General features: G+C 47.7%; 1 protein-coding gene across 1 annotated transcript; it reads left to right on the top strand.

Annotated features, from left to right (window-relative positions):
• The first annotated feature begins 14,667 nt into the window (after window positions 1-14,667).
• IGFBP5 (insulin like growth factor binding protein 5) lies at window positions 14,668-53,989 on the top strand. Its single transcript, XM_069227063.1, has 4 exons — window positions 14,668-16,272; window positions 41,150-41,367; window positions 43,609-43,728; window positions 46,438-53,989. Exons 1-4 carry the CDS (start codon window positions 15,942-15,944, stop codon window positions 46,567-46,569), a joined length of 801 nt encoding a protein of 266 aa, XP_069083164.1. The 5' UTR covers window positions 14,668-15,941; the 3' UTR covers window positions 46,570-53,989.
• The last annotated feature ends 18,100 nt before the right edge of the window (window positions 53,990-72,089 follow it).

Below are 72,089 nucleotides of genomic sequence, written 5' to 3'. Positions count from 1 at the left end.
CTTTACAAAAGGGGGTTCCACTGAGTGAAAATACACGTTGCTGCGTTTTTAGTAACTTTTGGTTCGTTTGAGTTAGAATCAAATTTTCTGGTTAAAATCTGCAGATTATCCAGCAAATGATGGCTTGTCTGGCAAATGCTGCAAATCCTCATTTATGCGAAAAAAGCAAAAGCCGCAGAATCACACAGTTCCTGTGGTCTTGCCTTATGCGCAGGTTCTGACCTTACGTTCAGGGTCATCATACACCTTAGATGCAGTCATCATATACGTTACGTTCAGGGTCCTCATATACCTTACAAGTTGGGTCCTCATATACCTTAAATGCAAGCTCCTCAAATACCTTACTTGCAGAGTCCTCAAATGCCTTACATGCAGGGACCTGACTCCCTCCTCTTGCTTCCCACCAACTGCCTCCCGCAACCCTCCACCCACCGCTCCTCGCTCCCCCTAGGGCCTACTTAATGATGGTGAAGGCGGGCCGCGAGCAGCTGGCGTGCCAGAGACATGCCTGTCCACGCCTGGACCGCACCCAGCGCCAGGAGCCTTGGCCCTCCAGCCACTCACTGCTATTCCACCAAGGAACTCCGAGCCATGAATCCTGGGTGCCACTGCAACAACTGCTCAAACACAGCCCCTGGTGGAACCAAAGGACCCTTCACATGCGGATGCTGCCACTTTTCCTGCAGCACCGGGCCACCAGCACACATAGGACCCCACACCCACCTCGAAGGCCATGGTCAACCAGGAACCACGTGTATCCTGCTCAACACCAGATCCCTCTGCAAACCAGTTATGGAAATCTGAGACACCATCACCTCCTACTCACCAGATGTAGCCTTTATCACCAAAATCTAGCTAAACCGCTCCTCGAACCCCAACATCGCCATCGCAGCACCTGGTGGCTACATGCTCATACAGCGAGATCGTACCAACAAACACGGCAGGGGCATCACCATCATCTTCAAGAATACCATTTGATGCATCGCCACAAACAACGAAACTTAATCCCTCATGAAACACGTACACTTCCAGCTACAAACCAACACCAAAATTACCTTAAGAAGCACCTCGTATACAGACCCCAAGGACCCAGACCCACCTTCTGCGATGCCACCCTCAACATCATCACACCACTAGCCATCGACTCCAGCCACTACATTCTACTTTGCGACCTCAATTTCCACATTGTCTACCCCAACAACAACTCCACCATCCTCCTTGAGGACTTATGCAACACAGGCCTCACCCAACTGGTCAACGTATCGACATACAAGGTTGGACACACCCTGGACCCCCTCTTCACCTCCAGCGACAGAGTCAGGTTCAGCCACGTCACAGAACTCTCCTGGTTCGACAACAGCATCGTCCACTTTACCATCGCTGACGCCCAACACACCATCACCAATAACCACAGAGCCGACTACTGCAGCTGAAGCAAAGTAACTGAATCACAGTGGACGCAACCCCTCGGCTCATCCAAACCCAAGGCCTCATCCAACCTCTACCATGCCATCGTCAACTTCTCAACCTGTATCACTGAATGCACCGACTCAGTTGCCCCGCTAAAACCAGTCAGAACCAACAACACCTCAACAAATGCCAGCAGGAAAACTCCGGTCCTCAGAGCCACTAAGCGCAGCTGCTACAAACTTGAGAAACAAGGTTGTTCCACCAGGAATCCCTTCGATAGAGCGGCCCACAAAAAAGCCCTCAGCAACTACTACTGACAACTACAACTGACACCGTCTACAACAACTTCGACCTCCAACCCACGACCTCCAACACCAGCTCTCTCGACCCCCCCCCCCAAGGCACATCAACTGTACTATCTCTATGTGGACACCGTTCACCACTCAAGCCAACTTGGCCATCATGTCATAATTTCACTCTGGGGCACCAACCAACCTTTGCCCTCACCACCTGTTCAACCTCAGAACCAGCCTCAACAGCACGGAACTTTCCAGCGTCCTCAACACCTCCATCACCTCGGCAGTCTTTCTGGGCAGCTGTAAACATGCGCAATCAAACCCCTTCTGACAAAACCCTCCGCCGACCCCAACAAACTCAAAAATTACCGACCCATCTCTCTACTCCCTTACCTGGCCAGAGTTGTCATGAAGGCCATCAATCAGCTGCTCACCAGCTACCTGGAAGAAAACGACCTACTGGTCACTTATTCAGGTTTTCATTCAAACCACAGCACCAAGACCCCACACATCGCTGCCACAGATGAAATCAGAGCACTCCTTGACTGTGGGGAAACGGCCGCCCTGAACCCTCTCGACATCTCCGCCGCATTCAACACTGTCTCCAACCAACAGACTCTACAGCATGGCAATATGAAACAACACTCTCAATTGGATCGCCTCCTTCCTGACAGGATGCACTCAGAGTGTCCGACTACCCCCTTCACCTCTGCACCCACAACCAATGTTCCCTGTAAGGCGTGCGCACGAGCGCGCGCGCACCTTTCCTTCCCCCATCGCGCAGGCCCCTTTGGCAAGCGCGCACGTTGTGCTATTATCAAATGTTCCACCATTCCTATACTTTGTGGTAGTTTATATGCGTTATCACTTTCTAAGCCTAAATAAGCCTTTTAGAGCGATATACGTGCTCCCCTAAGGCAGATAATGCTCATATTTGAATCTGGATTGAAGTCAATGAAAACAGCGTTTAAATGCCGCAGGGAGTGTTTTAAACATCATTTGGCGTACTTTAGCATACAAGCGAGCATGTGATATTTGTCTTGGAAATTAATGGTTAATGAGCTAGGAAATGCTTAAGAACAGTAGAAAATGTGCTGTTATCAAATGTTCCACCATTCCTATACTTTGTGGTAGTTTATATGCGTTATCCCTTTCTAAGCTTAAATAAGCCTTTCTTTTTGAGAGATATACGTGCTCCCCTAAGGCAGATAATGCTTATATTTGAATCTGGATTAAAGTCAATGAAAACAGCTTTTAAATGCCGCGGGGAGTGTTTTAAACATCATTTGGCGTACTTTAGCATACAAGCGAGCAAGTGATATTTGTCTTGGAAATTAATTGTTAATGAGCTAGGAAATGCTTCAGAACAGTAGAAAATGTGCTGTTATCAAATGTTCCACCATTCCTATACTTTGTGGTAGTTTATATGCGTTATCACTTTCTAAGCTTAAATAAGCCTTTTTGAGCGATATACGTGCTCCCCTAAGGCAGATAATGCTTATATTTGAATCTGGATTAAAGTCAATGAAAACAGCTTCTAAATGCCACGGGGAGTGTTTTAAACATCATTTGGCATACAAGCGAGCAAGTGATATTTGTCTTGGAAATTAATGGTTAATGAGCTAGGAAATGCTTCAGAACAGTAGAAAATGTGCTGTTATCAAATGTTCCACCATTCCTATACTTTGTGGTAGTTTATATGCGTTATCACTTTCTAAGCCTAAATCAGCCTTTTAGAGCAATATACGTGGTCCCCTAACAGGTCATGTCCTTGGGGTGTGCAACCAGGTCACAAAACTGCCTTGATGCCCTATTGCATGGAGCAATGATATCCCTTTTTTGCTTTAGTGGTATGGAGAGGCTAATGCCAAGAATCTTGGCTAGTTATGCGCTGCGCGCGCGTGAATGGTCAATTTCTTGGCGCACGTATCCTTGGCTGCAGCGCACAGAGACCACACACTGCCGCACACAGTGGAAAAAAATTAGAGGGAACATTGCCCACAACCATCATCTACGGCGTACCCCAAGGATCATCTCTCAGCCCCACACTGTTCAACACCTACATGATCCCCTGGCCGACATCGTTAGATGCCACGGACTCAACATCATCTCCTACGCAGATGATACTTAACTGATCCTCTCACTTACTGAAAACCTCTCTACCACCAGAACCAACTTCCACAGTGCCATGACCACCATAGCCAACTGGATGAAAATTAATTGCCTGAAGCTCAACTCTGACAAGACGGAAGTCCTGATCTTCAGGAAAAATATCTTTATCTGGTACCACAGCTAGTGGCCAGCTGAACACGTACCGAGCCCCATGCCTACAGGCCACGCTTGCAACCTCGGCATCAACAACAGTGAACTGACCATGAAGCAGCAGAGCAACACAGTTGCCTCCTCCTGCTTCCAAACCCTCCGCAAGCTCTGCAGAATGTTCCAATGAGTCCCAGCCAGCACCAGGAAAACTGTCACCCAGGCCCTCGTCACCAGCCACCTCGACTATGGTAATGCCCTCTATGCCGGCATATCCTCTCAGCTCCTAGGGAGACTCTGGACGATACAGAATACCACCACCAGAGACATCCTGGACCTTCAAAGGTACACCCACATCACCCCCCACCTCAGAAACCTCCTCGTCCAGAAGAGATGTAATTTCAAGATCCTTGTGCGCACCTACAAAGCCCTACATGATCAAGGACCGGACTACATCAACCACCGTCCACACTTCCACCAACCCACATGACACCTGCGCTCTTCCTCTCTGTCCCTTGCACACACACCCCGAATTCAGTGCACCCTCAGCAGCAGCAGCTCTTTTTCCCACATCGCCTGGAACGACCTATCCCTCCCCCTCAGAACTGCACCCTCACTGGCAGACTTCAGGAAGGGACTCAAGACCTGGCTCTTCGACAGAGACATCATACCCCAGCGCCTAGATACCCCCAGGGGTGACATCGATGCGCTCTACAAATGACTGATTGATTGATATAGCTAACGTCTATGTTGCCTGCAGGTTGCACGCGTGCATGCAGACTGCTTCCCTGAAACGCCCAGAATCTTTCCTCGAGTGCGCAGAGCACTCCAAAAACCAGGAAAGGCTTTTGTTTGCAAGATGCTTTTTTTTCAAAAGGGCAAAGGTATGAAAGTTATGGCTCAATGCCATGAGTAGATGGTGCACATCACTGAAGATAAAGGAGCCCAGCCGGGAAGGAGGTCAAACATTTCATTCCCTGTGATGGAAACAAGCTGTGCAATCAGCGCAGAAGTGACAACATGCAAGAAGGGGCTTCAGAGAGGTGGAGAAGGTGGCTTAGACAGCTTCATTCACAATTAATCTGGAGTGTTTAAGTCTACTTTCTCTCACCCCTCCCTCCATGCTGGGAAAGTGGTGTGGGATGCTAAATAGCTAGTGAGAGGGAAAAAAGAATAGAGAAAGGAGATGGTGGATGTTTGATATAGCAACCAATGTCAGCCTTCAAGTGCAATTCTTCAAGTAAACACTAAACCTAACAATGCCTTCTCCTGCTGCCTAATGCGTTGTGTAAGGGAGACGTACTGGCTTTGCCAATGATTGTTTTTTTCTAGCAGGACGGTGGTGTGGGAGCAGGCAGGCAACAATGCAGGATGGATTGGGAGGTGGCAAGCAACAACATGGCATGGGACTGGAGTGTGGGAGGGTTCAAGCAATAAGGCAGAACTGGTTGAGAAGGGGAAAAGCAACAAGCCATGGCGGGAGGGAGCAATCAACAGCGTGGGGCAGGTAGGAGCAAGCAACAACACAGGATGGGATGGGAGGAGGCTAACAACAATGTGGGGTGTGGTAGGAGGGGCCAAGCAATGGGAGACAGCAGGACAGGAGGGGCAATCAAAGGGATGGAGTGATGTGGGAGGGGGCCGGCAACATCATGCACAGGAACAGGAGGTTGGGAGGGGGCAAGGAACAACACAGAGAGGGAAAGCAATAACACTGGAGGCTGGGATTGGACAAGCAACAACATGGAGAGGGAAAGCAACAACATGGAGAGGGACGGAAAGTGGCGAGCAACAACATTGAGTGGGAATGGAGATAGAAGTACATGAAACGGCCTACAAACACATGCACTCATATGGAGTGTTTCAACTAAATGAAAAGTAGCTCTGAAAGCATGAGCAGTGGAAGGACTCTGGGAATGGAAGCAGTACTTTGGTCACGTGTCAGAAGAGAAACAAACACACGAAGAGAAAAATAAGCCAACACTTGCTGACCAATGAGAAGCAAGGAAATTAGAGTGATGGTAAAGCCAACCAATGGTATGCAATGGATAGGCTCTATGACCCCTGTAAGTAAATAAACAAAATGTATTGCAAGCAACAGTGCATGCACTGAATATGTGACAGAACAACTAGGTCCTAAACAACTATAGCCTAAACCACTACTGCTAAACAACTAAAAAGTCTCTACAACTGAGTACTGAACAACTACTGTCTAAACAACTATTGTGCCTGAATAACCATTGCCTGAACAACTAATATATATATATATATATATACATATATATATATATATATTCTAAACAACTAATAAACCATAAAAATCACAAAGAAAACCTTACCTTAAAAGTAGTTGTTCAGGCAATGGTTATTCAGGCACAATTGTTGTTTAGACAGTAGTTGTTCAGTACTTAGTTGTAGAGACTTTTTAGTTGTTTAGCAGTAGTGGTTCAGGCAAGTAGTGGTTTAGACCTAGTTGTTCAGGATGTTTCCCAATGCACTGCCTCAGGTTAGACCTAAAAATGAGACTCAGTGAAATAATATATTTGCATAAAGTCACACTATTTGGAGAAATGGAGAAGGTAGGATTGGCCCAGGTTTTTTTAATCGACTTTGTGCAATTCAGTCAAATACTGGATGTCTCTTTCTCTGGCTCATCTTACATCAAATATTACTGCTATGTTTTTAATTGTTGGTGCATGGGGTTTGAGTGTATTGGCAGTCCTATCCTTTTTATGTACCACCTTCTCCCAAACTGTGGAGCCTCCGCACCCCTAAACTTATGATATAAATGCAGTTTTGTGAATACTGAAAATGAGTTTACTTAAACAAAGGTGTACATTTGCCCTTTTGAGTCAGGCCCCGAGATGGCAATAAAAATCAAAAACACTAATTTTAGCATCTGTAGCTTATGTGCATCAGTTTCTTGCATTGTGATTTTATGCATGTTTTGGGTGCAAGCAACTTTGGCTATGATGCAGAGAGATCATTGATTGTCACACACAGATGCACAAAATTACAGGGAACATTGCCTTATATGCAAGGTCACCATGTACCTTATGTTAGGGTCACCATATACCGTACCTTCAGAGTACTTATAAAACTTAAATGCAAAGTCTTTATATACCTTACGTTCAGGGTCCTTGTATATCTCGCGCGCAGAGTCCTCATATACCTTACACGCAGGATCCTCAAATACCTTACATTCAGGGCCCTCACGTTACGTTCAAAGTTCTCATATACCCTACAGTCAGAGTCCTCATATGCCTTACAGTCGGGGTCCTCATATACCTTACGCTCAGAGTCCTCATATACCTTACGTTCAGAGTCCTCATATACCAGGATCCTCAAATACCTTACATTCAGGGTCCTCACGTTACATTCAAAGTTCTCATATACCTTACAGTCAGAGTCCTCATATGCCTTACAGTCAGGGTCCTCATATACCTTACGTTCAGAGTCCTCATATACCTTACATGCAGGATCCTCAAATACCTTACATTCAGGGTCCTCACATTATGTTCAAAGTCCTCATATACATTATGAGTTGGGTCCTGTTATACCGTATATGCTGGGTCCTCACATACCTTATGTTCAGGGTCCTCACCTTATGTTCAGGGTCCTCATATACATTACATGCAGGGACTTGATATACCTTACAGTCCGGGTCCTCGTATACCTTATGTTCAGGGTACTCATATACACTACATGGAGGGTCCTCATAAACCTTCTGTGCTGGGTCCTCATATACCTTAATAGCTGGGTCGTCTCATACTGTATATTCTGGGTCCTCATATACCTTATGTTTAGGATCCTCACCTTATGTTCAGGGTCCTCATATACCTTACGTGTTGGATCCTTATACACCTGACAGTCAGGGTCCTCATATACCTTACAGTCAGGGTCCTCGTATACCTTACATTCAGGATCCTCGTATACCTTACAGTCAGAGACCTCACATTCTGTTCAAGTCCTCATATACCTTAAGAGCTGGGTCTTCTCATACCGTATATGCTGGGTCCTCATATACTTTAAAGTCAGGGTCCTCATATAACTTAACTGCTGGGTCCACTTATGCCCTACATTCAGGATCCTCAGATGCATTACGTGTAAAGTCCTCATATACCTCACGTGGCGGACCTCATATACCTTCTGCTCATCTCATTCCAGAGGATATACAGTGCGAGTAGTCATTCCTTCTTCCTTGTTCTTGCACAGCTTCGAGTGGTGCCTATCAGTTCATGGGTCCTCCATGAAGCCAGGGCCCTTCTTGGATGTCCTACTAGAGACGCGTGTGCACTGCGGCCTCCGGATTGGGACTAGTGTGTACTAGAGTGCACTGATCCTTCCGAAGTACAGTGAGGAATCCCCCACCCTGCCTTGGAGAGAGAATGTGAGGGAATGTGGTGTTCATGTGGAGCAGAAGCACCAACCGCGCCAGCATCCCAGGACTCAGGGGTTGGATGACAGTCCAGGCCTCGGGTAGAGACGCAGTGCAGATGATCGACCAGGAGGTTATTACTCCTGAATCACTGGGCAATAGTGGGTAGCAGAGTCAGGCTGCCCCAACTTCTTGGTGAAAACTGGAAGCCACTGACTGTGTTGATTGACTGGGTTATTTTGGGTGGGAGAGTGCCAGCCTGCTCTCAGCTTCTTGAACAGCATGGGTGGTAGAGCAGGCTGATCTTATGCCCTTGGGTGCCAGAGTGTGGCAGGGACCTGCTGCTTGTAACTCTCTGGTCTGGTGGGTATCAGTGCCAGGCTGCTTACAATCCCATGAGTTCCAGTGTCCTGAGAGCCAGTGGGCAGAAGAGAGCCTGATGGCAATGCCTTGTCTGCTGTCTGAGGGAGTGGGGACAAGGGCACGACTACTGGATAGTGGGGGTGGGCTGAGCTAAAGACCATAGGTACCGATGAGGCTCACTGCGCTCAAGAGCCTGGGAGAGACGCCAGACTGCATTCAAGAGGTTGGGGGTGGAGTGGTCAGCCTGTGCTGAGGCAAAAGGATGCTAGGGGGTGGCTGGAACTGAATGTGCTCAAGTCCCTAAGTGCTAATGAATAGGGGGCCCAGGTTGCCCTCATGGTCCGCGGGGCTAGTTGAAAGTCGTCCCAGGCTGCACAAAATTCCAAGGGTGCTGGTGCCTGGTGGACCCAAACCGTGCCCAAGCCGAGCCGAAGGGGTAATAGTGGGTGATGAGCCCAAACTGTGCTCTTGGACCCGGGCCCTAGTGGGCGGTGGGCCTGGTTGCGCGCAAGCCCATGGGTTAGTGAACTGTGGGAGCGGACTGTGCTGAAGTATTTGAGGGACTATAGTGTGGTGAGCCCAGGCTGCACTGGAGGTCCTCGATGCTAGGGGGCCATACTGTGCTGGTAGCCAAGGGCGCTAGTGGGTGATGGAGATGGGTGCTGATGGCTGCCGCACCTAGACTTTGCTTAAAGACGTGGGTGCGAGACGTGGGGGGCTTGGTACCAGTGCTTGGGTGGGGACAGACTGCATTCAACTGCTTGGGTGCTACTGGGCAGCAGAGGGTGGCTGATAATGCCCTGGGTACTTAGTGGGTACCTGAGTCAGACTGGCCGCTTCCTGGAGAGTGAAGGACAAATGAGTGTCGGGACCATAGACCATAGCCAAGAAAACCAACTTTAAGACCTCCAACCCCTCTTTTTCACCAGTGCTTGTCATGCTGCGACCTGTCACTCTGCAGGACATGCAATGCTCAGACCCTGGTTTGCAAAATCTCAGTTAAAGGCCCTAAACGCCAGTGCTCCTGCCCCCACCGAACTGCAAGATTAGGGGTTCTGTTCATGGGGAGGGGTTGTACCTTTTAACATAATATACATAGCTTACAGTGCGTTTCATCTCCACTTTGTGGCTTGAAATATTAGACTTTTAATGGAGAGCTCAGGTAATGTTAATCTTGTGCAAGGCGACTTGACACGCTGATAAGGCAGCGCGGTGGGTTCCTGGCCCACACTGCGGAGAAGGTCACATGATCAAAACCAGGCAGAATAGACTCTGCCTTTAACTTAAAGTCTGGGAGGAGGGTTCAGTAAGGACAAACGGAGGCCGGGAGCTTTAAAATGATATAGAGAGCTCCTGTGTCATCTGTGACTCAGCGCTATGAAGCCACACTAATATGCCAATAACCAGCGTTCATTGCTCCCCCGGGCTTGTGTACCCCGGTGCCACTGCAGCTGCTGCACCATTGAATATATACGCCCGTGAACGTTAACTGTGAACCACACCTATGTTGGTAATCGGGAGCGTTTTTCGTGTTTCGGTGCTGGTTTGCCTAGTCTCCAGTTCAACCCGTCACAGACGCCACTGGGGAATTGGGGGGGCTGTAAGCCCGCCAGGGAGATCCCTTCCAAATCAGGGAGACCAGGGGCTGTAAACGTGAGCCCTGTTTATGTTCCGGTGCACAAGTGTCGTCTGTCAGCGCCCGCACCAGGCGCAGCCAAATGTCCCCCTGAACTGCAAGCGGTCCCCGAAGTTTGCCAAGAGTCCGAACCCGTGAGACTGCCAGCCAGGCAGGGAGACCCGCCTCTGTGTGCACCGTAGGCAGAGGAACGGATGTGCCCGTCAAGACACTGTGTGCAAGTGATGTGCGTTCTCTAGTGCCCCGATGTCAAAACATAGGTTTCAGCGTCCGTGTGTCCTCTTACATAACAAGGTCCAGCCGCCCCACCCCCTCCCTCCGACCTCCCAACACCGAAACCTTTCCAGAATTACTTTGTCAAAAACCTCTCTGGCTGCTCGACAAACTCGCTGCTGCTGCTCGAGATTAACTCAACATTATCTCTGAAAACGTATTAAATGTACATAAAGCCCATTTCTAAAGATGTTTCGTCATCGTTTGCTGCTGCAGCCATGCTTCTTCAGGTCGCTGTAGATGACGTGTGTAGCTATTTCCAAGTAAACAGTAATTGTTTTATCGTGATTGGTCTGGGAAAGTTGTAGTCCGCAGTGCCTTTGCCCAGGGCCAGCCTTAGCCCTGGTGGAGTCCTGTGCAACAAGGTTTGTTGCCCCCTCCCCCAGACTTCCTCCGCCACGGATTGCCTCACTGCCACCCTCTATTAGTGACCCTCAAAACTCCATATCCCGATCTCTCTTCAGGCAGAATTAATCACCACAGTTATCTTCACATTTTTATTGTTACCTGAAAATTGCTGCAGCAGGTGCTTTTAAAATCATAATATACTTGCAAACACAGCGCCCCACCCGAAGTCAGCGCCCTGTGCGGTGGCACCGGTCAAACCGCCCTAATGCTGCAGCCACTTCTGTTTGCAGGCTACACACAAATTTCCTTAACTGGTGCATTAACCTACTGAGCTATCCGGGAGAGACGGGCTAGACTGCAAGTGTCCGCAAGCTCAAAGAAACGGGTACCGAACTGAATACAATGTTTGAAAATAGAAAGTAACCCTTCTCTGCCAGTCAATTTGAAGGCAGAGCTCCAAACTTGGACTTTTCTGAGAAATTGACACTCTCCAGAGGAAGGAAACAGTTAAACATTTTAACAAAAGCAGCATCAACATTTATAGCATAGTTCAGCGCGCCTCTTAGCGGCCGAGTAGATGCACTGCAGCCTGGTGCACCAGTAGAGAGAATGAGCCAGCAGGAATCCAGGCCTTTGATTGCAGCCTGGGCTCACAAGCAAACCTCGCTGGGGGAAAAGACCGACAGCTGCAGACCTGCGAGTCCCCTCTTACGGATCCCAAGGTCACAGAGCCAGATCTGCTTGGAAATACCGGACAGGCCTTTGTGACGAGTCTAACACATATATGTAGCAGGTGCATCAACCCACCGTACTCTCCCTTTAGAAAGTGTTTTTGCTCCCAATTTGTTGCAGAACGTGCACTTTCGGTTTTACACTTATCAGATTTTCTGTTGAACTCTTTCAGGAGTGGGGGATGCAGGGGGAGCTGGGGGGAGGGGTGACGGGAATCCTGGGGCCTCCCGATCTCGGCCAGGCATTTTCTGAACATAATGGTCGGGGCTGGCAGGTCCCAGAGTCTCAATTGCCATGGTTTAGAGAATGGCATTTGTACCAGTGGAGGGCAGCGCTTTGCGAACATGAAACTGAAGCCCGGGCGGTCGGCTATAAAACCTCCTAAAGTTTAAAAGCGGCGGCTTTCCACCTCCAACAGAAGAGATATTGAAAACATGCATTATGTGAGGAATAATGGACCAGGCTTAGGTTTTAACCCTTCACTGCCGTGGTTGGATCACGCAGCGACTAAACCGGTGCAGAGAACTTGGACTTCCTCAGAGACGTAATTATAGGCAGGAAGGACGCTCACTACAAGGTTCTACACGCGCCCAGAAGTTGCTGCCCTGTCAGTTTTGGGCGCTATACAATTTCGTGATCCAACCCATTGCACGGTCATTCCGTGATGGTGGTTTAAAAGGGAAACAACCTTCGCAACACTGTCAGCGAGGAGCTGAAAACACGTTTGGGTAAGGCGTAGGCAGGGTCACGACCTTCAGGCCCAAGTAGACCAAAAATTCGCCTCTCAAGCGGAAAAATAATTTACCTGAGGGTCAAATTTCATCAAACCTGCCCCTTTCCCACTAAATGCATTTGGCACCGCGTGGGTAGGCTTAGCGCCTTCGCCCCCACCCCGAAATACGCTGGGCCTGATGAGGTGCACGTTTCACCTCCTACAGACCTCATCTCCCAGCTGACAGAGGTAGGAACCATGAGGTGCAAGCTTCCTCGCCCATCTGGATCAAGTAGTGAGGGACGGGTTTCACCGCCCACCCGTAGGGTATAGTCACGATGAGGCACAGGCGAGCCCGCAGCTGAAAGGCATTAGCAGGATGAGATGCAAGCGTCATCTCAGGGGTGGAGACGAGGTGCAAGCTTCATCTTACGGGTGTAGACGAGGTGCAAGCTTCATCTCACGGGTGGACACGAGGTGCAAGCGTCATCTCACGGGTGGACACGAGGTGCAAGCTTCATCTCCCGGGTGGAGACGAGGTGCAAGCTTCATCTCACGGGTGGACACGAGGTGCAAGCGTCATCTCAGGGGTGGAGACGAGGTGCAAGCTTCATCTTACGGGTGTAGACGAGGTGCAAGCTTCATCTCACGGGTGGACACGAGGTGCAAGCTTCATCTCACGGGTGGACACGAGGTGCAAGCGTCATCTCACGGGTGGACACGAGGTGCAAGCGTCATCTCACGGGTGGACACGAGGTGCAAGCTTCATCTCACGGGTGGACACGAGGTGCAAGCTTAATCTCACAGGTGAAAGACATTGACAAGAAGAGGTGCAAGGGTCATCCCGTATGTGAAACACATCGCTTCGCTAGAACGAGGTGGAAGGTTCTGGTCAGCGTTGAAAGGCACTGGGGGATTTTTTTTTAAAGAAAAGTACCTACGAGGAAAACGTGGACATTGGAGTATGTAGGCGCGCAAATGGTGAAAGCACGACCCAGAGGGCCTCTCGCTGCCCAGGAAAGCTTGCCCTCTTCGATGCCCAGGCCTGCCGCAGCGCCCCCACTGCATGGCAGAAAGAGGTCCGCCTATCAACACCCCCCCCCCCCCCTCCGGCCTCAACCGCGGATACTTTGCTGTCGCCCTCTTCCTTTCCCCATTCGCCGGAGACACCTCCCCCCCCCCCCCCCCCCCGGAGGCGATGTTACCGAACCCCTTCTTTCTTTTCAGTCTCTGTTGTCCCCTACTTTTGCTCGGGTGAGACTTAAGTACCTCTGTTACGGGCACCCTGTGTTAACCACCCCTCCCCCTCTAATGGCATCCGCTGTTGAAGCTTGGGATAATGCAAGCTTCCCGTTCTCCTGCTCTGCTGAACATCCTACTCCTATAGTACCCGGCGCGTTTGATCGCCCTCTTGCTGCATGCCTACCTGGTCCCGAGACGCTTGGCACCCGCAAGCTACCCATCTATGCCACCCACTGCCCCATTCCTGGAAGAAACCACCTTGCAAGACTTCTTATTCCTGCAGCCTCTGTACCCTGCCTGCCGCGTCGTACAGAACCACCTGCAAGCTTCCTTTCCCCTCGGGCACTGAGGGCGCCCCAACCTCGCAGGCTCCTTATGGGAGATTGGCACCCGCGAGACTCCTTCCTTCCGCACTGTATAAGCGAACACTTGGCCGTTCCGTGCAGCCTTTTGCCTGCACCCTAGTTAAAGACTGCCTGTAGTAAGCTGCCCCATGCTCGCACTCGCTACTCTAAAGCACGGGTGCTGCAAGCCTGTCTGCACCCTGGTTGAAAGCTTGGATATTCCAAGCTGCCCTTTGCTTGCACTATTCCGGTTGCTTGCACTCTCCGGTTGAAAGCTTAACCGATGCAAGCTTCCTTTTGCTTGCAATCTGTTGAAAGCTTGCCTGGTGCAGTCGTTCCTGCACTACCTGGTTAAAAGCTGAGCTGTTGGAAGCTTCAGTTCCTCCAGCGCTCTACCTCACACGTCCCTAGCCTCGCTGCACATTGGTGCCGGGCTACTGCAAGCTCCCATCCACACGCAGACTCGCCCGCACACTAAGCACTGGCCACCTCAAATCCGTGGCCGCAGAACCTGACACTCCGCTCCCGAGGAGGGGCTTTAAACGGACTCAGGGCGACGACGTGGAGCCCTAGGACCCAGGCAGGCTGATGCTGAAGGTGGCGGGGGAAGAGAGGGGAGGCGCCCCAGCCCCCACTTGTTTGAATGTGCACTGATATCGCCCTGGTTACTGTAGGGGTGTCACTCAGAGCTCAGATTGCATCTGAGCTCCGCGGGCTGGCAGCCAGCCAGGGCCAGTGTATTTAAGAAAGACAGCCCAGGCTCTGCAGCCGGCAGTCTCTGCAGGAACTTCTCCAGGGGCAGAAAGGACAGCGCCTCTGAGCACCTCGCGCAAGAGGCACTATTTCCGCACCAGCGCTTGCAAAACCTAGTGATTTTTTTGTTCACTACAAAATTTAATTTTCGACATCTCCGCAAGAGGTTTGGAGGAAAGCGACGCACTTCTGTGTCCAGTGCGACAGAAACTTTGCGGCACACCTCCCGCGCCGTTTCCAAACGAGACTGTTTTGGGAATTATATTCTGCGAGTTGTCCCGTGGCCCCAGAACGTGCCAATCAGGTGGAATGGTTCATTGCCTGGACTTAAGAGGTGTCGGAGGGAGCTTCTCCCTAAAAACCAAAGACTAAGAAAGGATATCAAGGTTTTCCGGCCCCACAACTGCAACCTGTTGCGGAGCGGAAGGCACAGCTGCAGCAGCGCAAGTGACAAGACGCTGTGTGAGGGCAACAAGGGACAGCGGATTTCTGCACACAGTGCCCCTTTGGGCACACACCCCGGACTCTTGTTTTGGGCACGTTTGAACTCTCTTGGCGGTGCATGAGGTCGCCTGTACACTTTGTGCCGTGCAAACCACTAAAAGCGCCCTGAAGACCGCACCTAGCACAGGCGACCCTTCTTCAGGCTCCCTGGGCACTTGTTGGGGCTCAAAGTGCAGGGAGTCGCTCTAGAACCTTCAGCACAATATTTCAGGGTGCATAGGGTTAGAACTTAACTGCACAGATCGTTCAGAACTTTTCGGGGATGGGGCAGAAGGCCAGAGTTCTGTAAAAGAACTGGACTGCATGTCCAGGGGGTTCCCGTTAAGAGATTACTAAATACCGTTCTTGGGGTGCAGCTTTCAGACTTTTTGGGGTGTGGTTCTCTTAGGTTTGGTACTCTCCTGGTATTAAGTTGTTATGGTAGAGTAACCTCAGCTATCGGGCCCAGTTCCCCCAATTCTTGGGGCGCAGGTCTTTAGTTGGTGAGGTGCACATCCTTCAGCTCCTGGGGTTCGGGCCTGTCGTGGTCTTCAGTTGTTTGGGTGGGTTCTTGGGGGTGCAGGTTTCTAGCTGTCGGGGTGCACATCCCCCAGCTCCCGGTGTCCAGGCCTCTGGTGGTCTCTAGTGGCTGGGGTGAGTTCTTTGGGTGCAGGTCCCTAGTTGTCGGGGCGCACGTCCCTCCGCCCACGCCATGCTGCCGGGGCTCTGCCTGCTGCTCTCCCTGGCCGTGGGCCTGTGCCGGGCCATGGGCTCCTTCGTGCACTGCGAACAGTGCGATGACAAGGCCCTGTCCATGTGCCCGCCCACCCCCACCGCCTGCGAGCTGGTGAAGGAGCCGGGCTGCGGATGCTGCCTGACCTGCGCCCTGGCCGAGGGCCAGGCCTGCGGGGTCTACACGGAGCGCTGCGCCCAGGGCCTGCGCTGCCTGCCCCGCCAGGGCGAGGACAAGCCCCTGCACGCCCTGCTGCACGGCCGGGGGGCCTGCCTGCCCGAGAAGAGCTACCGGGAGGCGACCAAGGCGGGTGAGTGACGTCACTGCCGCGCGTTATAGCGCCTCAGCGAGGATGAGTGCCTGAAAGCGCCTGGCAAGTGGTGTGTGAGCGTGACGTCAGCGCCGTGCGCTAGTGATAACGAGTGCACTGAACAAGGCGCCCGACCAGCGGTGTGTGAGCGTGACGTCAGCGCGTTGAAAGTGACGTCAGCGCCGTGCCCTAGTGATAATGAGTGCACTGAACAAGGCGCCTGACCAGCGGTGTGTGAGCGTGACGTCAGCGCCGTGCGCTAGTGATAACGAGTGCACTGAACAAGGCGCCTGACCAGCGGTGTGTGAGCGTGACGTCAGCGCCGTGCGCTAGTGATAACGAGTGCACTGAACAAGGCGCCTGACCAGCGGTGTGTGAGCGTGACGTCAGCGCGTTGAAAGCGACGTCAGCGCCGTGCGCTAGTGATAAAAAGTACAATGCACAAAGCGCCCGACCAGCGGTGTGAGCGTGACGTCAGCGCGTTGGATGTGACGTCAGTGCCGTACGTGTAAGCGCACTGCTCTAGTTGAGTGTGTGATCGAGAGGCGTCACTATGTATGTGTGGTACCCACTTCCCCAGCGCCGTGCGAGCGTGACGTCACGGCGTTGGGAGTGACTGAGAGAAGCGTCACTCTGCTAAACCTGTGCAGCGACCGCGTGACATCACTGCGCTGGGTGAGCGGTCCCTGGCGTGCGCTAGCCACTGGTCACTGCCGTGCGTTGTGCACTTTTCCGGGTCCCCGTGCACCAAATGGCCCGCGTGATACCTTCGTCTGTTTTTGTTCTTCCCGCTTTTGATCTCTCTTACCCGCAAGTGCATACATATAATAGTAATTCATTCAGCTAAAAGTCCTACACCCCATTCAGTTGGGAGACTCCCGACTCTAGAAGTAAAACAAATGCTTTATTTTAGCTCTTTCCAGTGTAGAGTTGCCTCTGCTGCAACAGAAGTCGATGAGGAAGGTACATTCCCCCTATTTCTTTTCCAACTGCTCCCACTTAACTGTTCTAAAATGTTGGCTGGTATGGAATTCCCCAAAATACAAAGGAATGTTCTTTAAGAAGTAAACTACTCCGCCGGTCTGTCAAGCGTGGCACCTGAGTGCGCATCACCCTCCCCTCCCAGTTTGTTAAACATGGCCCTCCCTTGTTTAAACGCCCTCTACGTCCCTGAGAGCCGGTCTTGTCCTGTGCGTCACAGCCTACCACTTATTCCCTATTGACAGCATCGGTCTTAACCCCCCCTTCCCCCCGCCCCCCATGTGAAATATTAGCCCGCACCCCTTCCCATGAACGCCTCCGTTACGCTGCACGGGGTTGGCACACGTCACAGAGGGCAGGCAGTTCCCCATACTTGTAATCAAGAGAACTTTTTTAAATAAAGGTCAATGAGCTGTTGCACTAGGCTTGTGGTCATCGAGGCCCCATGCACTTATCGTGCACGAAACCACCGATTCCAGTGCACGCGCAGACTCCTCTGCTCTCCTTGTGTTCCGTGGTGCCGTCTGCACCAGGATATGCCCCTCACCCGACGCCCCACTGCTGTCCCTCTGCAGGCACACACGTTTGTCGTTGCACAGTGCACCTGTGCGTCAGCATGCTTGCAGGTACCGTGTGGTATTGCTGCTGAACCCTCAGTGTGGTAGCAGTGTGTGGCACCCGTCATCCGATGGCATTCTCACTGCCCTCGGTGTGATGCCAGTGTGTGCTGCTGCGCCCGTGAAGTGATGGCAGTACTGCAGCATCAGTGGTGCACAAGTGTGCACCTGCACCGCTGATCATAGTGTGGGAGCGGCTGTGCCTTAAGTACATTTCATGTATTGCCAGTGCTCACTGCTGCATCTTTGGTATGACGTCAGTGTGTGCTGCTGCACCTTTGGTGTGATGTCAATGAGTGCTGCTGCACCTTTGGTGTGACATCAGTGTGTGCTGCTGCACCTTTGGTGTGACGTCATTGTGTGCTGCTGCACCTTTGGTGTGACGTCATTGTGTGCTGCTGCACCTTTAACGTGACGCCAGTGTGTACTGTTGAGCCTTTGGCGTGACGTCAATGTGTGCTGCTGCACCTTTGGCGTGACGTCAATGTCTGTTGCTGTACCTTTGGTGTGATTGCAGTGTGTGCTGCTGCACCTTTGGTGTGACGGCAATGTCTGTTGCTGTACCTTTGGTGTTACGTCAGTATGTGCTGCTACACCTTTGGTGTGATGGCAATGTGTTTCTGCAACTTTGGTGTGATGGCAATGTCTGTTGCTGCACCTTTGGCGTGACGTCAGTGTGTGCTGCTGCACCTTTGGTGTGACGTCAGTATGTGCTGCTGCACCTTTGGTGTGATGGCAATGTCTGTTGCTGCACCTTCGGTGTGACGTCAGTATGTGCTGCTGCACCTTTGGTGTGACGTCAGTGTGTGCTACTGCACCTTTGGTGTGATGGCAATGTCTTCGGCACATTTGGTGTGATGGCAATGTCTGTTGCTGCACCTTTGGTGTGACGTCAGTATGTGCTGCTGCACCTTTGGTGTGACGTCAGTATGTGCTGCTGCACCTTTGGTGTGATGGCAATGTCTGTTGCTGCACCTTTGGTGTGATGGCAATGTGTGCTGCACCTTTGGTGTGATGGCAATGTCTGTTGCTGCACCTTTGGTGTGATGGCAATGTCTGTTGCTGCACCTTTGGTGTGATGGCAATGTCTGTTGCTGCACCTTTGGTGTGATGGCAGTGTCTGCTGCACCTTTGGTGTGATGGCAATGTCTTCGGCACCTTTGGTGTGATGGCAGTGTGTGAGTGTCTGTGCTGTACCCTTGACATGATGGCAGTGTGTACACTGCATATGATGTCGGTGTAAAACTGCACTCCTGCACCCCCGAGGACAGCGCATGAACATCTTTCCCGTGCACGTTTCTTGCTGTAGTGGGAGTGCGCTGCTGCACACCTCCGGTGGCCCCTCTAATACCACCCAAGACTGACCTGTGCCCACGCTGGGTTGTTGAAGAGAGTCGGACTGTGGTCCTGGCACACCTGATGTGGTGCCCCTCTCACCAGCCCCTACACCCTGCCGGAGATTCATGCCAGTACAGCCAATGCGCGTGCAGCAGTCCCTGCACAATTAACATGGATCAGCTCACTTTGCTCTAACTGCACATGTAACAGCTTGCCCACCTGTACACACCTTCATCTTTACACATCATCTGTTCTTCCCACCTGTACGGACCTTCATCTGTACACATCATCTGTTCTACCCACCTGTACGGACCTTCATCTGTACACATCATCTGTTCTACCCACCTGTACGGACCTTCATCTGTACACATCATCTGTTCTACACACCTGTACGCACCTTCTGTTCTATCCCACTTAAACACAACTTCTGTTCTATCCACCTCTAGACACCTTCTGTTCTACCAACCTGTGCACGCCTTCTGTTCTATCCAGCTGTACGCACCTTCTGTTCTACCCACCCCTGCACGCCTTCTGTTCTATCCACCTGTACGCACCTTCTGTTCTACCCACCTGTACACACCTTCTGTTCTACCCACCTGTACACAACTTCTGTTCTATCCACCTCTAGACACCTTCTGTTCTACCCACCTGTACACACCTTGTTCTATCCACCTCTAGACACCTTCTGTTCTACCAACCTGGATGCACCTGTCCTATCCCGCATGTACACACCTTATGTCTTACCCACCTGTACGCACCTTCTGTTCTACCCACTTGTGCATGCCTTCTGTTCTATCCATCTGTACGCACCTTCTGTTCTACCAACCTGTGCACACCTTCTGTTCTACCCACCTGTACACAACTTCTGTTCTATCCACCTCTAGGCACCTTCTGTTCTACCCAACTGTAGACACCTTCAGTTCTATCCACCTCTAGACACCTTCTGTTCTAGCAACCTGTGCACACCTGTCCTATCCCACTTGCAAACGCCTTCTGTTCTACCCACCTGTACACATCGTATGTTCTACCCACCCGTGCATCTGTTGTATCCACCTGTACACTTCCTTGGCTCTACCTACGTGCACACACCTTTTGTTCTACCTGCCTTCTGTTCTATCCCACCTGTACTCATCTTCTGTTCTATCCACCTGTACACACCTTCTATTCTAGCCCATATGTACACACCTTCTGCCCTATCCCACCTGTGCACGCACCTTCTGCCTTATCCCTCCTGTGCACACACCTTCTGTTCTATCCCACCTGTACACATCATCTGTTCTATCCACCTGTACACACCTTCTGACCTGTTACCAGATGTACACACACCTTCTGTTCTGTCCCACCTGCGCACTCCTGTTGTATCCACTTGTACACTCCTTTGGTTCTACCTACCCACACACCTTTTGTTCCTTTTGTTCTAACCAACTTCTGTTCTGTCCCACCTGTGCATACACCTTCTGTTCTATCCACCTGTGCACTTCTTCCATTGTATCCACCTGTACACTCGTTGGTTCTACCCACCTTCTGTTCTTTCCACCTGCACACATATCCGGTTCTACCTACCTGTACACACCTGTTCTATCTCACATGTACACACCTTCTATTCTAGACACCTCTACACACCTTCAGTTCTAGACACCTCTACACGCCTTCTGTTCTACCCACCTGTGCACACCTTCTGTTCTATCCACCTGTATGCACCTGTTCTAACCACATGTACGCACCTTCTGTTCTACCAACCTGTGCACGCCTTCTGTTCTATCCACCTGTACGCACCTTCTGTTCTACCCACCTGTACACACCTTCTGTTCTGCCCACCTGTACACACCTTCTGTTCTATCCACCTCTAGACACCTTCTGTTCTAGCAACCTGTGCACACCTTCTGTCCTATCCCACTTGCAAACGCCTTCTGTTCTACCCACCTGTACACATCGTATGTTATTCCCACCTGTGCACTTAATCTGTTGTATCCACCGGTACACTCCCTTGGCTCTACCTACGTACACACACCTTTTGTTCTACCTGCCTTCTGTTCTATCCCACCTGTACTCATCTGTTCTATCCACCTGTACACACCTTCTATTCTAGCCCATATGCACACACCTTCTGCCTTATCTCACCTGTGCACACACCTTCTGTTCTATCCCACCTGTATACATCTTCTGTTCTGTCTACCTGTACACACCTTCTGACCTATTCCCACCTGTACACACACCTTCTGTTCTGTCCCACCTGCGCACTCCTGTTGTATCCACTTGTACACTCCTTTGGTTCTGCCTACCCACACACCTTTTGTTCTAACCAACTTCTGTTCTCTCCACCTGTGCAGTCCTTCCATTGTATCCACCTGTACACTCGTTGGTTCTACCCACCTTCTGTTCTTTCCACAGCGCTTAATAGGAAAAATTGAGTTGCCTATATTTAGGCTCCAGGGTTTTTTGGGTGTGTATTGCCTAAGCGGCGGCTAGCAGTGAAACCGGAGGTGACCCGATTTAAAGAGTTCATTTCCGGTGGGGTACACTGAAAGGGATATGGCAAGAGGTTGGGAGGTGATACGACAGTGAGTCAAGAGGAGGTGACCTACTTTGATGATGTGTGTGTGGGGGAGGTGGGTGGGTGCACCTTGATAAGTTAGCAGGTGACCTACCGGCTTTGACGATGAGTTTAAGAGAGGGTCTATTTTCACGATGAAGTAGAGGAGATGGAGTGAATTTGGATCTAAAAAGGGATGTATTGTTCTAACTGTCCGGGTGCAGTGGGATACTCTAGGTGGATGTTTTTGCAGTCAGGTCCATAAGTTTTGCCAAGCGCAAGTCCCCCTGAACTCCTGGGACTCTCTCAGAAGGACCAGCATCTTCAGTGATGCTGATTTTGCTCGCACGTGTCCCTAAAACGGGCAGATTCGTCCTAACACTCAGATCAGGTTTTATAGACACATGTTGGGGTGGATTACATGGCGGCATCACTCCTTCACAAAACACATTCGTAAACAGTCTCCAGCCCTCGGGTGGAGCCAACTCCTTAAGGCAACCCATGTTGGCCTCTCGGTTGAGAGGCATAACAGCGAATGGGCACCATTGGAAGGGACATTGAGTGTGCAGGTGTGACGGTCTGGGTGCAAGAAAGTAGGGGATGTCGTGGGTTTCAAATTAATTGCAGACAACGGGTACAAGTAAAGTAGTTGCCTACTGCTATGACGATCCCGCGGTGACATAGACACAAACTGCTTACCTGTGGGCACTCACCCTGGCAAGCCTCCCACCACCCTGAGGCCAGTGAATTAATTGCCTTGAAATTTGGTAACAAAAACACACGTTATTTTTATTGTGTAAAAACACCAATACGGCGGTATGAAGCCCGATATGGGGAAAAAAAGTTTTAATAACTTTTGATTCACTTGAGACAGAAAATATTTTTGTTAAAATCAGCAAGTAATGCTGCAGGAATTGAATTTCCTTTGGATTTCCATTGGATTTGTAATTAAGTGTGGTAATTTCATGTTTATGTAGTAAACCCGCAGCTGCACAGTCGCCTTTTGAGTTTGGCCCTGTTTAGGCCCCTTCTTAGCTAGTAGCCACCGGCAAGCCATTCTTGGCCCCGCTGTGAGGCTTTCTATGTGCCAGGTGAATGCCCAGGCCTTCTGTTTCACCAATGAATGAGGCCAAAACGTGTTTCTTTCTGAGGATGGCGCTTAGCAACCCGGGTCAGCACCAAAACTTCAAGGCTGATTTGCATATGATTGGTTCAGTGCTGCCAAGACTGATTTGCATATATTTAGACAGACCCCTGCTGTAATGACACAGAGGAGCTAAAAATGACGGAGTGGAATGCTGACTGTGGAAACCCCAGTGGATAAAAGTAATTGATTCGGGCCTTTCTAGCCATCGGTTTTTGTTGTCTCTTTGACGTCTATGTAATACCGTGCAGGGCCGACTCAACCGTTCATCCCTTCGAGTTAATGCTTGTATCATTGCGTCGACTCTCTGCCGTCCTTTTTCACGTGAATGTATCTTTCTGATAGGTTATAAATAACTTTGCGAAAGCCTCTGGATAAAAACGGCAGCTCACTTTTTTTCATCAGCATTTTTTTTTTATTAATAATGATACAGATAGAAACAGGCAGGGCCGCGCTATGTTTAGCCCGAGGCACGTTGCTGCCTTGAGATCTGCTGTGTCAGCTCAGAGACGTGAGGCGGCTGGAGGCGGAGCAGTCCCAGGGCTCCCTCCCCCCCAGGCCTTGTTTGTGGCTCCCCCCTCACCCCCACCCCACGACCCCCCTTCATCTCTTCTCTCTTTTATTGCCTGGGCCTGGACTTTTCTGTGTTTGAGCAAACAGAGGTCTGTCTGTTGGGGGAAAGGGGTGGCTGTGGTGGGGGTCAGGTGTGCAGCTGTGACCTGCAGAACTGGGGTGAATTGGGGTCGGTGCAGAGGGCGCAGGGCAGAGGGCAGGGGTCATGGGAGTACACTGCTTGCTGCATGTGAAGGGGAGTGTGTGTTATCTGAGCCTTGTGCATAACATCTAAGCTAGACCAGGGGGAGGGAAGTGGGGAGCGGGATGGCGGTGGGTTGGAGGGGGGGGAGCGTCGGGGGGGGGGGGGGGGGGGGGCACGAACTGCGTACAGCCACGAGCAGGGAGTAGTATTCACTATATACCGCCCTAGGAGTTTTGGGTCCACACGTGAAACAAAACTAGAACTACACTTTGGGAAAATACAAATAAACATTTCAGTCTGTTCGCCAGGGCCGGTAATAAAAAATGTTTACTCTAGGAACCTATAAATTAGGTGTCAAGGGGTGGCAGCAGAACGGGGTACTCGCGAGTTCTGAGAAACAAAGTCGGTGAGTGTTAACCTATTTATTCATTTATTTTTAAAAAACTTCACCCTAAAAGAAATTGGCAACAAGGACAAATCTGAGAGCATTTATGTTGCTGCTTACCTAGCCGGCAACAAATCGACGGCTTTTTAAGATATCTCATGAATTAGGGCCACAGTTGCAGAGATAATTGTGCGCCCAGTGACTTGAAAACAGCCGGAAGATAACTATGGTGGTCCATGCCCATGCTGGAGAGATCTGTTTGCAGTCTAGTCGTTTTAGACTCATTATACAACAGCATAACCCCGGGATAGCAGGCTTCTAGCAAACCACAGCGTGGGGACATGCGGGTCACAGATTTGTATTTTATTTAGAAAGCTTGGTGGGTTAATGATTTTGTTGCAGAGGTCCTGCAGAGGTCACAAGTTACAATCCTACAATATAAGTGAGGTAGTAAATCCCCATGAAGAAGCAGCGTGCAAGCTACCAGACATACATGTGGAGCCTTTCTTGTTCTTTTTCAGTCTTTTCTTATTTTGAGGTTGCTGAAAGAATACCTTTTGGGTAGTAGCAAGCACATTAATAAGTGCTCCATATAGAGTTATTAATGCAATTTCCCCAGCCTGCTACATCTCGCATTGTTATAGTGCAGGCATATCTCATACAAAAAGAGCTTGGAAAAGTCCAAAACCTCTCTCTTGTCATGGTTTACCCCTTAAACACTTGTAAAGTGACACGTGTCTTTGTTTCCTCGGGGGCATTGGTATCAAGGTGTTAGGTGCCAGCTGGCACACAGCCCAGATATGACTGGAATGAAAGAAGCGCAGATGGCCCTTTAAGAGAGGGGTTTGTATTGGGCCAAGCTGAAGCTTACATTAAGAGACCCCTCATACCCTGCAGTTTATGCAAAACACCTCAAGGGCCTTATTCACAATGGCTAATTTAGTAGGAAAGGTAAGTTGGCGACCAAATTTACCTTTTTATGCCTGCCAGGAATTCACAGACGAAAGTCTGGCAAGCGCTAGCCCATTTAAATGTGCGAAGATCACCACCATGGGTGTGGCATTCTCCACACCCTGTAAATCCCACTCAAGAGGTGGGCAAGAGGGCATTCCAAAACATGGCTAATCAATCAAGGATTTCAATCACCCACTCAAGGATTTGTAGAGTGCTGCAAATCACCCGGGAGTTGCTGCTTGCTTCGTCGTGATCTGTTCATTCGAGCAAGCCAGGCCATGAGTCCTTTCCTGAATTGCTGGAGCAATAGGGTGATCCTGAAGTGCAAGGGAAGGTTGTTCCAAGCTTTGGCTGCCAAGTGTGAGAAAGAGCGTTCACCGCTGTTTTTTCGGCGGATCCGGAGGGTGTCCTCGAGGAAGAGGTAGGCAAGATCGTAGGTGTGTGGTGGGTCGGTGAAATGTCAAGCGTTTGTTGATGTAGTCTGGTCCTTCATTGTACAGGGCTTTGTATGCCTGGGTCAACACGTTGAAATGACATCTCTTCTAGATCTGGAGACAGTGTAGTTTCTTGAGGCAGGGTGTGATGTGGGTTAGTCTGGGGATGTTGAGGTCTGACTGGTGAGTAAGACTAGATGGGCATCTCTTGGGCCACTGTGGAGCAAATTCCACTTTCATCTGGGAACTGGTCACTGTTGGTGTCCACTGGAATCAGTGTTTGGATTTTAACAGCAGAATTTCTATTTTTGACTCAATTGTTCAGTGCCCAAAATCTATATGCTTTAACTATTTGTCAGAGAATGCCCACGAGGTTAATGTTGCCTCTCTGCATCTTCTCTTTCTCTTAGCCCTGTAAACTGATAAGGCCACATGAAGACGGCCAATTGCTGCTCCCAGAAGCGGCCCCTGGCAGCATGTGGCACCTTATAAAATCACCAAATAAAAAGAAACCGAAAATGCATTATTTTCTTCTCTTGCCTCACCTTCTACAGGTCTTAGTTTTGACGTGTCGTGGGCGCCCCCTAGTGTACGCCATTTGCACCTGAAGGCGCAGGGCTACTGCTCTTGTGAAGCGCTCCAATATCTTCGCGATATACAGAACTGCAAAACAAATAGTGTTGTAAAGGAACGCGGAATACATGCGCGCCTTCGTCAGTAGGAAACTGTGCACCTTGATTTCCTGGGAAGAAGGAAAATTGAGTTTACCCCGTCTAAACATCAAAAGCAGTGAGCAGTAAAGGGATGCAGCCTCCCATCTGTACATTTTACGCAGCCTTGAAGTCACTGCACATAAAACCAGGGGCCTGGCTACCATTGGTGCAGCAGATGCAGCGGCGCCGGGACCCAGAACCCCGAGGGGCCCAGTGAATTCTGAAACTTGCTGCCTTTTACTACCCTAAGAGCAGTCAAAGGGGACGTTTTCCTTTCTTGTATCAGGGCGCATGACATCCTTGCCATGTTACTGCATAAAATCATTGTAAACTGTGACAACATTTACTCATGCACCGCTGCAAAGCGCTAGTGTTTACCAGGTCCATGCGTGACAAGCTCAGCCTGTCAGTGTCCGGCTCATCTCTGTATCAAATCAGACTACAGGTCCCAGAATGCAACAAAAATATACCAGGACTGGGTGAGCTACTCATCGCGCCTGGGAAGACAGAGCGGTCTTCCTACCACCTCGCAGAGCTTTCTGATACCATGTGTTTTCGATTATGCTAAACAGTCTTATGTTAAACGTAACAAGTGCACTTAGGCACTAACGTGGCCTCTAGGCACTAACTTTTGGTGCTTAGTTGTCTACAGAGCAACTGCAATACATAAGGAGGAAAACTGACCACTCCAGATTAATTTAAAGAAATGAGCATGGGTGAGTATGAAATTTACCCTGCGCCCAATTAATCTGACATGGTTAAAAGCCATTACATTTTTAGGGATTTGCCTAGAATCATAGGATGATGAAAGGAGGCGGGGACTCGGCTCCGTGCCCGGACATCCCCTCGTTTTTAACCCAGCTTCTCTGCACTTTGTTACTTTGCTAGCGTTACACACTCTGCCTCCATTACTTGTTAAGTTTGTCTTGCTTCCAGTTAATTCATACCATGTGTGGCACCACTGCAGTCCTGACTTTAGGCCAACAGCCCCACACGTCTGGCAGATGTGGCTCTTGTCACCCATCAGGCCTGACCCCTGTTTGCCCAAGGGCTGCCTAGGCACTCCCAGGGTAAACACAGAAAGACCAGAACAAAAACAGCTCAGGCAGCCAGGCCCTGGGGTCAGCAGGTGTCTCAACAACATCTGTACACTTTCCCCAGTGCCCTCGGGCTGTGTGTTTGTCTCTGCAGACCAGATGAATTGGGCGTGGGGGACGGTAGAGAGGTGCCCACCGAACTGCTTTAAAAATCTAGTTTCAAGACCACCTAGCAACAGAAGAGATGTTACTAAATTAACAACAATTTATTTAATGCGCCCACCCAAAACAATGATTTGTAAACGAAAAGCCTAAGATTGATAATCTAGGGATCGATGTTCGAAGTCACAAACAAGCATTGGCAATCGCAAACTGGCTGGTTTGTGGCCTGGGCTGGTTTTGCGATGAGACTTATGTGCAAAGAGGTCGCAGCACAAAATATGGAGTTTCGGGAGGTTGCAAATTCCCCTTCGTGCTGAAAAGTGAATAAAGCTGTAGGCATTCGTCGACCCCTCACCATGAATACCTGGATGTCAGGGATAGGGGCCTGCAAGGGACAGTGCACTGCCTCCCTGAGTTCGCATTAATTCCAAGTGAACTTTTTTTTAAAGCAGCCAACATGCCTTAAAGGAACACAAGCTGTTCTTAAAACAAATGTTGGATTGGAGTAACTGGTATGGGGGTGTGGAGAGGTTCGCAGACATCGGCCCCTGGATCACGGTCTGTTTCCCTCGAGGCTGACAGACGTGATTCCGAAAGGGAAAGCTGCCCTTTTTGAGACAGCTTCTCACCGGGAATTAGTCACCAGCTCAGTGGGTGGCACGGGGGTGACGTTTCATTAATGCAGATACTCGAGGCTCTCAAAGACGAGGGACGCTACTTATGATTTGGTTAAAAAAATACAAATGTATTTTGCAAGTCGGAATGGCTTTTCTGCTCATTACAAAAAGGTATTTTTCAGTTGCAAACATATTTTATGTTTCCTATTTTAGTTTGCAATTTGCAGTTTTTGTGACCGCAAACGATATTTACACATTGGGCCTCTTGTGGCTTATAGCCTAATTTAGAGTGTCGGTCCAAGCCACCCCAACCATGGTCTACAGGCTCCTCGTGAGCAGCGCGCGCAGGTGCCCTGGGTCAGGCCGGCTCCCAGGTGTGCGGGTGCTGTGCGCGTGTAGGGGCAGGCCGGCTGCGCCCCCGGGTGCGCAGCGTCTTCTCTGCTCAAGAGCATTGCGCGCAGGTGCGCAGGGTCAGGCCGGCTGCGCCCCCGGGTGTGCAGGTGCCCAGGGTCAGGCCTGCTCAGGAGCAGCGCGCGCAGGTGCTCAGGGTCAGGCCGGCTGCTCCCCTAGGTGAGCAGGGCCGGGCAGGCCCAAGGGCAGCGCGCGCAGGTGCGCTGGATCACCCCGGCTGCGCCTGCAGGTGCGCAGTCCGGCCTACTCAGAAGCAGCGCGCGCAGGTGCGCAGGGTCAGGCCTGCTCAGAAGCAGCGCGCGCAGGGTCCGGCCGGCTGCGCCCCAGGGTGTGCAGGTGTGCAGGGTCAGACCGGCTCAGGAGCAGCGCGCGCAGGTGCGCAGGGTCAGGCCGGCTCAGGAGCAGCGCGCGCAGGGTCAGACCGGCTGCGCCCCAGGGTGTGCAGGTGCGCAGGGTCAGGCCGGCTGCGCCCCAGGGTGTGCAGGTGCGCAGGGTCAGGCCGGCTGCGCCCCCGGGTGTGCAGGTGCGCAGGGTCAGGCCGGCTGCGCCCCAGGGTGTGCAGGTGCGCAGGGTCAGGCCGGCTGCGCCCCCGGGTGTGCAGGTGCGCAGGGTCAGACCGGCTGCGCCCCCGGGTGTGCAGGTGCGCAGGGTCAGGCCGGCTGCGCCCCCGGGTGTGCAGGTGCAGTGCGCTCGCAGGGTCTGGCCGGCTGCGCCCCCGGGTGTGCAGGTGCAGTGCGCGCGCAGGGTCTGGCCGGCTGCGCCCCCGGGTGTGCAGGTGCGCAGGGTCAGACCTGCTCAGAAGCAGCGCGCGCAGGTGCGCAGGGTCAGGCCGGCTGCGCCCCAGGGTGTGCAGGTGCGCAGGGTCAGGCCGGCTGCGCCCCAGGGTGTGCAGGTGCGCAGGGTCAGGCCTGCTCAGAAGCAGCGCGCGCAGGTGCGCAGGGTCAGGCCGGCTGCGCCCCCGGGTGTGCAGGTGCAGTGCGCGCGCAGGGTCAGGTCGGCTGCGCCCCAGGGTGTGCAGGTGCCCTGGGTCCGGCCTGCTCAGGAGCAGCGCGCGCAGGGTCAGACCGGCTGCGCCCCAGGGTGTGCAGGTGCGCAGGGTCAGGCCGGCTGCGCCCTCGGGTGTGCAGGTGCAGTGCGCGCGCAGGGTCCGGCCGGCTGCGCCCCCGGGTGTGCAGGTGCGCAGGGTCAGACCGGCTGCGCCCCAGGGTGTGCAGGTGCGCAGTCTCAGGCCTGCTCAGGAGCAGCGCGCGCAGGTGCGCAGGGTCAGGCCGGCTGCGCCCCCGAGTGTGCAGGTGCAGTGCGCGCGCAGGGTCTGGCCGGCTGCGCCCCAGGGTGTGCAGGTGCGCAGGGTCAGACCGGCTGCGCCCCAGGGTGTGCAGGTGCGCAGGGTCAGGCCGGCTGCGCCCCCGGGTGTGCAGGTGCGCAGGGTCAGGCCGGCTGCGCCCCAGGGTGTGCAGGTGCGCAGGGTCAGGCCGGCTGCGCCCCCGGGTGTGCAGGTGCGCAGGGTCAGGCCGGCTGCGCCCCCGGGTGTGCAGGTGCGCAGGGTCAGACCGGCTGCGCCCCCGGGTGTGCAGGTGCGCAGGGTCAGGCCGGCTGCGCCCCAGGGTGTGCAGGTGCGCAGGGTCAGGCCGGCTGCGCCCCCGGGTGTGCAGGTGCGCAGGGTCAGACCGGCTGCGCCCCCGGGTGTGCAGGTGCGCAGGGTCAGACCGGCTGCGCCCCAGGGTGTGCAGGTGCGCAGTCTCAGGCCTGCTCAGGAGCAGCGCGCGCAGGTGCGCAGGGTCAGGCCGGCTGCGCCCCCGGGTGTGCAGGTGCAGTGCGCGCGCAGGGTCTGGCCGGCTGCGCCCCAGGGTGTGCAGGTGCGCAGGGTCCGGCCTGCTCAGGAGCAGCGCGCGCAGGTGCGCAGGGACAGGCCGGCTGCGCCCCCGGGTGTGCAGGTGCAGTGCGCGCGCAGGGTCTGGCCGGCTGCGACCCCGGGTGTGCAGGTGCGCAGGGTCAGGCCTGCTCAGAAGCAGCGCGCGCAGGTGCGCAGGGTCAGGCCGGCTGGGCCCCAAGTGGGCGGCCCTCTCGCTCCTTCCCATAAAACGGGATTTCCATTTCCGAATAGAAACTTCCTAGGCTCGTTATAAATATTTTACGAGGCGGAGCTGCAGGACACCTGCACGCGGCGGAGTTTCCAAGGCTGTACGGATGCCCTGCAGGGCTCGTAACGGTGCAGCGGGCACAGAGCGGCCAATAACCGGAGTAATTGATGCCCCCGGGCCCGTCCAGGGTCTGGTTCGCCCTTGCGTAACCCTGCCTTTTATAATTGCATCGCTAGATTAACCAGAATGCAAGGACCTGCCCTGGATCTGTGTATAGACCGAGAAACGTGTGACCTCTGATTACATTTGGGGTGAAGTGTTTACTGGGGACGGTTAATGACTTCTCGTCACAGGATTCTCAAGACGTAGGCTATTACATACAGACTTTATTGGGTATTTTCCGCAGGCGGATGCATGTTAGATGTTGCACTATATCTTGCCCTGGCTGTTTAATCAACAGAGTGGTGCATTGTGGTCTTTGTAGTTTCCATTTTCTCCAGTATAGGTATGGCTTATAAACATCTTGCCTACACAGTGCATTTGGTTAAAATCTAGGGCTGCCTGAAGATGTGAACATGGAATGAGGCCGCTTGGCAGCTGCTTAGTCGAGCACAGGCCAGCGCTTCTGGAAGACTGCTAGCACTAAGGAAGAGTCATTTGCTTATTGTGCTTGCTGGTTTTGGTGACTAGAAGAACTCCAAATACCAGAATGCATTGTGTTGTGTGGTTTACTGGCTCTGTATACTGCCACCGTCTGCTTCCAGAGTTTGTTTCATGGATACCTGGTGTCGACTGCAGCTAAGGGCTGGCAGGTAGATGTAGGGCATGATTTATATCACGGTGGAGTGGTTGCTCTGTCTCAACGGTAACCGATATGCTATCCGCTGAAATCTAAATATCATTGTTTTTTATGGGATTTAGATGTCGGCGATCGGGATATCCACCACTGTTGCGACGGAGTAACCCCTCCTCCGAGATCTAAATCAAGCCTCTTAGTCTGCTAATGTTTTGTCTGTTACTCTTACTATGCTGAGGTCCCCCTTGTCTCCACCCTCAGGCTGCTATTTCCCCTTGTGGGACCCATGGCTCTTCTTAGCTGTGCGACTGACCTTTTCCCTCTCGCCTCCTGCTAATGCATTCACCACACTTTGATGAAATAAGATTACCGGATGACTCCATGCCGCAGGGCATAAAGCACCTCTGCTTTCATTTAACAAGCCAATGCATTCTGGGTGTTGACACCCTGACTCGTGTCAGTTGAACCAGTCGGACTAAATACTCAGGCCTATATTTATGGGCTGGTGGCGCAGCACAGCAAGTCACCTTGCCGGGCTGCCCTGCATCTTCCTGCACAAAACAATCCCGAGAGGGAGGCATTTTCCTCTTTATGTGTTTCCTGCAACGTGCAGCGCACACATAGAGGGAAAAACAAGGAGGAATAAAGCTATTTCTCCTAATTAAGCCTCGTCTGGAGAGGCATATTTTTTTGGCGCATTCCCAGGTTTACAAGTTCTTATAAATCTGGGAATGTGTCAAAATCCATGAATGTTTTTTTGGAACACCCATGCAAACCCTCCCTGGCGCAGAGTAATGTAACACGGCGATTTGCGCTGTGTTACATTTCTCGATATTTATGAACCCACGCAGGGTGGCCTCGTGTGGCATCATAAATCTCACTTACGTTGACTGGTGCAAGAGTGATGCAAACCAGGCTATAATTATGGTCCTTAGATTACAGTGGCTGGGAGAATGATAAACTGGGCAGGGATAGCGTGCTCCCCGGTGGCATGGAATCATCTGGTAACTTTGCAGCCCTGCCAAGTTTCTCAGGTCCATGCCTAACGTGCTGCTCCAAGTCAAGTTTTTTCTTTGCATTCTGGGACTTCCGGTCTTGTGTATTCTGCTGTATAACATGACTACAAGTCCCAGAATTCAAAGCAAGAAAAAATAACTTGAACTGGAGCAGCACACCACGCATGGGGATCTGGGAAGTTTGACATCTGTGACTTCATTATGTTATGTAATCCTTAAAACGTGCTAGGCACTCTAAAGCTTGAGGGAGATATCATCTCAAACATAACCACAGGACAAAGAGAGAATAAAAGGAAACCTACGAGTTTCAAGAAACAAACTGATACTTATTTTAAAACCAGCGCCTTCAGTTGTCTCAGAAGCCTGGATAGACAGTGACCAGTTGGTCCAATTCTTTGCTGCTGCTACAAAAAACATCACTTTACACTCTTCAACCATGAGTAGACGAGCACATCACTTGCATCCTCAAGGCATGAGTAGACAAACAACATCACTTGCATCCTCAAGGCATGAGTAGACAAACAACATCACTTGCTTCCTCATGACATGAGTAGGGGTTTACGTTGCTTGCATCCTCACCCTTTTGTATCCCCTGGACTGCCTGCCCCCCACTGACTCAGACAGAGGCAGACATCAGTGTGTGCTCCTGCAGTATACTTGTAGTTTTACTTTTCCCATCAGAAATGTAGAACTTTAATTTAGTTGAATTTAAAGGAAAAATATCAGATCTGTGGTATTCCTCCCAGCAATGCAACGGCCCATTCAAACTTATCCCACATGTAGATATGTTTCTAATGTACTTGGATGCCTTAAAACACCATAAATGTTCCCAAAATCAGGGCTCTATTATTTACCACCTGTTTCCATCAGCCCCATGTGTGATGCTGGCATGGCAGATCTCTGCAGAAAACATGAGGGCTTGCTTCTCCCGTATCGGAAAATGTGCCCATGCGTTCCCATGTTGACTCTTCATTTTTTTAGGACAACACTGGAAGAGTAAAAATAGCTGTATCTTGGATCATCTCAACTCGTTAGCTCATGACCCCTCCCTTTCTACAGTCTGCAGCCTGCATCTTCCAGGTGTGATGTTGGCTGCCCACTACTGCAGTTGGCACTTGCAGAGGTGTGCAGCTTTGCTGTATGTGGTCTCAGTATGATGAACCCACACAACTCTGTGAGCATCAGGTGAAACTGTCAGCAAATTAAGTTGCTGCTAGATTGGCTTTGTACAATATCTCTAAGTAGGTGATTTTCCAACTTACAAAACCGCCCCCTCACTATTATTTGGACACATAATAAGTCATGAAAGATAAGTCACGTTCATGAATTGCCCATGTTCCTCCTCACAACCCACTTAGCCTCCAGTTTTTATCCCCATTTAGGCTGTTATGGCATCTCTGTGCTTGTCTCAGGTATTTTTGGCGAGACAGACATGAGGAGCTTGGTTCTGTTCTAAGTTAAGGTTGGCTGAGAGAACATACTGGGCAGGGGATGTTCACCACTTGATCTGTATTTAGACAGAGCTAATCTAGTCGGACCCAAACTGATGGTGGGGGCCGGAGGAAGCTAGAGAAGCCTTTTTTTCCACCATCAATGTATTTGCCACTGTTGACTTGGCCTTACGTGCATCTGTCTACTTACTGTGTCTTTTAAACCTACCCTTTGACTCCGTGACTTCAGTTCACCCTCTTCCAGGATGCCTTTGCACCTTCAGTTATTCCTCCACTGCCCTGTCCTCCAGATCTGTTTTCACTTTGACATAAGACCCTTAAGCGAAGGCCTCCAACACTTTGCACCTTTATCTTGTTAACCAGAAATAATGTACTTTTTATCTGGAGTCTCACTACTGATAGTTATTGTTGCCTCATCATAGTAGTAGTAAAACATGGAGGAGTTATGGTGTCAGAGCTCAGTTGTTGCCTCTGAAGCTAGGGAGTCAAAGCTGCCATTCTAGTTCCGGAACCAAAAAAGATTATATTTCTGGTCATGTTGCTTAATTTTGCTGTTTGTCAGTTCTGTGATTTGACAACATTGGGAACACTCAGATATTAGTCAATACCTAATATTGATTGGTGTACATTAAGAGGACAAGCATATTCTATTTTTTCCATAAAAGTAAGTATGATCTAATAAACATTCTGTATGTCTCGTCTACCTTCACCCAGAGATTTGATGCTAGGATTGATGCTATCCAGACTGCAGAATCAGGCAGCAATGAGGTGTTTGTAGTTAATAAAACATGACCACATTAAGCCAGCCCTGAAAGCTCACTTTTGGCTTTGAGAGGATGAAAGCTAAAACACCCTCCGTTGTGCACAAAGCTTGCTGGGCCAAAGACCTGGCTACCGTCGGAAACTGGCACAACACTGCATTCCTGCTCGGATGATTTGATCCAAAAACGACCTTTCAAGAGAACAACGTTTGGGCAAAGGTGCTCGAGGGTCCATGGACTGAAACTGTGGAACAGCCTTAGTTGTCGACTCGGGAAACTCCTGAAAATCCTTTCAGACTGGCATTTGACTAATTCTATCAGCAGTGTGGGAACAACCGAAATATGTCAGATGTGCCTGGGGTCTAACCACGTCTACTCATAACTTTTTAATGTACTGTCCTGTTTCTGCATTGTCCAGCGCCCTGCATTAACCTACTAGACATACGGAACTGTATAAAGCTAGAAGTAAATATGTTGTCCTTTGTCCTACTTCAAGGATGCCGAAATGTTCTTTTCACAATAGGCCTCACGGTGGTGGTCGGTGAGTCGTGCACTTGCTCGGACTGAGATAGCCTGTGTGCCTGTTGGCAGGGAATGAGCCCCAGCCGGTTTCCAGGGCTGATTCGATGAAGGGAAGGTTCGTCAGACTCTGTAATAACCACGGGCCTTGGCAGGGTGACACAGCATGGGGGAGAGGGGGTATCATTGACGGCCAAAGGGACGCGCTGCACCGGATACTGCCCCGCCTGGAGGGCATTCTGAGCAGGAGATATTAGATCTCTCGTTGGCACCGACTCTTCAGGATTTGATGAGCATCACATGTCTGTGCTCCGATTCAAACACCAGAGGGTGACACGTGTCCGGAACCTATGAAGGTACCAGAGGGGCACCATTTACCTATTCACTTAGGAGTTTTATAAAGCGCTACATGCCACCTAAGCAACTTCAGAGCACTCGCAAAAGAAATTAAAAACGTGTCTCGAAAGTTGTGAAAACACAGGGAGGCGGAGGCCAGCGGGAGATGGTTGCGCGCTGAGCTAACTCGCCGCATTTGCGTTTTACAGCATGAGTTTGTCCAAGGATGGATACCTTGTTGATTTCCCCTGCGGTTTTGCTTCTGCTGTCTGGTGGTTGTTTGTAACTGTGTGCACAATACGAGGACACCTTAAACCTGACACAAAATGCGTTATGTACTGGGAATAGCAGCAGGACGGTACACCAAGCTCCATGTCTTCTACACTGGCGCTCTCTTGTGGTACGACTCGTGTACTACAGCCTCCAGGCCTTCGTCCGCCGCTGTGATTATCCTGAGAATCATCGGAATGTGTGAACCCGCATGACGCGATTCTTAGATTTTTTCAGTATAAAGAGTAACATTTCACACTCGTTGCAAGCGGGGCTCGCTAGGCTTTGGGGTAGTGGACCTGCTCATTCGACGATCCTAACCCCTTTGTAGCATGCGCCCGAGGTCTCCAAGTCCAGGCATAGGTTCTTCCGGACTTGACGTTAGACAAGTCAGTTTGTTGCTAAAGTTACACGCATAACGCCCTTACTTACAGGGGCCTTCAGTTAACCCTCTTCGTCGGTTGTTATTTACTTTTTTCACTGCAGCTTGGGGCAGTGGTTCAGCACACTTCGACCATTGTCTAACTTCACTTTGGGTGACTTACTGCCTTCTGTCCTTTCACGAGGAGCCTAGCCCAAAATAGTTCATTCAAGTTCCAAAGACTACCATGGCATTATGTGCTTATTGAGTGTCCGCTGCAAAAGAAATCGAGGATTGAGAAAGTCACGAGTCTGGTGACTAATGCTTTACCAGTGCTTGTTAGCTTTGTATTCTAGCACTTTTACCTGGCCTTTAAACGAATGTTTTTGTTTGATAAACTTTTGTCTAAGGCAATGTTAAAGGGCTCAGGTTCTATCACCACCCCAAACGTTGCACCTTTCCGAGACTGATAAAATAAGCTGGATAATGAAACCTATTATTTAAGTGCAGTGACAATTTAGCTCGTCGTGTTTGCATTGCAAACATCCCATGGTGGTATATTTCACTGCAATGTAGGCTTCTCACTGTACATTCTGTATGGCTTATAAACTCTCCCAAAGAGCGTCTATTGCATTTCTTAATCTTTTAGCCAGGAAGATGGATCACTGGATTAAACACTGGATATAGGTGTGTGCTTGTTACTTTGTCTGCAGCTGAAATTCTGGCAAGGCCAATAAATTATTTCATCCTTCCAAGGTCGATAAATTGAACAGTAATAACACGTGTTATTCACTGTACTTTAAACTGATGAATTAAGTGCCGTATAAAACATATAACTGGTATTATGAAGGCTGGAGATGACTGAGCCTCAACCTGCCCCTCAGTAAAGCACCAACCCCGTATTAGGTTTAATTTGTCTCATAGAACAGACGGTGCTCTACACCAGCTGAACCCCCTTTTGGTGCTTCCTAGATAGATATTATAATCCAACTCGGGTGTACTCTTTCACCGCCCAAAAGGCAGTCCTGTCGTGACAGGAGGGTTGGCAACAAAGCCCAACTCATGTGATGTAAGTGGGGAAAGTAATATTTTTCCTTTTTTTTCTTTTTTGGAGCGCAAATAAAACTAACACGCCTGAGCTGAAGCTGGCATTCCCTCTGCAGACCGGATTCCAATCATGTGCTTTTAATATGCATAGAGTCTCAGCCTTGGCTGCTTCCTTCTGTTTTTCCATGCATTAAAAAAACAGACTGGGGTTCCATCTTTGTGTGGCCTGCTAAATAGTAGGGAAAGTTATTGTGGCCGTGGGAGTTGAGGTCCTTTTTACCGAAGTGTTTTTGTGTGCCAGATTTAGAACATATTCCTGCAACCCTCACAGTCATTGCCCGTAGAAACCCGTGTGCTAAGAGAGTATTGGGGAGCAATACACAGCAGTGAAAGTGATTGGCTTCAGCAGCAGTCGCCAGTGAATTCATTTGGGCCATGTACATATAATTATTAGCCCACTGCTGAGGGCTATACCAGTTGTTAAAGGCCCAGCCCCCGAATTATAGGCCCAAGGCTATGGCAAGAACCTATAATGAGGACGAAGGTATTTTACAATGGGTTTTAGCCTGAGGCAAAAGGGCTCTAAGGCTATTGGAGCATTCCACCCATCAAAGGTAGAATGTTCTAAATTAGAAAAGAAGAAACAGGAAGGCAAACATTGGAATGTTGAAGCGGCAGGCTTACAACGGCCATTGTTAGACCTTACCCACTTGATTGTCTTCAATGGAGCTCCCAAAATTCTGATGTTCTAATATAAATTAAGCATTGATCTCTTACCGGCATTGAGCCCCATGCACACAAATCTCGAAGCAGGCGCTGAATCCAATAAGCTATCATACTGGGTGGCTAAGGTGGAGTCTAGTGGTGAAGACCTTAGATGTAGAGGCTGCAGTCCTGAATTGAAGCCTACTTTGAGTGACCCTGGACCACTTGCCGTTCCTCGTAATGACATGAATTAACAGTTACCTAGCACACTACACACCAGGACCCTTTCTAGGCGCTGGAAAGTCCTCTTCAATATGCAGACAATACAAAAGTGTTACCTCCTGTCATGCCAAGTTCTACTGGAAGCCCATGCAAATGCACTCCTTTACTGCCCCCTGCTGGTCACCTATGGTCCTCCCACCTCAGGAGGCCAATCTTATTAATTATTGTCTAAATATGACTAGTGATGAGGTCTGCTTCAAGAATGTATCTGCCTAATAAAAGTGGCCAACATGATTTGAAGTCAGTGATGTTCCACTCAGCCAATCAAGGTGAGAAATGCAGGAGGACGACTTTGTCCACACAATGGATCATATTTACAAGAAAGTGGCGCATCATAGATGATATGCCACTTTTCTTGTGTCCCTCTACCGGCTCCTAACGGCACCATGGTTGCGCTGTATTTACAATATGGCGCACCATGGCGGTCGTTAGCACAATAGCATCAACATTTTTGACGCTATTGTGGCACTTTGCTATACTATGTGCAGAAAAGCACAGGGATGCCCATTGAATTTAATGGGTGCGTCATTTTAATGCCTGCTCTGAGCCGGCGTTAAAAATGATGGCAAAAATGGTGCAGTGAATTATACATTTCACAGCACCATTTTTTCGGGCCTCCCTGTGCCCGAACGCCCCCCTTGCACACATTATGCCTAATGCAGGCATAATGTGGTGCAAGGTGTTGCAAAGTGGTACAATAAGAGCATTGGGCCACTTTGTAAATATGGTGTGGCAGAAAAGCCACCTTAGCAGCAAAAAAATAAGGCTCTGGTGGCGCTAAGCTGCCGCCAGGGGTTGTAAATAAGACCCAGTGTGTCTTGAGTGCTAGAGCGCACGGTAAGCAGCGACCATCGGCGACACCTGAAGCAGAGTCCAGAGCAGCACTGATGATAAAGATGGGGTAAAGTGCTAGACCTGTGTCTAAGAATGCAATAAGTACACCATACAGCGGACGGTAAGGCGGAACTTTTGCCTAATCGTGCTGTTTGTAACCATTGTTACATTTATTTTATTGTCAACCTCAGTGAAAGCTGAGTGCTGTACAAGAATTTGAACCAGTGACTTGTAGTTTACACATATACAAACTGCAGCAGGCGCTCAACACACCACGCTATCTTTCCAATGGCATACTTAAAGGTTGAGTTCTCATTTTATGAAGGATATGTCAGAGTGGAGTAACTCCCTCTATCTCGCAGCTGCTGCTTCTGTGAACCAATCACCCAGCGTGTTCCTGGTTGTGATGCCATTTCCTGTGGTGAAAGCGAGGCCTCTGCTGTCTCCTCCCCTTCCTGTATTTTTTCCCCGCGTGCCACGGAGAACGAGCGAGCGGTGCTTCTACCCACGAGAAGTTGAGATAAGCGCTCCATATTCTTGGGAGCTCCATGTCCATTCTTCAACAGCATGATTCTTTGGGGTTTTCCCCCACCCACGACCCCTCCATTAGAGAAGGCAAACACCTTTAGTCATTGCACACTGATATGTGGCCAGGGCTTTCCCAAGGGATTTGAAGTGCTTTGAGACGGGACAGGAATAACTTGAAATAAAATAGTTCACACCATTCACTGCAGGAAAGGTCACCAGGCGGCTAAGTATAGGCTGTCAACAGCGCATGCCTATATATATATAAATGTGCAGACGCGCCACTGAGTGACCGTCTGCTAAGGTCATATTGCACCACATCACAGTCGTGCAAGGCACGCGGCAGGACCAGCGAGATGAGCTATGCGTGCTATGCTTATTCTCACCATTTCAGCTATTTTTTGTGCGGAAGGAGAGTGGCTGCGGGCAGTACTACTGAACTTGGGATTGGCTGTTGGCGTGGGCTCCGGAAGCTGGTTTAATGATAGGTTTTGTTTAAAGCACCATATGGTCCTCTCCAGCTGAGTAATGGTTATAAGAGCGGGACCATTACCATTAATCCCACATCCTTTTGTATGTCAGGGAATCCTTAACAAAAATTGTGTTTTGGCCTAAATTTGGTCAATAAAAATCTTGCTCCATTGGGAATAGAATTTCTATTCTTAACTCGAGTGGGGTGACATTTTTTTTAAAGATATTTAGGACACTATATTTTTGTCAGACAATATTTCAGTATTTCCACACTGTGTCACTGGAATCAAGCTATACCCGACTGATGAGTCCTACTAAGGGTGAAACCGGTCCTAGGTTACTTGTGTTCCTGGTTCAGGGAGGACTTCAGGCTGGACTGTTCCCAATGGAGCAGGGTCAAGACTGATTTGCATGTGGCGGGGTCCAAACTGAGGTGGCGTGGTGAGCAATATATATAGGGTGGCCAGACGTCCCGGTTTGCCCGACAGGCCTGTTTTTGTAAGGACTGTTCCGGTGTCCTGACAGTTTTTGTCAAAACAAAGACATGTCCCGGTTTTTGAGAGAGGGTCAGAAGAACGTGCACATTAAGCACAGAGTTGTGCAGGCGCACGTGTCATCTGGTCCGCTTATCACAGCAGAGACACGACTTAACATTTTCAGAGTCACCTGTTGTGCTGCCTCGCATCATGCAAGCAGCACAGCAGGATTTAATGAGGGGTGAATAAGGTCTCCCATAAGCCAGGGCCCAACTCAATGACTAAACAACACTTCAGTCAGCGATATATATATATATATATATATATATATATATATATATATATATATATATATATATATATATATATATATATGTGTATCCTTGAATGACGTGCCAACATTTAGTCCTATTTCTATGTTTGTGCGCATCCCGGTTTTTGGTTGTGAAAATCTGCTCACCCTAGCAATATAACAATGTTCTTGATGCAACCTGAGTAATTACCAGTGGCTGAGATTAATTCAAGCATTACACACTGTAAATCTCCTTCTTGTTACCTGGTGTGCCTGTGTTGCCTCGTATTAACATGGATATTTGCCTCTTCTCCATTTTTTGTGTTTGCGTCTAGGTGTACCATAAAAGTATTCTTAGAGTTATACATGTTTGCTGATGTTGACACAGGCGCGGGTTCAAGTCGGCTGTGATGCAAGCATATTGCATGATGGACACTGGCGTGTCGTAGAGTTTCTCCAGATATAGAGCGCGCGATCTGCTTGGTGTATGAATGCTAGTGTCTCTTTTAGTGACAGCTATGGCAGCACGTCAGACAGACCATAACGGACTCTCTCTTCGTCCTCTTTTCAGAGCGTGAATCCAAGGAGCATGAAGAGCCAACCACTTCAGAGATGGTGGATGAGGCCTATGCGCCCAAGTACCGGCCAGTGTTTGCGCGCATCCCTGATCACAAAGCAGAGGCTCTGAAGAAGGAGCGTCGAAAGAAGGAGTCCAAATCAAAGGTCTTCCCAGTGGAAAACACAGCACACCCCCGGATGCCACCAGACCACAGACATGAGTCTGAGCTGGTGAGTAGACCCACTGCACTTCTTTCAGGCGTTTACTGTGTCCTGACTCAGCAATGTCCCATAGGAAGGCACATAGCTCCCTTCTCCAGGCACTGCCTGTGGCCAGAATCTTCAGATATCATAATACTGGTGTAAAGGAGGTGCACATTATTTTCACAGCCACACCAAGAACCCCACATCCCTACTCTGTAGTTAGAGGAACAAGGCCAGAACACCTAACTTTCACTCCTTACATTTGAAGCATCTCCATCTGAGTTGATACCTGTTCCTTTAAGGTTTGGTTACAGATGAACTTGAGATGCTAACACAATCCTCTGACCTCAGAGGCTATTTCAGTTTCCACTACTGGATTATAGAATTCAAGTGGACATGAAAAGTTATGCACCTGTAAGAACAGCACACCGGTGTCAATGTCTCGATCCGGCTTACAGTCAAGCTTCAAAGTCAACCCCTTTTCGAGAATTATTATGAACTGAGGTTTTAAATGCAAACAAAAAGTGCTTGAGGGGGTAAAATGTCATGGGAGTTTCTCATCTTGATCTTCACAAAGGAGTTTTAAAGGAAATAGGTAATTAGGTTGACAAGCTACAAAATGGGTTCTCATGCAAAGTGTTCTGAGTATATACATTTAAAGAAAATATTATTATTAAAGTATCTCTAAGATAGCTGACACATGATTTAATTATCTTTTCATATTTTATGATACCATCAATTCTGAATGGAGACTTTTTTACCTTCACCACTCCCACTAGTGATGTGCGCAGCCGTCTCTGTATCGAGAAATCCATACCGTTCACTATGCTTTTCACACTGTAGCGCAGTTGCTATAAAGGATGCTTGGAGAAAGAAGGCTACTGTTTTTTCCTTCAAAGGTGGACCATGCAAAGCAATAGAGTTCTACTGACTAGCCACAGATCGCTCAGATGATTAGATCCTGAGGGATATTTGCTATAGCTTTATAGCCAGCCATAGCCACAGGGAGCGGGCCTTGAATGCGTGGTATATCCCCCTATGGCGGGCTCTAAAGCTATTAGAACACCCGAGCAGAATGTTTTAATTAGTAAAACAATAGCATCATGGAGCCCGATGGGGTTGAAATCTCCTTGGGCTCCGTAAGGCTTTTTTAGGTCGAGCATAGCAGCGCGCAAGCGCTGCTTTTCCGACGTGTTGGTATCGATGTGGGTTTTTAACCACGCCCACTGCATGCCCATCACTATCACTCGTTCATGAGCTTGCCTTTCAAAATTCCTTTATTATCATTGGTGAAAGCTTTACATTTTTCCCTCCGTTGTGCAGTTTTGTTACCGCCGTGGCCATCGATCCTGTTACATGGATAATTGCACTTTTGCCAATATGTTTGACTGCGAGCAAACTTGTTTTAACTTTTGTGTCTCTCCTTCGCTCTCACGGCGGCCGTGGTGTTTTGAATCGGCTCGCTTATGTCAACTGTTTTACTTTTCATTTTCAATTTATGTGGCAAGAAAAGTCCAGTTAACAATTTAGGGCCATATGTACAAACACGTTTTCCCATTGACACAGAATGGGAAAAACCCTTTGCTACATCTGGCCCTTAATACGCTAATAGCCCTAACTCGAGGACACTTGAGACCCATTGCATTGCAAATGCTTGTTTCACAGCTGTTGCTGTGAACGACAAACATTGGAATGTTGATACTCCAGGCTTTTACCAGCTATTAAAAGCACCAGAGCACTCCATTGTCTTCATTGGAGCTCCTAACATTCCAATATTCTATTATAGCCTTAGGGCCTGCTGTAGCGGGCTTTACCGGCCATGAAAGGCCCGCTCCAGCGTTACGCGAGGGCCTTTCACACGGGAGCAGGACTTTAATTGCCGGTATAGCCCAGCTACGAAGGGCTATAAGGCTATTAGAAGGCACTAGAAGGAAGAATGTTCTAATAAATAAAACAAAGTCCTCACTGAGCCTGAGGGGACTAAAATTCCCTCGGGCTCTGTGAGGCCTTTGTTCACTGATGTTGCTGTGAACAAAGAACATTGGAATGTTGACGCTCCAGGCTTTTACCAGCCTTTAGAAGCCCAGAGCTCTCCATTGTCTGCAATGGAGCTCCCAACATTCTAATGCTCTAATGTTCCTTCAGCCTTCTGCTCCCTGCTTTGCCAGCTAGAAAGTCACAGGGTGGGGGAACTAGACGGTTCAGGCTCCATGTTGTTCCTCACCCCTCTTCTTTCAGCCCCTTGACTGTCCTTCCTCTTCTTCGCAGGGACCCTGCCGCATACAAATGGAGACCCAACTGCAGGAGATTAAAGCCACGCACCGAATCATCTCCCGGAAGATCTACCTGCCCAACTGTGACCGGAAGGGGTTTTACAAGAGGAAGCAGGTGAGAAGAATTAAAAACATGTCTGACAGCTGGGTCTACAAGACAGGCCAAGGCCACTGTAGTTAGAATTTGTAGAGGGCCTTGGTCTACAAACAACAGTACCAATGCAATCACCACATACATTTCACATCACAAAACAAACTGTTTCTTTGTGCTTAAATGGCAGTAATTGGTCCCTAGCTCAAAGGTACTCCAGGGTCAATACTGAAAGGACGAAATGCGAAGCCAGCACGTCCAGGATTCAGAGCTGCAATTTACTATTAACAAGCCAACTCAACTCTGAGCTTTCTTAGCCAGTTTCAATCTCTAGCTGTTATTTAAAAACGGTGACCACCTCCCTCCAGGTGATTAAGGATACTGTTTCCAACTGTGGACTTTTGTATGGAAGCCTAATGCATTCTGGGCATTGTAGTTGTGTCACTTTACTTGAACTAATTAGGCTGCCACCTGAAATCAGTAATATGTCAACGAAAAGGTGAGGACTTGAGGCCGCGTTGATAATGACCTGGAGTGAGGTGGTCACCCTAATTAAGAGAACTGAGGTGAAGTACTGAAGTAAATTGCCTCTAAGTTACACAAAGAAGAGATTATAAGAAGTAGTTTGTCAGTGCAGTTGTGAAGACCAGTTCTCCTTTGCTGTGTTTCATGGAGCGAATACATTGATGTAGTGTTTTTTTTTTTTTTGGGGGGGTGGGGGGTTTGTCGCAGAGGGATTTAGGTGCTTTGTAGCAAACACTATTAAAAGTCATGTGCACCTGTCTACAGATGTGGTGGAGGATCAGAGGAGGAACATCCTAGGGTATTTCTGCCTTCCAAGTGCCTTGGAGAAATGTTCTGGCCTCTTTAGAAAGAGGTGTTGTGCTATTTTAGTAAACCCACAGCTGTGTAGTTGAGACAATGATTGTTACATTATTGGCATTTGTGAAGTTCCTTAAACCATTATTATGGCGTCATTGCACAGGCTTGGTCTGGATACCCTCAGAAGTAGAACTGGAGGACCCATGTTTTGTTATGTCTTGTCAGTGCTTAGCTGTTTGTTGTTAAATGTTTATTGCAGACCATACAAAAACCTACATTTGACTTAGGGCTAGCCCATTGCTTACCATTGGTTGGCTTTCAAGCTACTCCCATCGTCTTGCTCCCTATTCAATTACTTTCTTGCCTCTTTTTATGTTTATCCCTCTGGTGGAGCATAGCTTCTTTATCATTCTTATGATTGGATAACTTGTATCCTTCCACTGGTCACTTTCTTCGAACTACTTTTCTCTTTCTCTTTCAGAACTCCATGAGAGTGCAAGTGGTCTTTTGCTCGCTCCCTCATGTTTTGATTACTTCTTCAAAAAAACATCCCCATATAGTCTGTGTTACTTCATTCTTCTCTCATGGCAGCTCATCTATTGCTGAACGCACCCCTTCATTACTTTTGTGTTGCTTTTTATTTGTTTTTCTTCCTCAGCTGAAGTTCTCCCATTGGTCTCCTGCACACTCCTCGGTGCTCCCCCCCTAAACCCTCATTGACTTCCCTCCAAGAGTTCCTCCATTGCTCCCTCTCCTGTTATGTTCTTTAAAAAAAGTTTCTTTTACATTTTTTAAATGTCTGGCAGGTGCCATTTGCTGCAGAGCCACTCGTGTGAGCTTTTGCACTCATTTCAATTATATGTTTTATTTACTACTCCAATACTGGTACCTGTCATCTTGAAAAAGTAAAAAAAAAAAAAAAACTCTGGCCGGCTCATGCCCTATTTATGTGCATGCCTGTGCACACATACCTCGCACCATCATGACACATATGTATGCAAGCATCATTATGCATGCGCGCATACAAGTCATTGCACTTTTTTCTTTATTTTTTGTGACAATGCAGCAGCATCAATGTAATGAATTTCTGTGTTCTGATACCAAACAGCATCTGCAAAAAAGATTTAGTAAAACAAATAGGTGGGAGAGTCGAGACTCTTAGCTTCTAAAATGCTTGTTAAAGTGTATGTTATTAGTGATGTTCATTTATGTGTGGTTGGTTCAATATTTGTTCATTGTTTGGTTGAGAAATGGTTATGGTGAAAGTTGAATGAGTTGGATCTAGGAAATTTGGTGTCTTGTGTTGATGTTCATTGTGACTACTGTTTTCAAGGTTGTTACAGAAGTGCTTTAGGGTGATAGAGGCACTACTTAAAAAGATGGTAACATGTAGGTATGAAGTGTATCACCACAAAGGGTTATAGGAAGAGAAAACAAGGAAAATTTACAGACTGAAAAGCCAGAATTTAGTAAGTTTCCTGAACCCGATCAAGCTTGTCTCTGTCCGCAAAGAAATGGGGAAACAGTGCCAGCCTTCAGCTGCAACCTAACAAGACCTGTCCTCAAAGGTGACCCCCACAAAAGAGGTGGGCATGAACTGCTTTGTGGATATGTTACTATGCAGACGAGACCACTATAGACAACTTGATTTTAGGGTGATACTTGTGCCTGGCTTTTCCTGAGAGTCTTCCCTGCAAAGACACATGCATACCCTCCGTGTTTTTAGTTCAAATCCATTATGACTGATTCAACCTTTTATCCTTCTGACGTGTATAAAGTTAATACGACACACGTATTCATTGTCTCTTATTCACTTAGCACTAGTACTTGTAATTGTACTGTTTCTGCAATCTTCTGCTTGTCCTGAGCTGTGACCAAAACTGATTTTGTACCTCTCACCTGCCCCTCTAGTGCAAACCCTCCCGTGGCCGGAAGCGAGGCATCTGCTGGTGCGTAGACCGCTATGGAACCAGGCTTCCAGGATCAGAGTTTGTGTCTGGCGACGTACAGTGTCACAACTTCGATAGCGGTAATGCCGAATGAGGAGCGAGTCGTCGCCCTGAACAGCGGACAGAGAAGGTCGATGCGTGTGGGAAGGATTTTTTTCCGTTTTTTTTCATCTCATAAAAAAACAACTGAGAGGACCTTGAAATTGTAAGCAAGTTCTCAACTTTCGGGGGAAAAAATAAAATAAAGGAAATGGACAAGGAAAAGGAGTAAAAAATTGAGAAATGCAAAAAGAAACAAAAAATGAGAACTGGGCGTAGCCACATCGCAAGTGCACAGATGAACTGTGAAACTTTACTATGACTTTTAACGATGGCAGGATGTGAATTCATTGCAGGCACTTGGTTTTCGCAAAATGGAACCAATCTCCTCCCCATTTTCTAAACCACCTTAATAAGTACAGATATTAATGTGATTGCTGAAGCTACTTCCTCAGTTAATTTTTCCCTTTTTTTTGCCTGGCCATCTTTGTAAGATGTCCTTAGAATATGTGTTCATTTTTTATACAGAGCTGCGAGTGAGCAAGCAAGCATAGATAGTGTTTTGTATATAAATATATTTTTTTTAATGGTGTGCATTAACTTTGGAATTTTTGTGTCCTTTAAACAAGCAAACAGAAATCGGCATTTTCCTGGAATGCTGAGATCTTGCAACCTTTTAAACTAAAAAAAACGCAGCAGACAAAAATTTCTGTTCACATATATTTTATTTTTCCAGAGCAAAAAAAAAACCTTCAAATCCTGTTGGGACCGCCCAAACAGTAAGTCAGGAGTTTTATTTCTTTAAAAAGCTGTGATTTCCAAACATTCGGTCTTTTGTATGTTTGTGAGAGTTGGGAGGGGCGCTGACAAACGGAAGTCCTGTCACTCATTAGCGATATCCTTCCGTTCTCCAACAAAGTCCACAATAAAACAAAGTCCGACCGTGTAAACTGGTTTTCAGTGTGGCTTGCAAATGGCGTATGAATACCTGTGTCTAATCTCTGGTGAGTGTACAGAGGAAAATGAATGCGCACAGAAAGCCACGCCCTTTCCACTCCAGTCACTACTTCTAGCCGGTCTGCAAAAAACTACAACGTTAACTGAAAAAACTCGGTCCACTTGCCAGGAAGTAGCAGTCACATTTTGGAAGGTTTATGTGACCTGTTGTCATGCCGACGGCTGACTGTAAGATATATGTTTTGTGTTAATATGATTATTGCTCAACTTTGTCAGACAATTTTTTTGCATTTAATTAATGCGAACTTTGCAAAGCCCGTCCTCCAATTTCAGTCTCCCCCACCCATCATGTTTCATGTTTAAACAAATGAATGCAAACCTTCATTTTTTTCTTTTTATAAATCTTTGAAAGAATTAAATTGTTATGTAGATAGGAATGATGAAACTGAAATACACTATCTTATCCACAACTGCAGAGCATTTTTAAAATGACGTTTAGAAACCACTAGCAAGGAAAGGGGTGTGAGATGGTCAACATTTTCATCATTGTTTGTAAGAGAAAACAGTTCTCTTTTTCTTGCCCACCCTCTCCTCACCACGTGACCTCTGAAAGAATGGTGGCCTGTAACCTCTGCTTTTGGGGATCAGGGTACTCCCATTGTGACGTATCATCACCCTGTTTTTTCAGCAAAATTATGGACAGTCCTCTGGCATATTGGCCACTGCTGTAGAAAAGTAAATGCATACAATTTCCCTCTCTGATATTTGTTGAACTGGTTTTAAAAATGAATTTGTGGACTCCCTGGATAGAGGGGGGTTCAAAACTGTGTCCGTTGATTAAACAGTTGGCTTTTTCTCAAAATGCATTTATCTCACTTGAGTCCTCTCCTGCTTTTCTCACTCATTACGTTTTTTAAAATAATTTGTTCTGGACAAAGGTCTTGGTATTTCGCGTCAGCTTGATTCAGGCTTGGCCTGGCAAAGAAACGTGCGTTCAATCCCTGCTTTGGAACGAATATAGAAACTTGTTCGTATTTTTGTTATTTTATATATATATAAAAAGTTGCTGTATATATGAAGGTGGGGCTTGACCATTCCTTCCTGGAAAGAAAAGGTCAATTAGCTATGACCGTGGAATAACCTTCCAGGGTCATTCCTGGGACGGTATTCAAAGCTCATTACCACTAGCAAATAGAAAATGTGCCTCCATGGGAAGTGACATGCCTTGACAGAAACCCCTGCCTGCTCCTTGACCCCCCAAGCTTGGGGCATTTCATGCCTGCTTTGTGCTTCAGCTCTTTGCCGCCCCATGTCCACTCCCTAGACTTGTGGGTCGTGATGTCCTTAAACACTCGTAGCAGTTTCCAGGTCTTATCCTGTCTCTTTTATATATGCTACTCTGCAGGTTCCAGGTCACTCTCTCCTGTGCCTTGTCAGAATTTTAAAGACGGGATCCTGCCCTTTACCACACGTGATCTGCTAATGCCCCAGATATCTGCCTTGCGCTTCCATTGCAGATGTGCTCTAAAAACTGTAACACAGGTCTAGGATGTGTCAGGTCTGCTCGGTAATATTGACTGTCCTGGTGCCTCACAGCCTTTCTTCTAGATCTAATTGGTTTCATTCCTGCTGTGCAAACTCTGGTCAGATGTGCTCCCACTTGTATTGTTTAGAGGTCATGCTTTCCTCGTTGCCTGCTTTGTGTTCTGATTATTGATGTCAAGAGTTTGTTGCACTTTCTCTGCTGTTGTGAGTCGCGAGTTGTTACCCTTGAAGGTAGTGAGATATTCACTTTGACGCTCACTCATGCCTCCTCAAGGATCCAGAGGCCACCGCCATTCCATTCATGCACTATGTTTACAAGTTCAGACTTAGCCGAGCCCTACTCGATGGTTACAAAGTCTGCTTTCCAACACACCAGCTCTTGCCAAGTTAGTATTGGCAGAACTGACGAGCGGCTGTTAGTGGCGGCTGGTGGTTGGGTTAAGAATGTCTCATTGCCTTCTCGACTGCACGGTGATGGCTAAAAGAAATTTCTTTGAGAACGAGTGGGCCTTTCTTTTCCATTATAGTCAAAATGACCACCGTCTCGCGAGTACGAAAACTCTTTGCAAAGCTATGGAGCAGCAGCTCTGGCCGGGATCTAGGCATTTATGGTGGTTCCTCTTGTGTCAGTGCAATGGTGATTGTCCTCTTGACACTGGCATGTATGCCATATATTGAGGGTCTACTAGTCTGCAAATTGTGTTTGAACTGAGCTTTATTCTCTTCAATTTCAAAGAATCCTGCTCTTTTATCCACCCACTCAACAATGTTTAGAGTTGCTTTGCATCAGAGAGGTACCATCCTTCTACAGTGACTATTCTGTTCTAATGAAAGCCTTGTGGTTGGCAGGCACTCTTGACTCTTGAAAAGTTTCAGCACACGGTAAGAAGCAAATCACGCACTGTAAGAACCCGCTTCTGAGGAACCTGATTCCTTCAAAAACCTTTCGCACACATGCAGCTTCCTTTAACTTAATCTTGGGTAGCTTTGTCGTACTAGTCTGCGGCATGGACTAGTGTCACCTGTTTGCATTGGTTTCTGTCTCTCCCTCGATTTAGAGCCAGGAGGTTACTTTTGAAGCTCGGTACAGGTACATTCGAAGGCGAGACCAGCTTCTCGATCAGTGGTTGTGTGACCATATGTTACGGGCTCTGTAAGCAGGTCAGAATGAGTGGTGTCAGCCAGTCTTGAAGGTTCGAAGGCTACAAAGCCGCAGCCAAGGACTTACTGAATGGGTTAGAGAAAGTAGTGGCTGTTATAAGGAGGTGTAATGGAGGAGAAATGGCTTGCTTGGGTCACATAAGGAGCAGGCTTGGTGTCCTGTTCCAAAGCACTGCTGTCCCCCTAGATGAAATATTGTACGTTATCTCTTGAAAAGGGGCGCTAGTCAGCTGAGAACTATAATCGGAGGTGGCCTCGGAAAATGTGCAGAAAGTTTTAAAAGAAATTTCACGAGCATTTACACCATAGACTGGCATTGGCTCATTCGAGACAGTGTCCGTCTGCTTCTGACAACGTTTGCAGATTAATTTCAGCCATTTCGCGAGCAAAGCATACAAGTGCAAGTTAACTTGTACGTAGACTAGACAGATGGTTAGAGGCCCATGTGAAATGGGTTGTACTGGCCTAATGTACATTTCAGGAGACGTTGGGTTAGCAACCATGAACATGCCTACATAATCAATTGGAAATGATTCTTGGTCAGATATCAAGACTTCCCAACGCACCAGATCGTGTCCATTTGGTTATCAGTGTACAAGGTTATATCTTATTGGTATGCTGAGAGAGCTTCCGAAGAACCTCCCACAAAAAGCAGCAAAGTTTGATTGTTTCAAAGCTGAATTTATACACAAGTTATTCGCCCCCTAAGCTTGTGAGCAGTTAGTTACTTTGCCCCGGCAGCTAAGCATGTTTAGATAATGGTAGTGGACAGTGACAAGACGCACGAGCTGCACACTTTTTGGCCCAATTATATTTTGTAAGTTTGCACCGCTTTTGCGTAAAAAATTATGCAAATGTTTAGCTTAAAGAGTATAAATATGGGCCTTTGTGACGTGGAGACCGTGTTACTGGTCATTGGAGTTAAGTATTGCTGGCAAGTGCGTTCGGAGTCCCTTGCCCACTTCAACTAGCCCATGGCACGGCCCTGTGCTGACAAAACTCAGGATGACCCGAAGGAAACTAAAGAGACACTTCAGTATCACCAAACAGCAAACCCGGTGGCTGTTCGGAACAAGCGTGGAAAAGGTGAAGAACCTGTGGTTAAGCACCCGTCGGGGACATATCTACCCAACAACAAAGGAAATATTCATTGCCTGCATCAGAATACTGGTATAGTCAAGATCTTGCTTCATAGTCGAGCACTTTAAGCCCAAAAATTCCTAAAAATCCCAAAGGATGGCCTAATTCCACTCCCACTCCAAGTTCATAGAGTTTGTCTAAAATTTACGGTTCTCCAGCATCAATTTATTGTCAGACTGCTGGTCTACAGTCACATGCGTGTCTTTCTTTTGTTCATCTAAATTAATTATATTCTACGCTGCCGAAAGAGTCACCATCACAGTCCGTAAACTACTCCATATAGTGCTCTGCGACTTGTCTCTTCTCAGCCTGGTCCCATTTCCACTGTATGACAAGAATAAACAGATCTTTGACTCATTTGCCATTTTTGGATCAAATCTTGATCCTGTACAATATAAATTAGATCAGTAGCTGAACTAAGATGTCTTTGGAGTTGTTATTTGGCCGGAGGAGCATTGTCGGCTTTATCCACCCCGATGGGAACAAAACAGTGGATCCTTCTTTTTTCATAACTTTGCTATTCTTTTGGAACCAAACCACTTCACTTCAACTTTTTTTTAAATAGTTTCCAGTAGTGAGGATGTAATGTGACTACCTACCATGAACCAGTCATATTCTGCCCTTGCTGAAATCCTGGAGCCATCAGTCTTAGTGCGGGCAGTAAAAGGCTTTTGTTCACATAATATTTGCAGTTTCCATCGTCCACTTACACATCAGGACCAGTGAAGTCCCCACTGTGTGATGCTATACTGCATCATCCAATGGATCTGTCTGTCTGAAGAAAGCAGCGACTGAAGTTACGCATTTGCAGTCTGCAAAGTGCCTGCCCTTGCTAAATTCCAAGGCGCGGTCTTGATCAAATAAGGTAATTTTAGCAAACAAAGAAGTGCCATGTGAATGCTACATGCTGCTTCCAGGCACAGCCTCTCTTTATACCTGGATTTTGCCTTTGCTGAATGTGTACGTTTGTGGACATTCACCGCATGCATCAATTGCGCAGGTTGATGTCATGTTTGTAGGTTTAAAAAGATGGCTCAGTGGAAGTCTGGTATTGCTCGCCGGTGGTGTTTTACACCTTGACACTCTTCCAATCCACTCTGTAAAGTCTATATTAGTTTTTCATTTCCTGCTCAATTTTGCTTGAAGGCCGTCTCTTTGGATGGTGGAGGCCAATGCTTAGTTTGAAAGGGTTTCTTTCAGTTGTAATTTCAACCACAATTGGCAGGGGCTAACTTGATGTTCTCAATAAACCTACAGCAAACGCCGGGCTGTAGTTCTCTGTACTACTTGAATATTGTGCAAGGGTAGGCTTGGTGTTCTTGGACCTGTTTAAAAGAGAGTTCAATTTAGTCAGCTTATATTTCTGGAAGCTCTGAGATTACATATCTTTAAAAAACTGTTGGTTTTGGCACTGGGTGGAGCCCATTCCAGTAATACGTTCTTATTTTTCTCTGTGAGGCGTCGTAAAGACCTAGGAATGTACACTGAATTTCTGACGGATCACACTTTGAAAAGAGATTGGATTCTCCAATCCAGTTGAATGCCATATGACTAGTTAAAATCACCCCGTGTAGGGTGTCTGGACCAAGGGCATCATTCAGACATAACCAGAAGCTATGGTTGTCTCACGGAAATTAATTCTTTGACTATACCCCCTTTCAACTCATGTTCTCTTTCCACCTATGTATGACTATAATTTGTGGCCTCCAAACTGTTGTTTTCTTCTGCCATCTTATCGTGGTTACACCAGCATTATCCACAATCAAACATGTTGAGAAACGTATCTTCCAGAACTCCCTTTTACATTGCCAATATCACCTGTAGCAGGCAACCACTAAAGGGCTGTTAAGAGTTCTCTGTCTTCAGTCTATACAAAGCCTGACTCTGTGCCAAGGCCTACTAGAGAGCAGAAACATGTCAAAAACATAATGGGGCCCACGGTGGGAAGGTGGTAGCTGTCTGCATCTTAAAACTGTAAAATACCCTTAGAAGAGGGGACAAAAGGGACTCTGGAGAGCTTTATCAACTCCCTGTGTCGCACAACGTGCTTTGAAACCACTACTACAGGAGCAATTTGCACTATTTCCCCACTTTTTTTTTATTTTTGCTTCCATAAGTGAACTGTACATTGCAGCATTTCGCAGCTCAACTTGGTGTCCATACCAGAGAACCAAGCTCGCATATACAGCTTGGTCTCAAGCCTGAGATGTGCACCAGGCCGTCCAAACCGACGCATCACGTTATTTCACTATGTTCACACACATCCTGCACTACATCCAGTCACCATTCTAGAACAGCTGGTATCATATCCGATTCAATGTTTCCTGCCTGATATTTTTTTGTTTTTTTTCTAATAATCACTACACATTTGTACAGTAGATCATGATAGCTTTAACGCATAGTTCTGGTATTTTTTTTATTTTTTTTTATTTTTCTGGGCAAAACAACTATTCATATCTTACTGGTGAATAAACGGCAGTTTGTGAAAATCAGCACAGAAGAGTGTAGTGCTCTGTTTAGCATTTTGTACTTTAAAAGTAAAAGTCTCACATTTTATTAAAACTGTGAGAATTGTTGTAAACTATTTATTCAACTTATAATTTATGTTACTCTCTGATCTGTCTTTTTGTCATGCCGAAGCATTTATTTAATAAAGTTATGTATTCAAGTTATTCTTGGGGTGAAGTTTTGTTTTACTCACACAAATTCTGCCTTTAAAATCCTATACACACTGTGAGTTGAGTTAGAATGACACCTCGTGACTGAACAAAAAATACATCCTATGAGAGGAATGATTACTGAGCACTTGTAAAGGGAAACGACCTGCAGAAAGAGGATATGTTGCTGACCTGAAGTAACTTGTCCAGATTTAAAATAGATTATTCGTTGATCACCTCCACATGAAAACAAATGCTGACAGCGCCAAGAAGTCTGGCTTTTATGCACGCAACCAGAGCTGCGCGAAGGTGCCGATTCGTGAATGCTTTTGTTTACTTACATTGGCCCCTTTAACCCAGACTTTTAGCTTTGTTCTTCCCGGAGGTAAGAACAGTATAGGCAAGGATGGGAAAACAGATCAGTGGAGGAGCTGTGAAAAGTCACTTTTATTTAATTTATTTAAGAATGACACTGAAGGAGCTGAGAAGCCTAGGCATGAATGCAGAGAGAAGGCACACACGAGCAGGGTCTCCCATGAGCTGTGAGAGAGACATACTTTAAAGATGTTTGAGTAATTCTGCCTGTTACCTTCATGAAAGAAGTTTAAACAAGCTTTGGCAAAGCCAAAGGGCCTGGCTTGCATTTACAATTCCTGGATGAAAAATAAATAAAAAAGTCTGCTGCAGTAAAGAAAACGATTCCATTCTGCATACAATGTATCTAGGAGGTAATGCATTTAGGCCCATATTTATTCTATTTTAGTGCCACATTTGCGCCGCTTTTTGACGCAAAAAGCGGCGCAAACTTACAAAATACAATTGTATATTGGAAGTTTGTGCCGCTTTTGTGTAAAAAAATGACGCAAATGTGTCGCTAAAAAAGTATAAATATGGGCCTTAATGTGGCATGGTTCTGTATATTTTTGAGGTGTAAAAGAGTCCCTCGTGGATCGTAATGCAGAACAGCCAGTAGCATAAGGTGAGAGGGTAATACTCTTTGGGTGGAACCTAAGTCCACTCTAAGTATACTTAAAAGACTTGGGAACAATAGGTCAAGCAGACAGCTGTGTTGTCAAACCAGACCTAAGATGAACATGAACAATAGCAAAAGGAAGCTTTGAGAGCAGCATTGTAGACATTTTAGGAACTGTTGAGGGGTTGAATGTTGAATGAAAGGCAACAGTATGCGGATGTGGACACACAATAAGGGAGGGGTAAGAAAGTTGGTCACTGCAATGGAGACGCAAGGCGCATCACTAGGGCATGGATAAAACAACTGAAGATAACGAGAGAACTGGAAAATACAGAAAATACACCTTTAGAAACAATATTGGAACCAACAAGGCAGTACATTGAACAGATTAGTGACATATAGATAATATAGGTGGAAGATGCATCATTGGTATGGATCACTGGAATTGATGAACACTACTGTAATGGCCTGGTTACTTAACAGTAATCTTGATTACTCCGAGTCAAAGTCAGTGGCGGTTGGTGAAGTTTGAGAGTGGTGGGGCTGGGCTTGGCCCGGGGTCGGGGGAGGGAGAGGTTCACATTGTGGGGGGTGGGGAGCATGGCAATTTTTGGGATGCTAGTCACCATTTCAGTGTTTTCAATTTGGCACCAACCCATTTTTCTAAGTACAATCCATGTTATTTCCACATTATTGTGGGCTACTTAACACTGATCAGCGGATGGGGGCTAGTGAAGAATCAGCTTTCCTTTGCAATATTACGTGATTACTTTAGTACACCCACTACATGTTATCCTATAGCGTATTATGTGCACTACATTGGTTAGCATGGTTTTAAATCACATATACCATGTTAATTGTACTGTCTGTTTTTACACCAACACTAAGATGGTGTCTGGAGAGAATCTGTCTCCCTGGAATCCATAACTGCCCCCTAAACATGTTAATGGGCGGTTTCAACATATACCGTGTTTGGCATGTTTTTCGGTCACAACTGTGCGCACACTTAGCACCTTCCCCTACAGGAGTTTTAATGGGTTTGCATGCCCTTTGGGGACTTCTGGCCCAGCGTTCACTATATCTGCTCTGTGGCTGGTTCAAGGGAGAAGCCAGAAAATTGAAACACCACACACTTCGAACAAAAGCTCTTACTATATGGCACCAAGCAAACAAAGCAAGTCATCACATCCCTTCCCAAAAGAGCGCTCCTGTTTTAATTGTATCCATTCCCCATTTCCTCCTTCCATTCGCCTGCTGATATCCACCATTTCATTCTGTCATTCATTCATTCTTTCATCCATCATTCAGTCTTTCACCATTCTTTCCGAACACCCATACATTTCCAGTCTATCCATTCATCTCAATATGTAGCCATCAAACCTATCCATCCATGCACCTATCATTCATCCATCCTTTCACACATCCATCTTTTCAGTCACTCACTCATTCATCCATCCACCCTTTCATCAATCCATCGACCCTACCTTTCACTCATCCATCCGTTATTTCCCTCATCCATCTATCCACCCTTTAATCCATTTATCAATCCACCTTCCCTTTCACTCATCCATCCATACTTTCACTCAGCCATCCTTTCACTCATCCATCCAACATTTTATCTCTCATAATCTTTCCACCTATCCATTATCCACCTATCCATCCACCTTTCACTCACCCAACAATTCACTCTTTAATCCATCTATCTACCCTCCCTCCCTTTCACTCATCTATCCATTTTTTCACTCATCCACCCATCCACCCTTTAATCTATGCATCAACCCACTTTCACTCATCAATTCATTCTTCTACTCATCCATCCTTTCACTCATCTGTGCATTCCTTCGTTCATCCATCTATCCACACTTTCACTCCATCCATCCATACCATCACTCAACCATCCATACCTTCTCTCATCATCCATCCACCCTTTCACTCATCCACCCATCCATACATTTACCCTTTCACCCTCTCTTTCATTCATCCATCCATTTTTTCATGTATTCATCCATCCACCATTTTATCCATCCATCCACCCTCTCTTTCACTCATCCATCCTTTCTTTACTCACCAATCCATTCTTTTACTCACCCATCCTACATCCATCCTTTCACTCATATACCCACCCACCCTTTTACTCACCCATCCATCCACCCTTTCATTCATGCATCCATCCATCCTCCCTTTCACTCACACATCCATCCATCTGACTTTTCACTCAACCATCCATACTTTCACTCACTCAAGCATCCATAATTTCTCTCATCATCAATCCACACTTTCACTCATCCATCCTCCTACCCTTTCACTCTCTCTTTCATTCATCCATCCATCATCAATTCTTGAACTTAATCATCCATTCGCCCTTTTACCCATCCATCCATCCTCTCTTTCACTCATCCATCCATTCTTTTACTCATCCATCCTACATCCATCCTTTCACTTTTACCCTCCAACTGTTTGCTCACCCATCTATCCACCCTTTCACTCATACATCCATCCACCCACCCTTTCACTCACACATCGATCCATCAGCCATCCATCCATTTACTCACACATACACCCATTCACCCTTTCACGTTATTTATGACTCCCAGCTGACATTTTTGTTGCCTCACCTGGTGACATGGAGGGAAGCTTCAAGCCAGGCGAGTCGGGACTGACTAATTAAAATAAACACACGCACATGCAATGTGCAACACCTTGCTCTTTGCTTCACTGTCCCCACGAGTCTGCTTGCTGGCAGTAAATCTAAGGCATACCGGAGCTCAAAAGGCATCCAGCATGAACTGCAGCGTGGGAAGCAGCACCTCGAGTCTGCGCAGTGTGTCTTCAAAAGTCCAGCTCACACACTGCGCACACTCGATTTCGTGGCTTCCTGCTTGTAGTCTCTACCCCACTCGTCACAGGGTCTGGTACCACCCCGCCCTGTGACGAGTTGGAAAAGGGTGTGGTGACAATGGTCTCCTCTCACTGATTGACGTGGAGGCCGAGAGCTGCAGGGCTTGAATCTGAAACGCCCAGAGCTAACTCTACCTCCACGTCATCAGGGGGTGGAGACTGAACCTTGATGTAGTGTCTTTGCCGAGTTGTGACCTCACAGGCCTCAGGGATGTGAGATTGTCAGCCCAGCAAAATTCTCTAGACTTTGTGCCTGCCCAGGAAAGCGTCACTCCACTGTCATCACTGCAAGGCGTACAGTTCGTAGTGTAGAGCAGCCTCAGAAAGATAATTCAACATGTATATACACTGTGTTCACAAGTTGTTTTAAGGAAGCAGTTTCAGCTTTGCTTCCATGCATTATTTTTCACAGAGAATGTAAAGGGGGCGGAGCCCCGACGCCCTTGAAGAGAAACCGCCACTGGTCAAAGTGTTCCTTGTCACAATCCGGCCGCAATAAGGTTCCGCCCTTGGTCACAGTTAGAGATTTGACTACCTAAGTAAAAATTTTCACTTAGAAAGAAAAACATAATTTTTTGAGATGCGGAACAACGACTCCGTCCCCACCACCAGCATAAACAAAACTTCAGAGCCTCTTCCTGTTCTCAGAGTGAAGAAGATCACAGGTAAGTAAATGGGTCATTCCCTCTTTGTCCCCATTCCTCATCCCAATCCTTACTCAATGGGGCTATAACCAAGCTTCGTGGAAGTAGCTTGCCACAGTGCCTTCAAACTAAACATTCATTAAAACAATGTTTGCAAGGGCATGCAAAATAAACTTTAAAAAAAGAATGGTAATATCGAGTTAACACCACTCCGAACATCTGAAACAAAATCACTTAAAAAAACTGCCACCCACTTGTGAGTGATAATGAGACATAGAAGTGTGGGGAGAGCACAGAATGTCTTTGGCATAACCACCCCTACTGAGAGCGCAAAATAGGCACTCTTCTATTCGAATGACCACCCTGTATTGTCTCTCAAAAAGGTACACCCCTAGTTTTGTAGACTGTAGAATTCACAAAATAAAGCTGCTCAAAGTAGAAGAGCGCCTACTGTGTCTCGATTAGCCAAGGTGACAAATAAACCAACCGCAGCCCTTCCTAATGGGCCACGCCCCCTCACATTTTGCCTGAAAAGACAAGTGTCAGTCAGGCTGAGCAAACACTCTTCTGGTTCAGGTCAGGCAGCCAGGACCTAGAACTGCTAAATGCAGAGCCTTTTGCCTGCCTGACCTGTGGTTTTGCCAGGCTGGAGATGTCACAGCTTCTGTGGGCATGACATCTTTTTCCTGGCAAAGCACCTCAATGCCCTCCCCCTCATGACGAGGGGTAGTGTCATTCATAGCCTCGGCCCCGGGCGCTTCAGTACTAAGCCCTGAAGTGCATGTGGCTGAGTGTCAATCAGTGACCCCGCCTCACAGAATGGGGGGGGGGAGTTCAGCAACTCTCTCCGATATCTTCCCTATGTGTGACAAGTAGGGGCTGCTGCCATCCCTCATTGGCCGGCCTAGTGTCAGCCAGTGAGGGAAGGCAGCAATCCCAATCCTCCTGGGTCCTCTGAGGCAGAGCTGCAAGTAAGTGTGATTTTTTATTTTGTAATGTTTGGTGCGTGCATGAATATATGGGAGTGAGTGTTGTGAATAGATGTGCACGTGTGTGTGTGCGCGCATGTGCTAGCGCATGGGTGTGAGTCAATGTTTATGTGTGCTTTTGTGTCCCGACCACCCCCTCCCTGCTGTAAGTACCGGCCACCACTAAAACAGTTTTCCAAAAGGAAACAGTCCCATTTAAGTGGCTAGATAAAGCTCCAGGGGCATCGAGCAGATGGAATCTCCCAACCTTCTGTGATAATGGATTGGTTAAAAAAAAAACAAAGGAAGAACAATGTCTTGTGAACAATGAAATGAAGAAGGGATTTTTGGTAGGAAAACTTGTGAAGGAAGAAGACCCAACTAAGAGAAGATTATTCACAAATCAAGGCACCATGTCCCCCCACTCTTCGGCCTGGCCAAAAATCCACAGTCGCAGAGTTCAAAGGGAGGATCATGTAAGGACTGGAGAACTAAAACCACATTCCAAGATGGAACAGATGATTGAACAACTTCTCTCTGTGCAAAAAAAACTCTTAAGATGTCCAGCTGCAAGATCACAGGTAGAATAAACGTCCTTACCTGTGAAAATCCAGACTGATAACCATTGGCTCTCTAAGGTAGAGACTGCCAGTCCTAATAGAAAGCCATAATGGAGAAAATTCAGTATCTTTATCAGAATACAATAGGAAGTATTAAGGTTCTTGGCAGTACACCAATTTGCAACATTCTTCCAATGTCTGGCGCAGGCCCTCAAGGTCTCAAGTATGAGAGATTTCATTATTTTCAAAATGTAATTCAAAATTAAGTTAATAGTGCTTTAGATTTTTATTTTATTCTATCTTTAAAGTAAATATATACAATTATTTTTGAGTAACTACAGACTCTGATTACATGGGAAACCAAAAGTAATAAAGTTACTCGAAAGTGTGAATTACACACAAGTATAAGTTAGCTTTGCGAATAGCCTCAACACGTCTCCACCCTCTGACAAATAAAGTGTATTCAAATTTACAAGTGAAAATGACTATGCCAAAAAGAAACCGTAACAAGTTCAGCACCTCGCATATTCAACCAATGATACTGCAACATTCTCCCATTAAAAAAAAATGCAATACAGGGACTTAAAATAAAACCTCTTAAGAAATAATATTAAATTAAGCTAGATTATTTCAAATAGTTAAAAATATAAAACATTTTAACAACCTTTTTGAATTTCTAAGTTAATGCACCATTACTTTTTTATTCAAAAACAATTAAACTGCTTTTAATTAATTCCATGCATCACTTTAATAGTTATAATATAGTTATTAATGCATATTTGAGGTGAAAATCTACTTTTTAATTTAAACTTCTAATTTTTTTGAATGTAATATATTTAAATTAAATATTTGCCTAAAATGAAAGTAATATTGATGTACAATTAACATAAATATATACAATTAATTACCAATAATGCTAAACTTAAAATATTGTACTAACTTATAAATTCTAATAAACTTTTAATTTTCCATATGCTTTACCATGGGGAGATCTCTGTGTAGTTTCCTACGATAAATTATAGGGAAAAGTGAAAAAATTATTTTAACTAAAAAATATGGTAAGAATGTTTTCTTATGTTGAATATTGATGCAAATTACATTTATATATTTATTTTAAATATAGAACACAAAATGCTCCAGTACTCAGTAGCTGCAATTCTGGAGACAAACTTCTTTCTTTGAGCTATCAGTGCTGCAAAATTTTAATGTGTGCAGATAATAGATCTTCTTCCAAATAATGAAAGACACTTTGAATAAGCAGTGGCTGAAGGGGGCTGTCCTGAACAAACCAAAAAATGTTGGAGGATGACCTAAAGCACGCTCTCTTGCATTGCTCACGTCAAAAGGTTTGATGCATCAGATTTAAGGAAAAATGCCGCTGGCTGCAGTGGTCATTCCATTACTTTACACAAGATGGCAGCAAAGACTCGGAAATGAAGATTGCATCTGTTCGTCGTGACTGTGTTTAGATTGTTTAAAATTCCAACATAGGGGGTTATTCTAATTTTGGAGGAGGTGTTAATCCGTCCCAAAAGTGACGGAAAAGTGACGGATTTACCACCAGCCGTATTACGAGTCCATTGTATCCTATGGAACTCGTAATACGGCTGGTGGTATATCCGTCACTTTACCGTCACTTTTGGGACAGATTAACACTCCTCCAAAGTTAGAATAACCCCCATAGTTTCTTTCTACATATGGTAAAATCCAGTTACCTACATAAGATGCATACAGTAAATGTATATTCCGCATTCAATCGTGTGGAAGCAGCCTTAGTAGTCCTGAAAGCTAGCCGCAACTCACGTTAACCTCTTAAAGGTGTACCACTTGCACGATTACTGATCACTTTAAAAACAAGCATTGGCAAACCAAATAGATCTCAACTACAATTCCTATTGGTTTTGAAATGCTGTTTAGCCATGCTGTACAGTATCGCAGCTGCTTTCCACCATGGCTACAAAAAAAGCGCTTCCATACGGCTGTTGTGTCATTTTGTAGGCGCGAGGGATTGGTAAGTGGAAAAAGTAGAGCAAAAGTGTTTTTTTAATGGGTTGGGGAGGGGCAGTGAGTAGCAACACAGTGGGGTGGAAGAAGCAAACGAGGGAAAACATGGCCAAAGCAACTTGGAGTGCCGTGATTTAATCACACGGGTGAGAGAAAGCAACACGTGTGCATACATGCCAACATTTTAGAAAAGCAAAGTGGGAGATTTCAAAAAATAATCAGGCAAAAGTGTTTACCTTATTGATTTCTACTGAACGAGAGGCAATTGCAGACGTGAGACAGCCAAAATAAAGCCATTTTGGCTTAGAAATGTGTGTCTCCGGTCTGAATCAGGTCTATTGGCATGTATGGGTGGGTGGGGGAGAGGAGCGGATGAGTGAGAGAGAGCAATGTGTTGTGGGGGAGAGCACACCAGGGAGGCCACTGGAACAAATACGCACTCCCATAGAGTGCCTAAACAGCAAGCAGTGGAGTGAAGAGTGGAGTGGGGTGGAATAGAGTGTAGTTGGTTGGAGTGGATTGAGGTAGTGGACTGGACTGATTGGAGTAGGGTGGGGTGGATTGGGGTAGAATTGGGTGGACTATGGTGGATTGGAGAGGGGTGCATTCAAATGCTGTGAGGTGGATTGGATTGGGGTGGATTGGAGTGATGTGGGTTGATTGGAGTGTGGTGAATTAGGTTAGATTGGGGTAGGTGGATTGAATTGGAGTGATAGGAATGGGGTGGAGTGGATTGGGGTCAGGTGGACTGGTTTGGCGTGGGTTGCATTGGAGTGGGTTGGAGTGTGATGGATCAGATTGAACTGGAGTCGGGTGGATTGAGTTCATTGGATTGGGGTGGTGTGGATTCGATTTACTGGATTTGAGTGGGATGGATTGGACTGGAATGGGCTGGATTGGACTTGAGTGGTGTGGACTGAATTGCGGTGGATTGAACTTGAGTGGGGTAGATTGGATTGGTGTGGAGTGAATTGAATTGGGGTGGGATGGCTTCGAATTGTGTAGAGTGGGGTGGATTGGAGTATACGAGTGGAGTTGGGTGCATTACAGTGGAGTGGGTCAGATTGAGTGGGGTAGAGTGGATGTAGTGGATTGAATTGGAATGGAGTGGGGTGGATTGGCATGGGGTGAATTTGACTGTGAGGTGAATTAGATGGATTGGAGTGGGTGGGGAGGACTGGAGCTGGGTGGATTGGAATGGGGTGGGGTGGATTGGAGTGAGATGGATTGGACTGAGTCAGATGGACTAGATTTGAGTGGGCTGGATTTGAGTAGGATGGATTGTGGTGGATTGGACTAGTGTGGAGTGGGGTGGATTAGATTGGAGTGGGGTGAATTGGATTGGTATGAGGTGGGCCTATAGGAGTGGGCTGGACTTTTTGGAGTGAGGTGGATTGGAGTGGAGTGGGTTGGATTAAGGTAGTTTGGCATGGGGTGAATTGGATTGGAATGGGGTGGATTAAGGTGGACTGGATTGGACTGGAGTGGGGTGAATTAAGGTGAATTGGATTGGAGTGTGATAGATTGGAATGGGGTGGGTGGATTAGATTGGTTTGTGGTGGATTGGAATGGAATGGGGTGGGATGGAATCAAATGGATTTGAGTGAGTGGACAGATTAGAGTGGGACAGATTGTTTTGGACTGGAGTGAGGCAGATTGGAGTTAGGCATATTGTTTTGGATTCCAGTGGTGCAGTGTGAAGTGGAGCAGACTGTTTTGGATTGGAGTGGGCAGATTGCTTTTGACTGGAGTGGGGCTGATTGGCGTTGGGCAGATTGTTTTGGATTGGAGTGGGCAGGTTGTTTTGGATTGAGTGGGGCAGATTTATTTAAATTGTAGTGGGACAGATTTTTGGGATTGGAATGGGGCAGATTGTTTTGGAGTGTGGTTGATTGTTTTAGATTGGGCAGATTGTTTTGCAGTGGAGTGGGGCAGATTGCTTCAGATTGGAGTGGGGCAGATTGTTTTGGATTGCACTGGAGTAGATTGTGGTGAATTGGATTGGGGCAGATTAGATTGGGTTGAGGTGAACTGGATTAGAGTGGGGTGGATTGGAGTGGGCCAGATTGGACTGAGGCAAATTGGAGTGGGACAGACTGGAGTGGGGCAGATAGTTTGATTTTTTTCGGATTTGGGTGGGTCAGACTGGAGTGGGGCAGATTGATTTTTTGGGGGATTTGAGTGGGTCAGACTAGAGTGGAGCGGATTGGAGTTGGGCAGATTGTTCTGTTTTGGTGTAGGGAAGATTGGAGTAGGGCAGATTGGAGTGCGGCAGATTGTTTTGGATTGGAGTGGAGCAGATTGTATTGACTGGACTGGGGCAGAGTGTTTTGGATTTGATTGGGTCAGATTGGAGTGGGGCAGACCGGACTGGGTCAGACTGGAGTGGAGCTTTGGATTATAGTGGGGCAGATTGGAGTAGGACACATTGAGGGTCATTCTGACCCTGGCGGCCGGTGGCCGCCAGGGCCACCGACCACGGGAGCACCGCCAACAGGCTGGCGGTGCTCCAATGAGCATTCTGACCGCGGCGGTTCAGCCGCGGTCAGAAGCGGAAAGTCAGCGGTCTCCCGCTGACTTTCCGCTGCTCTTTGGAATCCTCCATGGCTGCGGAGCGCGCTCCGCAGCCATGAGGATTCTGACCCCCCCTACCGCCATCCAGTTCATGGCGGGAAAGCCGCCATGAACAGGATGGCGGTAGGGGGGGTCGCGGGGCCCCTGGGGGCCCCTGCCGTGCCCATGCCAATGGCATGGGCACGGCAGGGGCCCCCGTAAGAGGGCCCCGAAAAGTATTTCAGTGTCTGCCTTGCAGACACTGAAATACGCGACGGGTGCCACTGCACCCGTCGCACCTTCCCACTCCGCCGGCTCGATTACGAGCCGGCATCCTCGTGGGAAGGTCGTTTTCCCCTGGGCTGGCGGGCGGTTTTACTGGAACCGCCCGCCAGCCCAGGGGAAAACTCGTAATACCCGCCGCGGTCTTTTGACCGCGGCGCGGTAATTTGGAGGGCGGGATCCTGGCGGGCGGCCTCCGCCGCCCGCCAGGTTCATAATGAGGCCCATTGTTTTGAATTGGAGTGGGACAGATTGAAGTGGGGCCGACTAAAGTGAGGCAGGTTTTTTGGATTGGAGTGGCACAGGCTGGAGTGAGGAAGATTGTTTTTGGATTGGAATGGGACAGATTGGGGTGGGACATCTTGGAGGGGGACAGATTATTTTGGATTGGAGTGGGGCAGATTGTTTTTGAGTGGAGTGGGGCAGATTATGGTGGTCATTCCAACCCTGGCGGTCCATGACCGCCGGGTTGGAGGACCGCGGGAGCACCGCCGACAGGCCGGCGGTGCTCCAATGGGCATTCCGACCGCGGCGGTAAAGCCGCGGTCGGACCAGCAACACTGGCGGTCACCCGCCAGTGTACCGCCGCCCATTGGAATCCTCCAAGGCGGCGCAGCTAGCTGCGCCGCCGAGGGGATTCCGACCCCCCCTACCGCCATCCAGTTCCCGGCGGTCCGCCCGCCGGGAACCGGATGGCGGTAGGGGGGGTCGCGGAGCCCCTGGGGGCCCCTGCAGTGCCCATGCCACTGGCATGGGCACTGCAGGGGCCCCCGTAAGAGGGCCCCTAAATGTATTTCACTGTCTGCTGCGCAGACAGTGAAATACGCGACGGGTGCAACTGCACCCGTCGCACAGCTTTCACTCCGCCGGCTCGATTCCGAGCCGGCTTCATCGTGGAAGCCTCTTTCCCGCTGGGCTGGCGGGCGGCCTGAAGGCGGCCGCCCGCCAGCCCAGCGGGAATGTCAGAATTACCGCCGCGGTCTTTCGACCGCGGAACGGTAACCTGACGGCGGGACTTTGGCGGGCGGCCTCCGCCGCCCGCCAAGGTCAGAATGAGGGCCTATATTTTTTTGGATCACAGTGGGGCAGATTGATTTGGATTAGAGTGGGGAAGATTGTTTTGGATTGGAGTGAGTGAGTGAATCTTTATTTGCATGATTATTTAAAACCTTTGCAAAAACACAATACATAAAAATTATTAAAACTGCTACAAAGGTTAAAATTACAATGCATCATTAAAAGCTGTAACCTTCTCGACATCTATCATTATGCCTTTACCTGAAGCTCTTAGTCTAAAATAAGTTTAAATCACAGAGCATGGTGCATGTTAAAAAATGCTATGTTACATGAAGGTCATCTGTAAAAACTATGGAATGCAGACTCCTTACGGTACATGTTTGTAACGCATTACCTAAAATTCCATGAGTCTACTAAGATTATAGAATCAAGGTTCACTGCAAAATGCTTATTAAAAGGAGTTGAGTGGCTGGAACCGGCTATGTGTATGAAATGTAGGGTACCTACTGGGCATGGGTGCAAATTGTTTGTTGCGTGAATGCTGAACCTTATTACCTAAAAAGAACTATGATAAATATACAGAAAAGTGTAAAATGAAAAAATATATGGCTATATATGTAAAAATTCACTAAGACTTTAAAATTGGAGTGCAAGTGCCCTGCAACGCAGTATCCCCCTCTATCCAGCGCCTCCCCTTGCTGCAGTGACGAGATGTTCAGGCACTACTTCCAATCTCATGAGTAAATGCTAGTACAGCGAGCAGTTGACCTCCTTGAAACCGATCAGGGTCAACATTTATGGGGATGCGTCAACCACTTTGTTAGTAACGTAGCTTTAAGTGCTGCCACCCCCTTTTTGATTTCTGAGCATTGGTGGGCGTGTGCTAGTAGTAGATTTTTCCTCATAATGGTGAAAAAGTTCCCAAAGCGGGCCAGCTCCATGGAAATCTTAGCAGTAAATATGTATTTAACGGCTTCTTTACAGAAGATTGGATTGGAGTGGTGCAGATTGTTTTTATTTTAATGGGTCAGATTGTTTAGGATTGGAGTGGGGCAGATTGTTTTGGATTGAAGTGGGAGCAGTTTGGAGTGGGGTAAATTGTTTTGGATTGGATTGGGGCAGATTGTTTTGGAATGGAGTGGTGCGGATTGGAGTGGGGAAACTGTTTTGGTTTGGAGTGGGTCAGATTGGGGTGGCACAGCTTGGAGTGGGGCACATTAGTTTGGATTGGAGTGGGGCAGATTGTTTTGGAGTGAAGTGGGGCAGATTATATTTTTTGGGATTACAGTAAGGCAGATTGTTTTGGAGTGGAGCAGATGATTGTTTCTTATTGGAGTGGTGTAGATTGCTTTGATTGGAGTGGTACACATTGTTTTGGATTGGAATGGGGCAGATTGTTTTGGATTGGATTGGGGCAGATTGTTTTGGAACTGAGTGGTGCAGATTGTTTTTATTGGAGTGGTGCAGATTGTTTTGAATTGGAGTGGGGCAGATTGTTTTGGATTGGATTGGGGCAGATTGGAGTGAAGCAATTGTTTTAGTTTGGAGTGGGGCAGATTGTTTTGGATTGTAGTGGGGCAGATTGGAGAGAGACAGGTTGTTTTAGATTGGAGTGGGCTAGATTGGAGTAGGGCAGGTTGTTTTGGATTGGTGTGGGACAGATTGGACTGGGGAAGATTGTTATGGATTAGAGTGAGTCAGATTGTTTTGGATTGGCGTGAGACAATTTGGAGTGGTGCAGATTTGAGTGGGGTGGGTTGGGAAGACTGTAGTATGGCAGATTGTTTTGGAATGGTGTGGGGCAGATTGGAGTGGGCAGATTGTTTTGGTTTGGAGTGGGGGCCGATAGTTTTGGACTGGAGTGGGTAGAAAGGAGTGGAGCAGATTGGGACGGGGTAGGTTGTTTTAGGTTGGAGTGGGTCCGATTGGTTTAGATTAGAGTAGGGCAGATTGTTTTGGATTGGTGTGGGGCAGATTGGAGTGGGGCGAATAGCTTTTCATTGGAGTGGGGCAGATAGTTTTGGATTGGAGTTGCGTAGATCGTTTTGAAATGGAGTAGGGCAGATTATTTTGAATTGGAGTGGGGCAGATTTATTTGGATTGGGCCGGGGCAGACTGATTTGGATTGGACCGTGGCAGATTGGAGTGGAACAGATTGTTTTAGATTAGATTAGGCTAGATTGGAGTGGGTCAGATTGTTTTAGTTTGGAGTGGGACAGGTTGTTTTTGATTGGTCTTGGACAAATTGGAATGGGGCAGATTGTTTAGGATTGGAGTGGTGCAGATTGTTTTGGACTGGAGTAAGGCAGATTGTTTTGGATTGGAGTGGGCAGATTATTTTCAATTGGAGTGGGGCAGACTGATTTTGATTGGACGGGGGCACATTGGAGTGGGACAGATTGTTTTAGATTGGATTGGACTAGTTTGGAGTGGGGCAGATTGTTTTAGTTTGGAGTGGGCCAGGTTGTTTTTGATTGGTCTGGGACAGATTGGAGTGGGAGCAGATTGTTTAGGATTGGAGTGGTGCAGATTGTTTTGGATTGGAGTGTGGCTAATTTGAGTGGTGCAGATTTGAGTTTGGGGGTGACTGGCATGGATTAGAGTGGTGCAGATTGGACTGGAGTGGGGTGTACCATGCAATTATGTGTTAAGGCATAATTTCGAAAATTTCACATAAGAAAGAAACAATGTCACTTTGCAATATTTAGAACAAGATAATCACCCACTTTTGAGAACAGTCCCACAAGCAAAAAACAAACATGAGCGCAAAGTGAGAAAAGAAGACTTGGTAAAATAAAAGAAACAAGTTAACTACAGATTTTTTTTTTGCTGTTTTGTTTGTCCTGTGGGGCACGTCTTTGGCAGTCACACACCTTCTGTTTGCAGGGCCCTAGAAGTTACAAAGAAGGACCTCAATCATGTCAGGATCAGCGGACAGTCACTGATTAAGTTGAATCCATCAGTGCTTGGTTGCTGCTCCACAGACAGGAATGGAAGTGATGCTAGCCCTACAGTGACCAATTACGAGGCTGTAAAGATGACTGCCACATAAGCCAACAAATGGTAAGCAACTGGCGGGCTCTAAACCACTGTAAGATTACAGTAGTTTCTAAGAGACAGCGCATGCGCTGTCTGGCCGAGACCTAAAAAGAAGATCCCTATAAGCGAGCAGAGGAAGCATAGAAGTCAGCCATTAAAGAGATGTTAAAGATTCTATGCTCCATAGGAAGGGCAACACAAGGTGGAAAGGCTGAAACAAGGAAAGCTATTGAATAGCAAGCAAGCCATCAGTCATCAAGACAAGACACTTTCCTGTGCCTGTGTTCTCCCAGTGCCTAACTTGAGGTGGTGGTTGCAGGTGGGGCTCACCATCATTCATTTGTAGATACAGGCACCTATTGTTTCTCATCAGCCTTTGACCTAGAGGAATACAGGGAACAACACAGAATGGGAAAAGGGGGAGGCAGAGAAAGATGGAAAAACATTGACAGAGGGAAAAAGCAGGTGTGAAAAAGAACTTTGAAGGCTGAAGTAAAGAGGCAGGGAGTGAATGATGGTGAATGAAAGAGGCATGTGTTGAAATCAAGAATATGCAGCCTTCAGCACTCGATCCTTTTGTAGTGCCGACACAGGCTTCTGGGCAGCATTTTTGGCCCTGGTACTTAGGCCCATATTTATACTTTTTGACGCTAAACTGCGCTAACGCAGTTTAGCGTCAAAAAATTTAGCTCCGTCTAACGCCATTCTGAAGCGCCATGCGGGCGCCGTATTTATGGAATGGCGTTAGACGGCGCAAGCAGACCGGCGCTGCCTGGTGTGCGTGGAAAAAAACCACGTAGACCAGGCAGCGCTGGCGTTGGGAAAAAATGACGTTAGGGCGTCTTAAAATGGGGCAAGTCAGGTTGAGGCAAAAAAATCGCCTCAACCCGATTTGCGCCATTTTTTTACGACACCCAGACGCCATTTCATGACTCCTGTCTTAGTAAAGACAGGAGTCATGCCCCCTTGCCCAATGGCCATGCCCAGGGGACTTGTGTCCCCTGGGCATGGTCATTGGGCATAGTGGCATGTAGGGGGGCACAAATAAGGCCCCCCTATGCCACCCAAAAAAAATAAAAATATATAAAAAATTATACTTACCTGAACTTACCTGAATGTCCCTGGGGTGGGTCCCTCCATCCTTGGGTGTCCTCCTGGGGTGGGCAGGGGTGGCAGGGGGGGTCCCTGGGGGGCAGGGGAGGGCACCTGTGGGCTCATTTTGAGCCCACAGGCCCCTTAACGCCTACCCTGACCCAGGCGTTAAAAAGTGGCGCAAATGCGGGGTTTTTTGACCCGCCACCTCCCGGGCGTGATTTTTGCCCGGGAGTATAAATACGACGCATTTGCGTCGCCGTCATTTTTTTAGACGGGAACGCCTTCCTTGCATCTCATTAACGCAAGGAAGGCGTTCACGCTAAAAAATGACGCTCTTTGCCCATACTTTGGCGCTAGACGCGTCTAACGCCAAAGTATAAATATGGCATTAGTTTTGCGCCGAATTTGCGTCGAAAAAAACGACGCAAATTCGGCGCAAACGGAGTATAAATATGGGCCTTATTGTTTTACAAATTAAGGACCACCTCTCACAGAATCTCCCTCCTGTTAAAATAATCAGTCACTAGGCTTTCACAACACAAAGGGCCCAATTTACAAAGGTAAACTTAGACCAAAAGTTAAAGTTTAGACCAAAAGTCTTAGTTTAGATCTAAAGTCTAACTTTACTAAGAGTAAAGTTGGACTTTAGGTCTAAACTTGGACTTTAGGTCTAAACTTAGGCTTTTGGTCTAAACCTAGGCTTTTGGTCTAAGTTTACCTTTGTGAATCGGGCCCAAAGAGCCTAGAAATGGCATAACAACATATCAAAACATCACATAACACAGCATGAAATACCATACACATAACAAACGTTACATCACATAACTGTGCTTTGTTAGATACATACTCTTTCAAAGGGAAACTTGTGCTTACCCTGGAAGCTAAGATAGAAAGGGCCAGTCCTTATTACAGAAAAATGTGGATACAGGATGCAGACACTGCCAAACCAGTGCTGTCGTCAGCCAACCAGTCAGGAAAATTCCCAAACCAATTGAGCAAATACAAAAATAATTTAATGATTAAAACAGACTAAAACAATATAATTAAGATAGTGCAGTCAGGATATATATAGTTTTTTCTGGAATGCACCATTTGGACATAGAGTCAATGGGTTCTCAGCGACTTTCCTGATGGTGACTATCAGAGGCAACTTGCACTGCCGTGGTCTAAATCCTCTTATGAACATACCAGCCTGCTCGTTCCCTCATAGAAGCTCATCGGCCCAGCCAGACTCAGTTGCTTTCCAGGCTGGTACACTCCACTTAATGTAATCTTTACAGTTAGGGCCGGCTTTATGGCAGTGCGACCGGTCCAGTAGCACTGAGCGCTGATCTGGAGGGGGCACTGACCTCTGGGGGGGCGCTATGTTGAGCAATAACTTACAATTTGAAAGCACCTGCTGTAGAGTTCCTTGTGTGTCCAGCTTTCAAACAGCAATAAAATTTCAAGATAACTCTTGTGATTAATGTTCGTGCTAGAGAGAGAGTGATCAGTGTTTTGTCGAGGGGAAGTTTTGACTCCCCATAAAGTAGTGCAGAGTGTTAATATGTCTGCTGCAAAGAACAGAGCTGTACTTCATGTGGATAGCGGGGTAGATTAGTAAAGCCAGCCTTCACTAGCGCTTTAAAACAAATGAAATGTATGTGGAAGAGGAGCTATGGAGAGATGGATCTCTTTTGCCAGGTGGTAGGGAGGGAATCTGAGGAGGAGGTCATTGGGGGGTGCCAAAAAACATTGGCGCACCGGGCACCACCAGTGCTAAAGCCAGCTCTGTTCAAAGTCTTTCTTGGCTCCTGGGTCTTGGGTGGGCACCGTCTCCTCTGCCCCTCGGCTTCCAGGTCACAACTAACAGTTTGGGTTCCTCTGTTGAAGACCCAGCTGAATCCTCCCAGAGCACTGCGCGGGAACTCCGGCCGAAGCTCCAAGAAACAAACACACTCTCTCTTCCTCTTGGTACTTCACTTAGGGCTACACACCAAGCACCCTGGTCCTCTGAGCTTGCACTGTCCCTCACCATGGTGCCTCTCTTCCTTTGGGCCACACCTGTGGGTTTAGTACACTGAACTGCTGAGTTTTCCTTCA

The sequence above is a fragment of the Pleurodeles waltl genome, chromosome 3_2 (genome assembly GCF_031143425.1).
Source record: "Pleurodeles waltl isolate 20211129_DDA chromosome 3_2, aPleWal1.hap1.20221129, whole genome shotgun sequence".
NCBI classification, from domain to species: domain Eukaryota; kingdom Metazoa; phylum Chordata; class Amphibia; order Caudata; family Salamandridae; genus Pleurodeles; species Pleurodeles waltl.
The sequence above is the reverse complement of the archived record's forward strand: the minus strand, read 5'-3'. Positions and strand labels throughout refer to the sequence as shown.

What these genes read in the sequence shown, in the direction of transcription:
- IGFBP5 (XM_069227063.1), top strand. Translation starts at nt 15,942, where the DNA reads ATGCTGCCGGGGCTCTGCCTGCTGCTCTCCCTGGCCGTGGGCCTGTGC. An exon ending in ACAGACATGAGTCTGAGCTG is followed by an intron (nt 41,368 to 43,608) that starts GTGAGTAGACCC and finishes TCTTCTTCGCAG; the next exon opens with GGACCCTGCCGCATACAAAT. An exon ending in GGTTTTACAAGAGGAAGCAG is followed by an intron (nt 43,729 to 46,437) that starts GTGAGAAGAATT and finishes CTGCCCCTCTAG; the next exon opens with TGCAAACCCTCCCGTGGCCG.